This window comes from Pristiophorus japonicus, chromosome 18, assembly GCF_044704955.1.
Source record: "Pristiophorus japonicus isolate sPriJap1 chromosome 18, sPriJap1.hap1, whole genome shotgun sequence".
Taxonomy (NCBI): domain Eukaryota; kingdom Metazoa; phylum Chordata; class Chondrichthyes; family Pristiophoridae; genus Pristiophorus; species Pristiophorus japonicus.
This window is the reverse complement of record NC_091994.1, coordinates 37,757,664-37,815,344: the sequence shown is the minus strand read 5'-3', so window position 1 is coordinate 37,815,344 and position 57,681 is coordinate 37,757,664. Positions and strand designations below refer to the sequence as shown.

At 47.0% G+C, this 57,681-nt stretch overlaps 1 protein-coding gene across 1 annotated transcript; it reads left to right on the top strand.

The window, feature by feature from the left end:
* The first annotated feature begins 13,266 nt into the window (after positions 1 to 13,266).
* On the top strand, positions 13,267 to 57,463 carry LOC139228666 (calponin-2-like). The gene is made up of 7 exons (XM_070859895.1): positions 13,267 to 13,573; positions 41,744 to 41,865; positions 51,364 to 51,430; positions 52,541 to 52,678; positions 53,140 to 53,256; positions 53,748 to 53,894; positions 55,214 to 57,463. The coding sequence occupies exons 1-7, from the start codon at positions 13,511 to 13,513 to the stop codon at positions 55,466 to 55,468; spliced, it is 909 nt and encodes a 302-aa protein (XP_070715996.1). The 5' UTR covers positions 13,267 to 13,510; the 3' UTR covers positions 55,469 to 57,463.
* The last annotated feature ends 218 nt before the right edge of the window (positions 57,464 to 57,681 follow it).

Genomic DNA, 57,681 nt, shown 5'->3' with positions numbered 1-57,681 from the left:
AGCACATGCCGTCCTCCCACTGGCATTTACAGTCAAGCAACCACAATCCCACAAGCAGGCTCCAGCAGTGTGTTGTAATGTTGTTTTCATAGTTATTCTTTTCACTGTTAGTCAGTCTTTAATCCCCTCATTTTTAACATTTTTGATTGGAGAATTTTTCAGTAAGGACCCTCTCTAAATTTTCTGTGTTTTTATCCTGTTTCTACATTTGCCTGTCCTGACACAGGAGCTGACAAGAGTGGCTGCAGAAGTTGCTTCCAGGGTACAGCCTGTGCTCAATGTAATCTGCCCCACCCCTTGTGCTGGGAGACACTGCACCCTCCACCTGACACCTCCTATCAGGAACTGAGCACAATAATGTAGTGTCTGGGTATTGGTGTGTGCGTGTCTCTGTCTGTCTTTATCCATGTTTGTTTATGTCTCAGTGTGAATGAGTGTGTGTGCCTGTCCAGTGTGTACCTATCTATGCGTCTGTGTATGTGCTGTGTCTGTAGTGTGTTTGTGTCTGACCTGTGTGTTTGTGTCTGCTGTGTGTGCGCGTTTATGTCTGGTATTTGTGTGCGTGTGTGTCTGACGCGCGTGTGTGTGTGTGTCTGACGCATGTGTGTGTGTGTCTGACGCGCGTGTGTGTGTGTGTCTGACGCATGTGTGTGTGTGTCTGCTGTGTGTGTGTTTGTGTGTCTGACGCGTGTGTGTGTTTGACGCATGTGTGTGTGTGTCTGACGCGCGCATGTGTGTGTGTGTGTGTGTCTGCTGTGTGTGTGTGTGTTTGTGTGTCTGACACGTGTGTGTGTGTGTGTCTGACACGTGTGTGTGTCTGAGATGTGTGTGTGTGTGTGTTTGCTGTGTGTGTGTCTGAGTGTGTGTGTGTGTCTGCTGTGTGTACGTGTGTGTGGCGCGCATGTGTGTGTTTGCTGTGTGTGTGTGCGCGTGTGTGTCTACTGTGTGTGTGTGTGTGTGTGTGTGTCTGCTGTGTGTGTGTGTGTTGTGTTTTTGAGTCTGCTGTTGTGTCTTTTAACAGACTAACCACACAGACACATCAAGTCTCTGAAGTGGAACCTTTTAAGGTTTGTTCATTGCCCATTCACAGTTGATAAGTGCAGCGAGATCTAACCTCTGCTTTTCTGCACGAGCTGCACAACTGATTTAAATCAATTCTCCCTGGAGAAAGCATGTCAATTACCTGTAAAACTGTTCAACTGGATGTAAATATCTCAGAACATTCTTAATGCAATACGTTGGGCATTACAAACGGGCCTCAAACCTGCATGTTGCAGTGATTTAATGCATGAATGCACTATCCCACTCAGGCCAAGCTCCCTCTGCGAATCTATTGAGATATTTCCTTGGCAGCATCCTTCATCCCCACCTGATCCATACACTTTGCAGGAAGTGGATGAAAATGGCGGAGGAAAGAAATAAATGTGAACCAGTTTGTCGGTAGTTGGGGGAGCTGACCCAGAGACAGAGCTCCCAGCTAGATAATGCTGAAGGGAGGCAGCTCAGTTTTTTCTTCCTGCACCTTTTGCAGGACTTGCCTCTCCACGTCAGACAAAAAAAAAGAACCTTTATCAGATTGCATCGATAATAAGTTTCAACTGCTCAGGTCAAGAGAACAGGAGGTGGGAACGGAGGTGAGTGGCAGTGTAATAGAGCTCCCCCTAGTGGACTACTGCTCCACCTAGTGGACTACCGATGTAATGCAACTACTGATGCAAATAATAAAAGGGTCATGTGGAACGTCACATGAAGACAGTTTTCTGTTGAGAGCCATGTGTGTTTGTTAGTGATGTCGTAAAGAATATATCACAGAAATATGTTGCTGAGTCTCACAATAGGTTGAGCACCGCAGTGTCACATCGCACTGACCATGATAGAATAGAAAGAGAAGACAATTACTCACCAGAAGCCGCAGTTATAGGCGAACAATAAGGAACAATGTTCGCCCTCTGTTAGAACCTCTTTGCCTGAGCCAATAATTATCTTTAAAGACAGATTCACATTATCCGGCAGCTTATCCCATTTCTTGGAAATGTCTGAAAGTGCTTCACTACAACAACTTGCATTTATATAGCGCCTTTAACATAATATAAACGTCCCAAGGCACTTCACAGGAGCAATGAATTACAGCGAGTGTTGATAAGTAGTCAAGTACAACAGCCATATTGTGTACAGCAAGATCCCACAAAAAAAAGATGTTTGTGGGATCTTCCGACCTTTTGCCACTGAAATCTTGTCACCTCTATACTAAATTCTTACCGATTCCGAATCGGGCTTTCATCCAGTCCTCTCTTCACTACTCTATTACAGGTGCAGCGTCCCGAATCCAGAACCCTTGGGACTGAGACCGTTCTGGAGTCCGCGTTTTTCCGGACTTTGGATCGTCTTTCTGACGTCACAAATCAGGAAACACCTGAGCCCAGGTTCGGGTATTTCCAGATTTCGGAACATCAGAAGGGGAGGGCGGCGGGGGGGGTGGTGCTCGCCGAGGAGCTGTTCGGGTCGCCGGCCCCATCGATGAGGTCGTCGGGCGGGGCTCAGCCGCCAAGGAGTTGTTCGGGTGGGCCCCATCGCGGAGGAGGTGTTCGGGCAGGGCTCGCTGCCGATGAGTTCTTCGGGCGGGCCCCACCACGGAGGAGGTGTTTGGGTGGGACGGCAAGGAGGCCCTGCGGTAAGGGCAGCGGCGGCGAGGTGAGGGGCAGTGAGGCGAGGCCTGAATTCGGGCAGCGGCGGGGCCCGAGGTCTGGAGGGTCGACGAGTCCGGATTCCGGAACATTTTATGGATTCTGGACGACCCTGCCCCAATTGGTCCGGATTCCGGAACTCCGGATTTTGGATGCTGCACCTGAACAAGACTATTTATCCTGGACGAAGGTGGGGTGATACAGGTTTAGGAAGAGACTGGGTCACATGGAGAAGGGAAGGTAGGGAGAGAGACCCCTCAGGGAAAGTAGTTCCAAGGTGGTCTGGCCCACCTTAGGCAAAGCCTGTGACTCACGGTGTTGGGTCACAGTCATTAACCCTTTAGCTAACACCTACCTTCTCCACAACACCTGCTGGGCAGCAAAGAAAAACACAGCCCCCCCTACCCTCCCCAATAGAATGATACCAACCCCGAGTGGACGTGCACTTGAAGTGTCGGAACCTACAAGGCTACGGACCAAGAGCTGGAAAGTGGGATTGGGCTGGATAGCTCTTTGGCAGCCAGCACGGACACAATGGGCTGCATGGCCTCCTTCTGTGCCGTGAACTTCTATGATTCTACGATTCTATGAGTGCCCCAGTGTTCCATAATAGTTGCAACACCCTTTGTGGTCCTGAAGCATACAGAGCAGGACAGCCCCAAGTTGTGCTGAGTTAGTTGGTCTCAGTCTGGGTATCTACAATTGGCCCGAGTGCCCCTGGGTTAGGGAGGGGAAAATTGCCGCTCCTGATTCCCGCTGGAACGTGCACATGTGCGTAGACATCAGGAGAGAACAGGATTGGGTTTGCAAGTGTCACTTCCTCCCCCTTCCCCCCCCCCCCTCCCCCCACAATTGCAAATCTGGCCGACACTCACTGTCGAGACTCATGTGTAAAGAATGACCAAGGGACAGTATACTAGAGGGCAGTCTACACCAGTGTAGCCGATACCCCATGGGTTAGTGCTTTCAGGAGCAGGCAGGAGAAAAGCTTCTCACAAACTCCATATTATTAAAAAATAAATAATTACGACTTGGCAGTGATTCAAAGCTGTAATTTTATCCTGAGATTTAAATAGTGATTATAAGTCCTCTGAGGTTTGTTATCAAACATCATTACAAAGTGTCTCAGGCTCTGCCTTGTAATCGGACCCAGGTATCCATTACCCACTACAGAATGTCTAAACTGGCAATATCTCCTTGCTGTGACTGAACTTGTCACTGTGAATCACTTGCTATACCTCACTCGTTCGAACTCAGTTGATTGCTGGGCATATCCATAGAATCATAGATTGAAACAGCACAGAGGGCCATTCGGCTCATTGTGCCCGTGCTGGCTCTTTGGTAGAGCTAGCCAATTAGTCCCACTCCCTGCTCGTTCTCCATAGCTCTGTATTTTTTTCTCCTTTTGCGTATTTATCCAATTCCCTTTTGAAAGTAACTATTGAATCTGCTTGCACCACCCTTTCAGGCAGTGCATTCCGGATCACATTCCATTTGGTGACAGTTGAGTGCACCGAAATGAGCACTGGAAATAATCTTGTGCCTTTAATGTTATGTATGTAACCCTTGGCAGCCTGTATCACACCACCACCAGAGGGCCTACCTGTTGGAGTCCCAAGGGATCCCAGCATCCCTTAGGAGCACTGTATATAAGCAGGCCTCCCACGCTGTATCAGCACTCTGGAGTTTAATTAAAGGAGCTATGGTGACACTTACTCATTGCATACAGTACTCAGTTGGATCCCTTATTGTGAGCGTAACATTTAATAATGTCATTTACATATGAGCAATCCTTCTTTCTAGTATTCATTGCCTGAGCCAGTGCAGCATCTCCTAACAGTGCTGCTCTGGGGAGTGGGTCCTATAGGGGGAAGGTCCTTCTGATTCAGTCACCAGTTTTCTTTAGGACGCCTTTATTTGCAACGGTAAAATGCTCTGATTGGGCCCCCTTGATCACATGACCTGATTGGTGATTGGTCCCCTTGGAGGATAAGACACACCCAGCAGTTTCTCTGGAATGTGTAATCAGAACCACCCTGCCTACGTAATCCCCCCCACTCTCTCTCTCCCCCCCCCCCAGTCTCTCTCTCCCTGCCCCACTCTCTCTCCCTCTCCCCCCAGTCTCTCTCTCTCTCTCTCCCTGCCCCACTTTCTCTCCCTGCCCCATTCTCTCTCCCCCAGTCTCTCTCTCTCTCCCCCAGTCTTTCTCTCTCTCCCCCCCAGTCTCTCCCCCAGTCTCTCTCTCCGCCCCCCCCAGTCTTTCACAGTTTCTCTCTCTCTCTCCCCCACAGTCTCTCCACCAGTCTCTCTCTCTCCCTGCCCCACTCTCTCTCCCCCAGTCTCTCTCTCCCCCCCCCCCAGTCTCTCCACCAGTCTCTCTCTCTCTCCCCCAGTCTCTCTCACTCTCCCCCAGTCTCTCTCTCTTCTCTACCCCCCTCAGTTTCTCTGAGCAAAAGGGGGGTGGAGTCCAAGACACGCATGTGCAGAAGAACACAAAAATGTTGTTGCAAATAATCACTGTTTTCTTTAAACTTAATCTGCCAGGTAATCTTCCCTTTCAGAGTGCTTTTAGTTTTAATTGTATGTCCCTAATGGTACTGACTCTCCTTTGTGGGGTACAGTACTGGGTGCTGGCTGCCCTGCCCAAGTTTGAGCCCAGACCATTGGCAGAGTATCGGCAGGCTATTCCACTTTGAAAAGCATCACAATTGTGCTTAAACTCAGCTTCACCTGATTTCCACATGCATGTTTCTAGCAGAACCAGTCACGTGAGAACCCTGGCTGATATAACCTTGTTAGCCAAGAACAACAAGGCATCAGGAGCAGATGGAATCCTCGCTGAGGCACTAAAGTATGGCGGAGAGGCACTATTGACACGAATGCATGACCTCATCTCTCTTAGCTGGAAGGAGGAGAGCGTGCCGGGAGGTCTCAGAGATGCCGTAATCGTGACCATATTCAAAAAGGGGACAGGTCCGACTGCGGCAACTACAGAGGAATCTCCCTGCTGTCGGCCAGTGAGAAAGTCATCGCAAGAATCCTCCTTAACCGTCTTCTCCCTGTGGCTGAAGAGCTCCTCCCAGAGTCACAGTGCGGATTCCGTCCACTAAGGGGTACAACGGACATGTTCTTCACCGTGCGACAACTACAAGAGAAATGCAGGGAACAGCACCAACCCTTGTACATGGCCTTCTTTGACCCCACAAAGGCCTTTGACACTGTTAACCGCGAGGGACTATGGAGCGTCCTCCTCTGTTTTGGCTGCTCCCAAAAGTTTGTCACCATCTTTCGCCTGCTCCACGATGATATGCAAGCTGTGATCCTGACCAACGGATCCACCACAGACCCAATCCATGTCCGGACCGGGGTCAAGTAGCCTGCGTCATCGCACCAACGCTCTTCTCGATCTTTCTCGCTGCAATGCTCCATCTCACTCTCAACAAGCTCCCCATTGGAGTGGAACGAAACTATAGAACCAATGGAAACCTGTTCAACCTGCGTCGCCTCCAGGCTAGATCCAAGGTCGTCCCATCGTCTGTCATCGAACTACAGTTTGCGGACGACGCTTGCTTCTGCGCAGACTCGGAGGCCGAACTCCAAGCCATCGTCAACACCTTCACCAAGATGTACGAAAGCCTGGGCCTTACGCTAAACATCCGTAAGACAAAATCCTCCACCTGACCCCACCACACAGCACTGCCCCCCAGACATCAAAATCCACGGCACGGCCTTGGACAACGTGGACCATTTTCCATACCTCAGGAGCCTAATATCAGCAAGGGCAGACATCGATGACGAGGTCCAACACCGCCCCCAGTGCGCCAGCACAGCCTTCGGTCGCCTGAGGAAGAGAGTGTTTGAAGACCAGGACCTCAAATCTGGCATCAAGCTTATGGTCTACAGGGCAGTAGTGATACCCGCCCTCCTAAATGGCTCAGAGATGTGGACTATATACAACAGGCACCTCAAAGCATTGGAGAAGTACCACCAGCGCTGCCTCCGCAAGATCCTGCAAATCCACTGGGAAGATAGACGCACCAACGTCAGTGTTCTCGCTCAGGCCAACATCCCCAGCATCGAAGCACTGACCACACTCAACTAGCTCCGTTGGGTGGGCCACATCGTCCGTATGCCTGACATGAGACTCCCAAAGCAAGTGCTCTACTCGGAACTCCTACACGGCAAGGGAGCCCCAGGTGGGCAGAGGAAATTCTTTAAGGATACCCTCAAAGCCTCCTTGATAAAGTGCAACATCCCCACCGACTCCTGGGAATTCCTGGCCCAAGACCGCCAGGGTGGAGGAAGTGCATCTGGGAGGGCGCTGAGCACCTCGAGTCTCATCACTGAGAGTCTGCAGAAACCAAGTGCAGACAGTGGAAGGAGCGTGCGGCAAACCAGGTTCCCCACCCACCCTTTCCTTCAACGACTGTCTGCCCCACCTGTGACAGAGACTGTAATTCTCATATTGGACTGTACAGTCACCTGAGAACTCAGTTTTAGAGTGAAAGCAAGTCTTCCTCGATTTCGGGAGACTGCCTATGCTGATTGTGATATATTCACAGAACACAGCACACACAGCTCCTAACATGGCAGGCAGCTCTGTCGGAAACCTCCGGAACAGCCTGGTTCTGTTTATTATTAACTCTGCAGTTGCAGTACATAATACGTCCACATCCACAGTGTGGAGCTACAAACATTACAACCTGACAGACATTACAATGATGATGCTAGCCCACAGTACTGAGGCCTATTGTACCATCCCTACCACCAGCCTGCCAAGAATAGTTCCCGCTGCACAGACCAGGGACTGAACCTGGGGCCTTCCTGGTCTACAGCACATTGGGCACCTGAACATTGGGGTGCAGCTGTTGACCTCAACACCATTGGGTTAGTGAAGGGAAATATCAGCCTGGTGTCTTGCTCCCGATTACTATCTCTGGAGAGAGGACGCATGCGCAGAAAATGGTTAGTGGAAATTGCGCTGGGGGTGGAGGGAGGGTGGTGGAGTCGGAGGACGCATGTGCAGAACTGAATTAGGGCAAATAGTCACTCCATCTTAAATATATATTCATTCAGGGGATGTGGGTGTCTTTGGCAAGGCCAGCATTTATTGCCCATCACTAATCGCCCATGATAAGGTGGTGGTGAGTCGCCTTCTTGAACTGCTGCAGTCCATCACAGCAGTTTTTTTTTATACGACTGAGTGTCTTACTAGTTGTCTACCACAGTGCTGTGGGTCAGGAGGCACATATAGGCACATATTGGAGCCAAGGGTGGGCAGCGGAAACGTTACAAGGACACTCTCAAAGCCTCCTTGATAAAATGCGACATTCCCACTGACACCTGGGAGTCCCTGGTCCAAGACCGCCCAAAGTGGAGGAAGTGCATCTGAGAGGGCGCTGAGCACCTCGAGTCTCAACGCCGAGAGCATGCAGAAATCAAGCGCAGACAGCGGAAGGAGCGTGCGGCAAACCAGTCCCACCCACCCCTTCCCTCAACGACTATGGTCCCACCTGTGACAGAGTCTGTGGCTCTCGTATTGGACTGTTCAGCCACCAAAGAACTCACTTCAGGAGTGGAAGCAAGCCTTCCTCGATTCCGAGGGACTGCCTATGATGAGGATAGGCAAGGCCAGGTAAGGACTTCAGGTTTCCTTCCCTAAAGAACAGTTGTGAACCAGGTAGGTTTTTATGACAATCCAGTAGTTGAATCAGAAGGACCTTCTCCCTGAGAGAACTCACTCTGCAGAGCAGCACTGTCAGGAGATAGAAACATAGAAAATAGGTGCAGGAGTAGGCCATTCGGTCCTTCGAGCCTGCACCACCAGTCGGTAAGATCACAGCTGATCATTCCCTCAGTACCCTTTTCCCACTTTCTCTCCATACCCCTTGATCCCTTTAGCCGTAAGGGCCATATCTAACTCCCTCTTGAATATATCCAATGAACTGGCCTCAACAACTCTCTGCGGCAGGGAATTCCACAGGTTAACAAATCTCTGAGTGAAGAAGTTTCTCCTCATCTCAGTCCTAAATGGCCTACCCCTTATCCTAAGACTGTGTCCCCTGGTTCTGGACGTCCCCAACATCGGGAACTTTCTTCCCGCATCTAACCTGTCCAATCCCCTCAGAATTTTATATGTTTCTATGAGATCCCTTTCATCTTTCTAAACTCCAGTGTATAAAGGTCCAGTTGATCCAGTCTCTCCTCATATGTCAGTCCAGCCATCCTGGGAATCAGTCTGATGAACCTTCGCTGCACTCTCTCAATAGCAAGAACATCCTTCCTCAAATTAGGAGACCAAAACTGAACACAATATTCCAGGTGAGGCCTCACCAAGGCCCTGTACAACTGCAGTAAGACCTCCCTGCTCCTATACTCAAATCCCCTAGCTATGAAAGCCAACATACCATTTGCCTTCTTCACCGCCTGCTGTACCAGCATGCCAACTTTCAATGACTGATGAAACATGACACCCAGGTCTCGTTGCACCTCCCCTTTTCCTAATCTGCCGCCATTCAGATAATATTCTGCCTTCCCGTTTTTGCCCCCAAAGTGAATAAGCTCACATTTATCCACATTATACTGCATCTGCCATGCATTTGCCCACTCACCTAACCTGTCCAAGTCACCCTGCAGCCTCTTAGCGTCCTCCTCACAGCTCACATCGCCACCCAGTTTAGTGTCATCTGCAAACTTGGAGATATTACACTCAATTCCTTCATCTAAATCATTAATGTATATTGTAAATAGCTGGGGTCCCAGCACTGAGCCCTGCAGCACCCCGCTAGTCACTGCCTGCTATTGTGAAAAGGACCCGTTTATCCCGACTCTTCGTTTCCTGTCTGCCAACCAGTTCTCTATCCACGTCAATACATTACCCCCAATACGATGTGCTTTGATTTTGCACACCAATCTCTTGTGTGGAACACTGTCAAAAGCTTTTTTGAAAGTCCAAATATACCATATTCTTCCTTGTCCACTCTACTAGTTACATCCTCAAAAAATTCCAGATGATTTGTCAAGCATAAATTTCATAAATCCATGCTGACTTGGACCGATCCTGTCACTGCTTTCCAAATGCGCTGCTATTTCATCTTTAATAATTGATTCCAACATTTTCCCCACTACTGATGTCAGGCTAACCGGTCTATAATTACCCGTTTTTGCGCTCCCTCCTTTTTAAAAAAAGTGGTGTTACATTAGCTATCCTCCAGTCCATAGGAACTGCTCCAGAGTCGATAGACTGTTGGAAAATAATCACCAATTCATCCACTATTTCTATAGCCACTTCCTTAAGTACTCTGGGATGCAGATTATCAGGCCCCGGGGATTTAACGACCTTCAATCCCATAAAGTTCCCAAATACAATTTCCCGACCAATAAGGATATCCTTCAGTTCGTCCTTCTCACTAGACCCTCGGTCCCCTAGTACTTCCGGAAGGTTATTTGTGTCTTTCTTCGTGAATACAGAACCAAAGTATTTGTTCAACTAGCCTGCCATTTCTTTGTTCCCCATTATAAATTCACCTGAATCTGACTGTAAGGGACCTAATCTCTTTCTCTTCACATATCTATGGAAGCTTTTGCAGTCAGTTTTTATGTTCCCGGCAAGCTTCCTCTCATACTCTATTTCCCCCCTCCTAATTAAACCCTTTGTCCTCCTCTGCTAAATTCTAAATTTCTCCCAGTCCCCAGGTTTGCTGCTTTTTCTGGCTAATTTATATGCCTCTTCCTTGGATTTAACACTATCCTTAATTTCCCTTGTTAGCCACGGTTGAGCCACCTTCCCCGTTTTATTTTTACTCCAGACAGGGATGTACAATTGTTGAAGTTCATCCATGTGATCTTTAATAAATGTTTGCCATTGCCTACCCACCGTCAATCCTTTAAGTATCATTTGCCAGTCTATTCTAGCCAATTCACGCCTCATGCCGTCGAAGTTAGCTTTCCTTAAGTTCAGGACCCTAGTTTCTGAATTAACTGTGTCACTCTCCATCTTAATAAAGAATTCTATCATATTATGGTCACTCGTCCCAAGGGGCCTCGTACAACAAGATTGCTAATTAGTCCTTTCTCATTACACATCACCCAGTTTAGAATGCCCTCTAGTTGGGTTCCTCGACATATTGGTCTAGAAAGCCATCCCTAATACACTCCAGGAAATCCTCCTCCACTGCATTGCTACCAGTTTGGTTAGCCCAATCAATATGTAGGGGAAGTCCAGAACCAGGGGTCACAGTCTAAGGATAAGGGGTAAGCCATTTAGGACCGAGATGAGGAGAAACTTCTTCACCCAGAGAGTGGTGAACCTGTGGAATTCTGTACCACAGAAAGTTGTTGAGGCCAATTCACTAAATATATTCAAAAAGGAGTTAGATGAAGTCCTTACTACTAGGGGGATCAAGGGGTATGACGAGAAAGCAGGAATGGGGTACTGAAGTTGCATGTTCAGCCATGAACTCATTGAATGGCAGTGCAGGCTAGAAGGGCCGAATGGTCTACTCCTGCACCTATTTTCTATGTTTCTATGTTTCTATGAATCGCAGGATAGCTCAGATGAATATGTAGCTTGAGGAGGGTGCAGAAGGGAGGGATTCAAATTCCTGGGACATTGGATCGGGTCTGGGGGAGGTGGGACCAGTACAAACCGGACGGTCTGCACCTGGGCAGGACCGGAACCAATGTCCTAGGGGGAATGTTTGCTAGTGCTGTTGGGGAGGGGTTAAACTAATATGGCAGGGGGATGGGAACCTAAGCAGGGAGACAGAGGGAAGTAGAATGGGGCAGAAGCAAAAGATAGAAAGAAGAAATGTAAAAGTGGAGGGCAGAGAAACCCAAGGCAAAAATCAAAAAGGGCCACATTACAGTAAAATTCCAAAAGGACAAAGTGTGTTAAAAAGACAAGCCTGAAGGCTCTGTGCCTCAATGCGAGGAGTATTCGTAATAAGATGGACGAATTAACTGCACAGGCAGCAATTAATGAATATGATATAATTGGCATCACGGAGACATGGCTCCAGGGTGATCAAGGCTGGGAACTCAACATCCATGGGTATTCAACATTCAGGAAGGATAGACAGAAAGGAAAAGGAGGTGGGGTAGTGTTGCTGGGTAAAGAGAAGATTAATGCAATAGTAAGGAAGGACATTAGCTTCGATGATGTGGAATCCGTATGAGTGGAGCTGCGGAACACCAAAGGACAGAAAACGCTATTGGGAGTTGTGTACAGACCACCAAACAGTAGTAATGAGGGTTGGGGACAGCATCAAACACGAAATTAGGGATGCGTGCAATAAAGATACAGCAGTTATTATGGGCAACTTTAATCTATATATAGATTGGGCTAACCAAACTGGTAGCAATACGATGGAGGAGGATTTCCTGGAGTGTATTAGGGATGGTTTTCTAGACCAATATGTCGAGGAACCAACTAGAGGGCTGGCCATCCTAGACTGGGTAATGTGTAATGTGAAAGGACTAACTAGCACGTGGCACTGGTAGCAATCCTGAGATTACTACCTTTGAGGTCTACTTTTTAATTTAACTCCTAGCTCCCTAAATTCATCTTGTAGGACCTCATCCCGTTTTTTACCTACATCGTTGGTACCTATATGCACCACGACAACTGGCTGTTCACCATCCCGCTCCAAAATGTCCTGCAACGGCTCCGACCAGGGAGGCAACATACCATCCTGGAGTCTCGATTGCGGCCTCAGAAATGCTTATCTATTCCCCATACAATGCTGCACTGGCTCAGGCACTGAATCCCGGGAAAGAAAGATTGCTCATATGTAAATGATGTTATTAAAGGCACAAGATTATTTCCAGTGCCCATTTGAGTGCACTCAATCAGGTCATGTTCACCATTACTGATGCTAGCTTTTTATTCCAAATTTATTTAATTAACTTAATTTAAATTCTGCAAATGCCGCGGCCGGATTTGAACTCACGTTTCTGCTGGAAAGTGTGCGGCTGTGTATTTGTGTATATTGGATTAAGACATGCTCAGGATCAGAAATGACACCCTTGTAGGCGAATAGCCTCCCAATACTCACTGTCTGGATTTCAGATGAAGAATGGTCACTTTGGCAAAGTAGCTGTGTATAAACAATGTTATAAATACCTCTATACCGTGTGTGAAAAATGTAAGTTTGATGTCCTTGAATTATGACAATATAGAATTTCAGAATTTGCTCTTCAGTCGCAGCTATCTACTCGAATTTCATCCCCCCGCCTTTTTCCTAAATCCTTTCTTCTTCAATACAGATCCGATTCCCTTTTAGATGATGTCAGAGTCTCCGGCTCAATGGCCCATTGTGGTGAAGCATTCCTTACTGTAATCACCCTCTGTGTGACAAAAAAATCTATAGTTTCCCGCTTGAAACATTAACCTAGCTTTTGTTGACAGACCTGCGGTGTATGCTGTGTTTTTACTGCAGATGTTCAGGTAGTACTTTACTTAAAGCAAATCTAGGCAGGACCAACTTCCTCGTTTCGCAACATCCTCATTGTCTGTGTGCAAAAGGTGCTGTGACTGCCTGACGTCAGTTTCCTGCGGCTTTCTCAGTGAATGAGACGAAGATTTCGAGAGTTGGAGGAGGGGAGAGCTGTACCGCCCAGCCTGGAATTTGTTAAGTTTCGGCCCATATATGGGCAGGTGCGCTGAGCGGGCGGGGGTAAGAAAGTTGAAGTGAAATTCACTGGCTGTGGAAACTGATCAAAAGTTCGCAGACACTTAGCCCCCCCCCCCCGCTTTCTACAACTTTGAGGACAGGAAGCCGCCTGCAGCCCGGGTCGAACGCGGCATTGCACAGCCTTGGACCAGCATGGCCAGCAAACAGTTTAACGTCGGACCCTCGTACGGTTTAACGGCAGAGGTGAAAAATAAAGTGAGTTGAACTTTTAACTGGGCATTTTAAAGCGCCTCCGGGCTGTGACCCAGCCTCAGCCAACTTTGTTCCCGGGACTGGAGAACATCATCGCAACCCGCAACAACATTGAGTTTCATTTGTTAAAGTTGCTTTAAAATGTTGTTTATTTTAAATTGACACTTTTTATGAATTGTGCCCCGTTTTAAAAAGGGACCACATGCTTGACTTTTAATTGCCAACATTTAAAAGAGCCAGATAACTTTGTCACTGTGCTTTCATGTAGCAAGGTGTTCGCTGGTTTGTTTTTGAAACTTATTTTGATGTAGCTCTGGGCGTTGTCCCGGTGGCTGGTGCAAGTTTAGATTGGATGAACGAAAAGTTAATTTCCCACGTGTTTTGCTTCAAGCGGTGGCCATAATGCAAAGAGGGAGCATTGCTCTCTCCTTAAAGTCATTGTTTGCAATCTGTTTTTACTGCCCTTTATGTCCGGGGTGGACGGTAACCAGGGGTGAATGAGTTGTTTTTTTTTAAATTCGGGTTTGTTTCCGGAACCCTCGAGGTGACTGGGCAACTGATATGTGTGGGGAGGTCTGTTTATCTCTCTCTCTCTCGCTCTCTGCCCTTATACTCGGTGCCTGTGCTGCCCAGAATGAAGTGTTTAAACTTCCCTGCGTCAGTGTCCTTACAATTGATGTGACAATAGAACACGATTTTTCTTTTGGTTTAAAACCTTTAACTGTCAGTTCTCCAGCAATGAGGGAAAACTCAATGTTTTAAAAGTTTGTATAGCCTTGTAGAAACATAGAAACATAGAAAATAGGTGCAGGAGTAGGCCATTCGGCCCTTCTAGCCTGCACTGCCATTCAATGAGTTCATGGCTGAACATGCAACTTCAGTACCCCATTCCTGCTTTCTCACCATACCCCTTGATTCCCCTAGTAGTAAGGACTTCATCTAACTCCTTTTTGAATATATTTAGTGAATTGGCCTCAACAACTTTCTGTGGTAGAGAATTCCACAGGTTCACCACTCTCTGGGTGAAGAAATTCCTCCTCATCTCGGTCCTAAATGGCTTCCCCCTTATCCTTAGACTGTGTCCCCTGGTTCTGGACTTCCCCAACATTGGGAACATTCTTCCTGCATCTAACCTGTCTAACCCTGTCAGAATTTTAAACGTTTCTATGAGGTCCCCTCTCATTCTTCTGAACTCCAGTGAATACAAGCCCAGTTGATCCAGTCTTTCTTGATAGGTCAGTCCCGCCATCCCGGGAATCAGTCTGGTGAACCTTCGCTGCACTCCCTCAATAGCAAGAATGTCCTTCCTCAGGTTAGGAGACCAAAACTGTACACAATACTCCAGGTGTGGCCTCACCAAGGCCCTGTACAATTGTAGCAACACCTCCCTGCCCTTGTACTCAAATCCCCTCGCTATGAAGGACAACATGCCATTTGCTTTCTTAACCGCCTGCTGTACCTGCATGCCAACCTTCAATGACTGATGTACCATGACACCCAGGTCTCTTTGCACCTGCCCTTTTCCTAATCTGTCACCATTCAGATAATAGTCTGTCTCTCTGTTTTTACCACCAAAGTGGATAACCTCACATTTATCCACATTATACTTCATCTGCCATGCATTTGCCCACTCACCTAACCTATCCAAGTCGCTCTGCAGCCTCATAGAATCCTCCTTGCAGCTCACACTGCCACCCAACTTAGTGTCATCCGCAAATTTGGAGATACTACATTTAATCCCCTCGTCTAAATCATTAATGTACAGTGTAAACAGCTGGGGCCCCAGCACAGAACCTTGCGGTACCCCACTAGTCACTGCCTGCCATTCTGAAAAGTCCCCATTTACTCCTACTCTTTGCTTCCTGTCTGACAACCAGTTCTCAATCCATGTCAGCACACTACCCCCAATCCCATGTGCTTTAACTTTGCACATTAATCTCTTGTGTGGGACCTTGTCGAAAGCCTTCTGAAAGTCCAAATATACCACATCAACTGGTTCTCCCTTGTCCACTCTACTGGAAACATCCTCAAAAAATTCCAGAAGATTTGTCAAGCATGATTTCCCTTTCACAAATCCATGCTGACTTGGACTTATCATGTCACCTCTTTTCAAATGCACTGCGATGACATCCTTAATAATTGATTCCATCATTTTACCCACTACCGATGTCAGGCTGACCGGTCTGTAATTCCCTGTTTTCTCTCTCCCTCCTTTTTTAAAAAGTGGGGTTACATTGGCTACCCTCCACTCCATAGGAACTGATCCAGAGTCAATGGAATGTTGGAAAATGACTGTCAATGCATCCACTATTTCCAAGGCCACCTCCTTAAGTACTCTGGGATGCAGTCCATCAGGCCCTGGGGATTTATCGGCCTTCAATCCCATCAATTTCCCCAACACAATTTCCCGACTAATAAGGATTTCCCTCAGTTCCTCCTCCTTACTAGACCCTCCGACCCCTTTTATATCCGGAAGGTTGTTTGTGTCCTCCTCAGTGAATACCGAACCAAAGTACTTGTTCAATTGGTCCGCCATTTCTTTGTTCCCCGTTATGACTTCCCCTGATTCTGACTGCAGGGGACCTACGTTTGTCTTTACTAACCTTTTTCTCTTTACATATCTATAGAAACTTTTGCAATCCGTCTTAATGTTCCCTGCAAGCTTCTTCTCGTACTCTATTTTCCCTGCCCTAATCAAACCCTTTGTCCTCCTCTGCTGAGTTCTAAATTTCTCCCAGTCCCCGGGTTCTCTGCTATTTCTGGCCAATTTGTATGCCACTTCCATGGCTTTAATGCTATCCCTGATTTCCCTTGATAGCCACGGTTGAGCCACCTTCCCTTTTTTATTTTTACGACAGACAAGAATGTACAATTGTTGTAGTTCATCCATGCGGTCTCTAAATGTCTGCCATTGCCCATCCACAGTCAACCCCTTCAGTATCATTCGCCAATCTATCCTAGCCAATTCACGCCTCATACCTTCAAAGTTACCCTTCTTTAAGTTCTGGACCATGTGCTGAACTGTGGGGAACAATTAGTCTGTGATCCATGGGCTAGCCCCAATTTGTGCACAGCAAGCTCCCACAAACAGCGGTGAGATAAATGACCAGGTCATCTGTTTTGGTGATGTTGGTTGAAGGATAAATATTGGACAGAACATCGGGACAATGTCCCTTCTCTTCGAAATAATGCCACCTGAGATGGCAGACATATGGCTCCTCCAACAATGCAGCATGCCTTCAGTATTGCACTGGACTATCAGTCTCTGGAGTGGGACCCTCTGATTCCGATGAAAGTGCTATAACTGAGCTAAAGCTGATGCTTCAGGACAGGATTGGGCTGCACTGTGCATCCCTCAACCTGACAAAGCTCACTGCCCAGGCTCTCGCATGAAGAAGGGCCACTTGGATGAGATATGGGGGAGGGAGAGGCAGACAATGGTTGATGTCTGGGGAACTGTATCCCAGGAAGAATCAACATCTTGTTGAGGAGAACAATTAACATTGGGGGAGAGAGATGTAAAAATATATGTTGTCCAGGACTGTGTGCTGCTCCTGGGATAACAGTGAATTCTCCCCATCCCTTTTATATACCCACTGTGTAATGGGGTGAATTAATGGTGAACTAAACAAGCAACTGAATCTTTGCTTTTTACAACTGAGAAACATGAGTGAAAGGCCTGGGTCCATGGCACAGAACCCACTGAGAGTGAGGAACAGGACAGAGTGTGAGAGAAATTGGGGAATTATGGTCAATTGATGCCAGATTTTACATTTTAAACATCTGTGGATTGAAGGGGAGAGTGGGCAAAAAGAGGAGTTGTACTATTTTGGGGAAGATGGTGCAGCAAGTCTTGGTTCCATCATGGTGAGGATGGAGGGAGGAATGTGTAAGATGGGGAAATGAGGAGGAGCACTGTCCATTGTAGTTTTGTGACCGTCAAACCCTCATTCCCCATCAACCAACCAGACATGGAGCTGAGTCCATGATCAGATCAGCCATGATAATGAATGGCAGAGCAGGCTCGAGGGGCTGTATGGCCTACTCCTGTTTCTTATGTTCTTGTAATTTTTCCCTGTAGCCCTACTAATCTTTTTAATCAAGGCCAAAAAGTCACCCTATCATTGAAACCACCTTGGTGTTTCATGCATCAAACCTGCCGGATGTGGATATGAGTCGTGTCCTTTTCCCCTCCCCCACAAGTTCCTCCGCATTAACAATTTTACACATTTCACTTTTTGTATTTGTGTAAATTTCATGGCCAACAGCCCACTCCTCTTAATCTTTCCACCCCCCTAAAAAAAATTTTACATTTGTACATCACTTGACATGCTGTAGTTGAAAAATCTGTGTCCCTGAGGTGTGAGAATGGTCTGATTTAAGAAGTGGTGCTGTGATGTGCTGGTTTTGTGGCTGCTTTGGGATCTGCCCTCTTTATATTGCGATGGAAAAACAACTGTGGATAGCCCATCCTGCACACACAGTGTTTCTGATTCTGGCTGCAGACCTTCCCTGGTGGATTTGTAAAGATAAGTGGTTGGGGAAGCTGTATAGCTGGATTTGAATGGTGATAGGGGAATGGTGGTGTGCAAAGCACTTGGTCTGTATGAGTGGCTGGGCCTGCCAGTGGCCAGAGACAGTGGAGGTGAAATGACACACGATTGCGGGAATCATCATACGCAGTCCCTCGAAATCTTGCTTCCACTCTAAAAGTGAGTTCTTGGGTGACTGTACAGTCCAATACTGGAACTACAGTTTCTGTCACAGGTGGGAGGAAAGGATGGGCAGGGAGTGTGGTTTTCCGCAATCTCCTTCCGCTGCCTGCGCTTGGTTTCTGCATGCTCTCGGCGACAAGACTCGAGGTGCTCAGCGCCCTCCCGGATGCTCTTCCTCCACTTAGGGCGGTCTTTGGCCAGGGACTCCCAGGTACCGGTGGGGATGTTGCACTTAATCAAAGCGGCTTTGAGGGTGTCCTTTGAAACGTTTCCTCTGCCCACCTGGGGCTTGCTTGCCATGTAGGAGTTCCGAGTAGCGCTTGCTTTGGGAGTCTTGTGTCAGGCATGTGAACAATGTGACCTGTCCAGCGGAGCTGGTTGAGTGTGGCCAGTGCTTCATGCTGGGGATGTTGGCCTGATCGAGAACACTGACGTCTGTCCTCCCAGGGGATTTGCAGGATCTTGCGGAGGCATCGTTGGTGGAATGCAATTTGCAATTGCGAATTTGCATTGCGGGAATGCACGTCAGGCGGTGTCACGTTGGTTGACTATTATAGGCTCCGCCCGATAGTTAGTTCCATTGACTTTGTAGGCTGAACATCGGGTGTGACCTATAACAAGCGGCAAACTCAATCTGTTTTGCAACCCACCCATGCCCAATTTCAACCCCAGTAGTTTCTGACAACAGTGGCAGTGTTTACATAGCTGTAGTTTGCCATGCAGCACCGGTGGCAAAGTGTGGGGCCGGGACTGCCGCTGGAAACGCAGCCGGAATGTGTTAACTGTTAACGGCCTTCGCAAAGAGCATGACCCTCATCGCAGACTGTTCAACCAGGGTCGCCAGAATCTCTGACAACTTTTGCACTGAAGTTCACCTCTTGTCTGATATCCGCAGTGACTTCAAATATACCCAGCTCATCCCTGAACTGAACCCCCTTTTCCCACTGCTGGAAGATCCTTCTCCCACTGCTCCCACCCAGCGTAGGGACAGTTCCCGAGGCAGTGAGCTCACTGTCGTGTTTACTGACAACACATTAGGTGGCAGACCTTGTAAACAATGCAACAGCATCTCATCTGGACCTGCTTCAGGTGTGAGGGGGTCGTGGTGAATAACCACAAGGCTCCCTTGCCCGAGGGCCTATCCCATCGAATCTTGCACCAGATTCCATGGTGCTGGAGGCAGCAGTTTGAAAGTTGCAATCTGTGTTTTTTGGTTTCTTGACCTCAGCTGAGGATGTGCAGTGGAGAAACTGGATCTGTGGGCCTCCCAAGTAGCCTGAACACAGCGAGACACAAAACTGCAGGTCGAGCCGCTTGTTTTTTTAAAATGGAAAAAAGCTTGTGATCATCAAGTTGACGAATGTTTATTCTGGAAAAGGAGCGCTTCCTTTTTCAAACACCCGCAGTGTCAACATCAAGCACTCCCAGGACTGGTTTACCCAGATTTTATTTCCCAAATTGACCTTGGCTTTTTATCTTTTTTTTGCATCTCTCCCAGAAGATTACATGGCTGCTGGTTGGCAGGGGGTGTCTAATCATACTGACTGCGGCATCACACGCGGAGCATGCTTGATAGACCACGTGGTCTTTTTCTGCCTGTCATTTTCGTCTGCTGGTGTAGCATAGCTGGGTGTGGGGTAAAGTGCATTCTAGCCCAATAGTGTGCCTCCGTGCCAAACTCTGCAGAGCACTCTTCTGCACCAGTGTGATGTTTTTCCAATCCCCACACTCCATGCCTTCTCTTGAGTGAGATTTCTAATTAGTGCTGAATTAGGTGAGGCTTTCTACTGTGTGCTTTTACCCACTAGAAACTGCATTGAGATGTGTGTATATATAAAATATCTGTTTAATAAGGGGATTCAAAATTATTAATTGTTTTGATAGAGCGGATGGGGAAAAAACTGCGTTTTAATTGGCAGGAGGGTCAGTAACCATAGAACACAGACTTCAGGTAATTGCCAAGAGAACCAGAGGGAGATAATATTTTTTACACAGAGTTGTTAAGATCTGGAATGCACGGCCTGAAAGGGTGGTGGAAGCAGAGTCAATTAGTAACTTTCTAAAGGGAATTGGATATATACTTGAAAAGGAAACATTTGCGCTGCTATTGGGATTCTGGGAATGAGACTAATTGGGTAGCTTTCAAAGAGCCAGCACAATTTTTGTTGTTCGTTCCGGGATGCGGTCACTACTGCCAAGGCCAGCATTTATTGCCCTTGAGAAGGTGGTGGTGAGCTGCCTTGATAAACTGCTACAGTCCGTGTGGTGAAGATACTCCCACAATTCTGTTACGGAGGGAGTTCCAGGATTTTGATCCAGCCGCAATGAAGGAACGGCGCTATATTTCCAGATCAGAATGGTGTGTGACTTGGAGGGGAACGTGGAGGTGATGGTGCTCCCATGTGCCTGCTGCCCTTGTCCTTCCAGGTGGTAGAGGTCGTTGGTTTGGGAGGTGCTGCCGAAGAAGCCTTGGCGAGTTGCTGCAGTGCATCTTGTAGATGGTACACACTGCAGCCCCGGTGCGCCGGTGGTGGAGGAAGTGGATGTTTAAGATGGTGGATGGGGCGGCAATCAAGTGGGCTGCTGTGTCCTGGATGATGTCGAGCTTCTACAGTGTTGTTGGAGCTGCACTCATCCAGGCAAGTGAAGAGTATTCCATCACACTCCTTATGCCTTGCAGATGGTGGAAAGCCTTTGGGGATTTAGCAGGTGAGACACTTGCCGTGGTACACCCAGCCGCGGACCCGCTCTTGTAGCTACAGTATTTATGTTCATTCTCCACACCAGCCTCCTCCCACTTCATAGCCAGTTCATGTTCTCGTCCACTGGATAACAATCAGGAAATTGCACCCTGGCTATTTATTGTCCGCCCCTGCCTAACCCAGGGGCACTGAGGCCCAAGTGCCAGCCTGGATAAGATCGGCTTAGTCAGCAAAGACATCAGTCGGTGCATTGACCACCATTACCTGCCACCTGGTGAGGCGAGGGCTGGGAAATCAACAAAGCTGAGCTTGAGGCGTATCGATTATTTAGATAAAGCCGGCACATCCTGATTTTCAGGTCCCCCAAAGATCTCCAAAGTGAGGTGGTTTATCTCCAATTTCTCCCAGCTAAAGTGCTGTTTCCTCAGTGGGCCAGTCACTGGACTTTATTTATTTGATGATGACCCCGTCACCAGGTGCAGTGTTTCCAGTCGGTTTATTTTCTCTGGTCTCCATACTGGGGAATGTTGGTGATTGTCATACCCAGTGCCTGCTTTCCCTGAGGGCGGGCGCTGTTTCCAGCCCGTTATTTGTGCGGAATCTGGCGGAACATCTAGTTTCAGGGACTGCTGGTCTTGTCCCATTACTGGACCGAGTTTCCAAATGAACTGTACTCCTGGCATCCTCCGCACAAATAGGGGCTGGAAACGGTGGGCAGAGTTAGCCAAGAGCAGCACTCACTGCTCTCAATGAAACTGCATTCCGAGGGGGAGCCTCGGGGCCCCCGCTCGATGGCATAAAATACAAACAGAAAATGCTGAAAATACTCAGCAGGTCAGGCAGCATCTGCGGAGAGAAAGAGAAAGAGAGTTAATGTTTCAGGTCGATTGCTCCGGTGGTCTGGCTGTGTGACCGGTGGGAGTGGTTCTTGTGATTCCCGGTAACAGCTCGGATATGGATATCGGTGATTTGTTCGATTGCCAGCCTGACAGAGATACCAGTTGTCCTCGTGATACAAGATTAAAAGCATCGCACAAGTATGGTTCAGCCAGGAGAAATCACCGAAGAAAGTGGTGTTGGTGAAATGAGACTTGAAAAAAATCCTAGATTTTAATGGGAGATGATTAGGCTCACGCTTTGGACCAAAGTTCCTGATATATTTGAGAAGATGACCTATAAATACCAGGAGCTGTGCATCAAATTCAGAGAATCCAGAGAAGTCCTTGAAGGGAAACGAGGGATATGGGGACAGTGCAGGAAAGTGGAGTTGAGAGAGAAGATCAGCCATGATCTCATTGAATGGCGGAGCAGGTTCGAGGAGTTGAATGGCCTACTCCTGCTACTAGTTCTTATGTCGAGTTGGATTTGTACAGCATTACGCAGGATCTACATGTGATTGCCAAGATGCCAGATCTGCATCCTTTGCTGGTTGGCCTTTTCCGCAATAACTGTGATCTATGGCGTGGACTTGCAGTCACTGACACTCTGAGAGTGAAGAAGGAGCAGAGGCTCTTGTAGGTGGTTGGTTGGAAGGTCAAGTGATAGCACTGCTGGTTCAGAGCCTGCAATGGTTGGAAGGGTTAGTGAAAGAAGGTGCAGGTGATCCTCACAACACATAGGTTATTGTGGAGAACCTGGCTGAATTTCACACAGACAAGTGCATTGGAGCAACTCGGCAGGGCTCTGATCAGATGAATAGCAAAGAGAATGAAGTTCCACATGTAAGGATTTGGAATTCTGTGGCCATTCTGCCATGAAAAAGACTTGCACGTAAGCGATTTTAATTATTTTGGGCAGAAGCAAATCTTTCCACCTTGATCAAGGACCCACTCGGTGGCCATGTTGTGCATGTGTTCTTTGTTACTAACGGCAGGTGAACCGATTGCCCCGAGTGACTTTCATCGAATCTGATGTTCTGTATATTTTGTCTACCATGGAATAAAGCAGTTAACAAACAGAACCAAGCAACTCCTTGCCTAGTGTTAACTCGGTCCGTCCTTGGAGAGATTAAAATGGTAGGCATTTTAGTCCCTCCAAGACACGAGATACAGGCTGCATCACTAAGGCGTGTTACTGTTGCACTTCTGGCTCCCACTACTGCGCTAATAGATAAAGGGCAAGGGGGGGGGCGGGGGCGGGGGCACGGCAAGGTCCACGGGAAAGCAAGCGATTAGATAATGGTCAAGGGAGCGACTGAACCACACGCGATGCCTGTAGGAAACTTCAGTTCGTACCAAGAAATGTTTTTATTGCCACCAAACTTTATCGAGTTTAGTTGTTGGCTTTTTGAGTTTTTGTCAGCTGAGTGGTGGTTACCGGAGCAATTCCAGATGTTGGTATCTATTCCTTTCACGTAACTTAATATTAATTCTGTGTCTCCTGTTGCACCTCGTACAGGTGAAGGAATTCTCGCCTAACCATCTGAACATGGAAAGTCTAGAAATAAATGAGTCTTTTATATAAAAAAAAATATTGGTTGGAATTAGTCTGCAGATTTGGACCAGTGGCTGGATGATGAGTTGGTGTTGGGTCACAGAGATAGAACCAGCCAAGACTGCCTATTTAATGAGTATGGAGCCTACACGCAATCCCTGGTCCGTTCGCTCACTCACCTTTATTTACGCAGCTCGCCCAGTGAATCATCACAGGCCAAGGGAGGGCTGTGGGTACCGGATGTTCGGGAGGACTGGGTGGATCTCGACTTCTTGACTTTGTGAATCCGGGCAGCCGCACGGGTCTCACCAAGCATGGAAGCCACCAGCAAGGTAGAAGCCAAATGGAGTTATTATGAGGTTAAGGTTGGGCTCCCTTTGGTCATCACATGATGATGTGTTCGGAGCATTTATTACAGCAGCCACGCAGTATTGTAACAATTATAACATCATAAAGATAACAAGCAGGAACAACCATAAAAATGTAACACTCGGATCCGTGTGTGGTATCTGATCTGGTTTCCATACCCACAGACTGGGGCGCCGGTATTGCAATATTGGGCAATTTCCAGATCGCTTTGTCTCTTGAACTGTCTTTCTAGAGGTGCTGCTCCTCAATGGCCATTTTGACTTCTCCAACTTGGAAAATCTCTTCGTGGCCCCTGGTTCCTTGGAATTGGCGGCGACGTTTCCTCTCCAGGGTGAGCCGATGTGATTGATGGCTGCTGGGCCCTCATGCAATCGTTCATGTTGTTGCCCAGCGGTATCACGTGGCAGTGCAACTCGCTGTGACTTGAGACTCAAGATGGCCACAGCTACTTTGTAACTAGGTCTCGGACGATTAAGAAGGATCGGCTTGAAAGGCTAAGCCTCCTCAAGGCCAGTGAAACTCGAGTTTAAGAGACTAGGTGTTTCTAAGCTACTACTTTCCCTCTTTTCCCCCCCCCCCCACCCCTGGATGGGTAAGGCACGTCCATATGGGCTGGTCAATGGGGGTCAGGGCGTTTGCTTTGCAGGCTCACCTCTGATGGTGCACTTTTGACCAAAGACCATTGGTCCCAACAATGTAGATGGTTGGATGCTAGTTCCAGTTAATGTTAATCAGATTCCTGCCTTCCCAGCAGTGTCCAATGCAGTATTCAACATTGTTATTCATTTAGTGAAGTCCTGTTTAGACTTTGAATGGCACTTTCAGACCAAGGACCATCTCCTGTTATCTGGCAGATTAATTACCCTTCAAATGTTCTCTGGGAAGTGACTGAAGTAGTTCAGGTTCCTGGTCTGCACTGAGTTAGCTGATCTCCAGTAGGTTGGCAGTAAGGAGGTTACATTGACCTTGGTAACTCTGCATTTAAGGAAAGGGAAAACCAGCCAAGTTCCTGCTTCTGATCGTTATCCAGTGACCCCGGTGGAAAATGCCTGTCGGGCAAGGACAGGGTCAGCCTCCACTCTGGTGCCCCACACGGTTGAGCAACCCGTTGATGCTCGCAATTGTTGTTTGGGTGGGGTACCGACCAAAACCTGTTGAATTTGTACCTCGGCAAGAGGCAGCACCTTCAGCAGAGGAAGAGAAAAAATTGGAAGAGTCTGGCAAGGATAAGAGCGAGAGATTCATTTTTACTATCGAGCTACAGATTTTTTTATTAAAGTGAATAAAGTTCCTTTTTTTCACGCACATATTTGTGGGAATTCCCACAGAATTCTGGGAATCTTTCAATATTGTACTGAGTGCCTCCGTTCGGATTTCTGGTTACTGTGTCTCATAACTGAAAGCTAACTCGGGAGGGGGGCAGAAGACTTATTTGCTCTTCCCCATTTTGATTTTAAAATAATCGCCCGCATCTCGCTCTGAATAAATGATTTATTTTGAAAAGGCTTTGCATTCTAGCTCTGTCATTGTGATCCTAAATCTCTCTCCCTGACCGAATGCCAACTTGAGCTGCCTGGGCCTGGATTCCAGAGGCTCAGGCCTTTAGCTCCGTACAAGATCTGAACAAACGGCGATGTTAAAAACAAGTGTCTCAGTTGCTTTGGTTCAGTAACTTCTTTTATGGTAATTGCTAAATTAATTTTTAATCTTCTGAGTGCTGCTTTATGTGCAGCATCTAGGCTGTAAATAAAGGATCTCTCTTTGTATACGAGCTAAAGCCTAGCTGGATGTGACCTTAATTTTCAGAAGGAATTGGTCCCCAGGTGGAAGGAGCTTGGTTTGCTCTGTGCCTTAATGCCAAGTGTTGCCATGGTTCAGCTGATGAAGTTTTCAGCAAATCTGCCAATTGATCTCTGCTGTTCTTGCCATCGCTGAGATCTATCCATAGATTTTTACGCATATATAATTCACTGTGTGTGACTATCTCTTGCGAAACTTTATGTTTAAATTGCTTTATTGGAAGAAGTGGTAATGGGTGGTTTTATGCTGCATCAAGGCCCTTTTCAATAGTGTGGCTTTGTATGCCCCTGCTGAACTTTCCCATTTTAAATACTCCCAGTAACAAGGCTGTTCATCACCAAGCGGTTCCTCTGTAAGCCTCACAACCGGGACTTGGGGATTTTCGAAGGAGATTCCCCTCCTCGTGCACTTTTGTTTCTGTTTTCAGGGGATGTGAAACGCTGGCTTGTGCTGACTGCAAGAGAGGAATTTTTTTCCCCTGACCCACTTCGTCTTTTAAAAAACTTCCAGTCTCCTAGTTGTGACTTACTGTAAAACTTATAACAACAACTTGTATTTATATAGTGCCTTTATCGTAGTAAAATGTCTCAAGGTGCTTCACAGGAGTGTTATAAGACAAAACAATAAATTTGACACTGAGCCACATGAGAAGAAATTATGACCAAAAGCTGGGTCAAAGAGGTAGGTTTTAAGGAGGAAAGAGAGGTAGGTAGAGGGGCGGAGGGGTTTAGGGAGGGAGTTCCAGAGCTTGGAGCCCAGGCAGCTGAAGGCATGGCCACAGAGCATAAATAAATGGCTAAATCTTCTTGTCCAATAAAGCAGCTCTCTTATGTTTACAACCAAAACACCAGGTTGTGTGGTCTTTTATGGGATGTGTCATCTGTATATTCACAAAATTCTTCCCCTGATTTTATCACACTCTTCCCACCTCCCTCAACCCAACCCAACCTTGTGTCCTCCGCAGTATGTTGTTACACTGGTATTGAGGCTGTGTGTGACTCGGGTCCATTGCTGGTCCTGCCCTGATGCTTTCACCAATCGCTGTCTGGATCTGTTACCGCGCACACTGTTTGGGCATTTCCTCCGAGCTGACTCTCACGGGAGTGCAGGCTTCCTGGGTGATGACTTCCCGCTGGGATATAGTTCCCTGGTCACCAGCTGCCTGACGGTACCGGGCCCAAGTAGCCATTCTTCTTGTCTGCCCAGATAGTGTATTGTGGCCAGCTATTCCACCACACGGGGCATCACACCAAGTCCAGTTCTGCTCTCTTCTGAGGTCTGTACACCCGCACTTTCTAACAGGAGCCACTGGATAGTGGTGAGTAACAGGCACACTTTTATAACAGAAATACAAACCAATTCCCTCCCCTGCTTTCCTATCCCTGTGACGCTGAAAGAAAAATTGCAATTATTTAGTACCTTTCACGACCACCGACCAAAGTGCTTTATAGCCAATTGAGTATTTTTTGAAGTGTTGTCACTAATGTTGGAATCACGGCAGCCATTTGTACACAGCAAGTTCCTACAAACAGCAATGTGATAATGACCAGACAGTCTGTTTTTGTTATGTTAATTTGAAGGAAAAATATTGGCCAGGGATAACTCCCCGGCACTTAGAAATAGTGCCATGGGATCTTTTGCGTCCACTTGAGAGAGCAACCAGGGCCAACAGTGCAGCACTCCTCAGTAATGTACTGGAGTGTCAGTCCACATTTATGTGCTCAAGATTCTGTAGTGGGACTTGAACTCTCAACCTTCTGACTCCAAGGCGAGTGTGCTACCCACTGAGCCACAGCTGAGGCCAATTGTAGGCCACTCCCTACTGTACAAGTAGCTAATTCAGCAAGAGCAAGGATGTAACCTGTAACCAGAGTGTTTCGTGGCTTGGTGAAGTAATCTCAGCCACCATGGCAGTACGGGCACTATAATTGGCAGCTGACTCATATTTAATAGCACTCTCAGCTCTGAGTCAGTCGGTTGTGGGTTCAAGCCCCACTTCAGTCACTAGATCTAGGCTGACACTGCAGTGTAGTACTGAGGAAATGCTGCATTGTCTGAGGGTATCACCTTTCAGAACCGAGGCCCAGTCTGCCCCCTCAGATGGACGTAAAAGATCCCATAGCACTATTTTGAAGAAGAGCAGGGAGACCGCCAACGTCCTAGCCAATATTTATCCCTCAACCAACATCACTAAAACAGGTTACCTGATCAATGTCTCATTGCTGTCCGTGGGCGATTGTGTGCATATTTGCTGCCACGTCCTGAGGGCATGAAAGGAGCTATATAAATGCAAGTCTTTTTTTGGGCGAGAGCAGAGTCAAAATCAGGCGGAGCTCCTGCTACCCAGTGACCCACCCCCCCCCCCCCCCCCCTCCCCGGCCCCCCCCAAACCCCAGTTAAATACCCTGCTGACACACCATTCTGCTCATACGTTGAGACTGGCATTTGACTGAGGAACCGGAACCGGACTTGGTGCATTTCCCCATTGAGTCACTGTGGACCTGCACTTTATTTCTGTTTATGCAGTATGTTGTTTGATTTGGCAAGTGTGGAGCATGTTAGTTGTTGTGTAATTTGTACAGTTACACCATGTTCACTGAAAGGCAAATCTGTTAACCTCAAGTTTCAGCTTGGCACAGCTGGTAGTATCATCGTAGTCGGAATGTTGTGGGTCCAGGATCTGAGCATCAACTCTTGGATAAGCCATCAGTGCTGTTTGGATAAAGAATTTGTGAACTGTGTGTGGTTGTAGGACCCTAAGCAACATACAGTAGATCTTGTAATGTTGTGCTCCATTTGGTTGGCCCTATTTATTTTTCTTCTAAATTTACTTCCCCCTCCTTCGATGCCCCTGACCTGACCTGTGCTGGGCCCGGGGTCTAACCTGTGCTGGGCCCGGGGTCTAACCTGTGCTGGGCCTGGTTTCATAAGAACATAAGAATTAGGAACAGGAGTAGGCCATCTAGCCCCTCGAGCCTGCTCCGCCATTCAACAAGATCATGGCTGATCTGGCCGTGGACTCGGCTCCACTTACCCGCCCGCTCCCCAGAACCCTTAATTCCCTTATTGGTTAAAAATCTATCGATCTGTGATTTGAATACATTCAATGAGCTAGCCTCAACTGCTTCCACAGATTCACAACCCTCTGGGAGAAGAAATTCCTTCTCAACTCGGTTTTAAATTGGCTCCCCCGTATTTTGAGGCTGTGCCCCCTAGTTCTAGTCTCCCCGACCAGTGGAAACAACCTCTCTGCCTCTATCTTGTCTATCCCTTTCATTATTTTAAATGTTTCTATAAGATCACCCCTCATCCTTCTGAACTCCAACGAGTAAAGACCCAGTCTACTCAATCTATCATCATAAGGTAACCCCCTCATCTCATTTCCCCCTATCATTATCTCTCCTGAGTGACTGTGAGTCCAGATGTTCAATGTTAGGAGGCTATTTAACTCTGTAAATCCTACCCTTACACAGTATGTGCACACACAGACTCGCACATTGTCTCAGGCCCCTGATTCTGCTCTTTGGACATTAAGGGGCTACATTCCCTCAAATAATTAAGAAGCTAATGGTGAGCCATTTCTGACGAGCTTTGCTATTCCCAATGGAGGGATTGGGAAAAAAATCTGTAAATAACCCTGGTTTGTAGTCGTGGGAACAATAGAGCTGGCAGGAAAGGCTCTTCCCTTTTCCTATACTTTGAGGACAGTAAACGTGTAACCATGGATAAAAGTGAGTTCTCTCGACACCAGCAGTGTGTACCTGTGAGGACAGGATCAGGTTCAGCAGTGGCACTGCCTCCCTCTCCCCAGGGTTAGCTATCCTGTTGATTCTCACTATCGAGGCTCACACGAAGAATGCTCAGTGGACAAGGTATCAGTGGGAGGAGCACTGGGTATCACAGCACAAGCCCAAACCTTGATAATGAGAGAGAACTGAGGGAGAGCCAATTGCCAGACACCAGCATAAATCATTCCCGACAAAAAAAAATCAGAATTTATTTTTAGTAAAATATTGAAGAGCATTAAGTTGCATTACAGGTGAATCATAGAAATTTATAGCACAGAAGGAGGCCATTTCGGCCCATCGTGTCCGTGCCGGCCGACAAAGAGTTATCCAGCCGCATCCCACTTTCCAGCTCTTGGCCGTGAAGAATTCGGGGGGTGGGGGAGAATTCTAACGCACTCCCTCACATTCACCGTTAAACAGGACAGTTTGTTGACTGAACGACCGGGCTACGATAAGTTTCCCCTCTGACTATAAAACATATTTTGTTTAAATTGTGCTGATGGCTCAATTGCTAACTGCAGGCCAGGAAGATCTCCGGTTCAGTGAGCTTATAATCCGGGTCCCACAACTCTACACTCCCTGTCCAGCACCATCAAATGACTTTGTGTAATTGGATTTAGAGTTTTATGAAGGGGATTCATTTATTTTTGGATCTCCTTTCATCTATTCTCCCTAACTTCATGCGTGGGTCCAGTTTCATGGGCAGTAGTCACCATCCAAGCAGCCATTGGTCGCATGAGCTGAGACTGGGGGCGATTTTATCCCGACTCGCTAAGCAGAAACCTTGTGGGTGGGCAGTTCAAACCGCCCTGGCTCTTACCTTTCTGAAAGCTGCCATGATCACAGCATCTGCAATTTTAACCTGCTGTCTGAGCAGGCAGCAAGGATGTGTGCCCGGAGCCAACTGCGTCCTTCTTTACATATCCATGTTGTGGCCTGATGACATCACTGAGACCCAATTGTAATTTTGACTTGGGCCTAAGTGAGGAATCCACCTGGAGTTAAAACTGGGGTCTTGTCAGCAGGATATTTGACTCTGGGGTAAACACAGGCAAGTCCTCACCCATTGTCCATGTGAGCACATTTGGAACCACTGAATCTAGATCAGGAGCAAGAACCTTTTATGACTTTTTTTTTTTATTCGTCTTCGTCCCCTCCACCCCCTGGGGCACTGAGGTCAATGACTCCCATCTCTGCCTGAGATTAGCTAATTCAGCATAGACTGAGATGGGCCCTTCCAGGTCAGTATGGCTCAGTTGTTCGAATGTGTGGTGCATTTATCTGGTGAGACGGCAAGATATCAGTGACTGTGGTGTGGGTGAAATTGTGGGTGTATTATTCAGCGTAGGAAAATCCTCTGTCCATTATGTAATTATGTATCCTAGACTAATGTTATTAAAATAGGAGAGACTGGAGTATCGTTTGAGTATGATTTATCCTGCTAGTACCGGATCCAGGGGTTTAGTCTGTCATCACACAACGCAAGCTAACACCCAGTTACATAATTAGCCAGGAACTCGAGTTGTGTTCTTTCCAGCATTGGATTAAGGAAATGTGGAAGTGATATGTGCGCTGAAGAATGGAGCAAGGGGAGAGACTGGGCAATGGAGGTACACCACCTGTTGCTCCTGTGCAACGTCTTAATTGCTTAATCCTTTGTAAACTCAACATTTGGGTGGTTTGTCACAGCACATGGCTCAGAATTTACTGCCTTATTATAGGAGGGATATACTTGCATTGGAGGCAGCTCGGAGAAGGTTCATAGAAACATAGAAAATAGGTGCAGGAGTAGGCCATTCAGTCCTTCGAGCCTGCACCACCATTCAATATGATCATGGCTGATCATGCACTTCAGTACCCCATTCCTACTTTTTCTCTATACCCCTTGATCCCTTTAGCCATAAGGGCCACATCTAACTCCCTTTTGAGTATATCTAATGAACTGTTCTCAACAACTTTCTGTGGTAGAAAATTCCATATGCTCACAACTCTCTGAGTGAAGAAGTTTCTCCTCATCATGGTCCTAAATGGCTTACCCCTTATCCTTCGACTGTGACTCCTGGTTCTGGATTTCCCCAACATCGGGAACACTCTTCCTGCATCTAACCTGTCTATACGCGTCAGAATTTTATGTTTCTATGAGATCCCCTTTCATTCTTTGAAATTCCAGAGTCGATCCAGTCTTCATATGACAGTCCTGCCATCCTGGGAATCAGTCTGGTGAACCTTCGCTGTACTCCCTCAATAGCAAGAATGTCTTTTCTCAGATTAGGAGACCAAAACTGAACACAATATTCAAGGTGAGGCCTCACCAAGCCCCTGCACAACTATGGTAAGATCTCCCTGCTCCTATACTCAAATCCTCTCGTTATGAAGGCCAACATGCCATTTGCCACCTTCGCCGCCTGCTGTACCTGTATGCCAACTTTCAATAACTGATGTAACACGACACCCAAGTCTCATTGCACCTTCCCTTTTATTAATCTGTCACCATTCAGATAATCTGCCTTCCTGTTTTTACCACCAAAGTGGATGACCTCACATTATCTACATTATACCGCATCTGCCATGTATTTGCCCAATCACCGAACCCGTCCAAGTCACCCTGCAGCCTTTTAGCATCCTCCTCACGGCTCACACTGCCACCCAGCTTAGTGTCATCTGCAAACTTGGAGATATTACATTCAATTCCTTTGTCTAAATCATTAATGTATATTGTAAATAGCTGGGGTCCCAGCACTGAACCTTACGGTACCCCACTAGTCACTGCCTGCCATTCTGAAAATGACCCGTTTATTCCTACTCTCTGCTTCCTGTCTGCCAACCAGTTCTCTCTCCACGTCAATACATTACCCCCAATACCATGAGCTTCAATTTTGCACACTAATCTCTTGTATGGGACCTTGTCAAAAGCCTTTTGAATATCTAAATACACCACTCCACTGGCTCCCCCTTGTCCACCCTACTAGTTACATCCTCACACAAATTCTAGAAGATTTGTCAAGCATGATTTCCCTTTCATAATTCCATGCTGACTTGGACCGATCCTGTCACTGCTTTCCAAATGCACTGCTATTTCATCCTTAATAATTGATTCCAACATTTTCCCCACCACCGATGTCAGGCTGACCGGTCTATAATTCCCTGTTTTCTCTCTCCCTCCTTTTTAAAAAAAAAAAGTGGGCCTCCAGTCCATAAGAAACTGTCCAGAGTGTCTAGAATGTTAGAAAATGACCACCAATGCATCCACTATTTCCAGGGCCACTTCCTTAAGTACTCTGGGATGCAGACTATCAGGCCCATCAGCCTTCAATCCCATCAATTTTCCTAACACAATTTGCAGGCTGACAAGGATTTCCTTTAATTCCTCCTTCTCGCTAGACCCTCAGTCCCCTAGTATTTCCTGAAGGTTATTTGTGTCTTCCCTAGTGAAGACAGAACCAAAGTATTTGTCCAATTGGCCTGCCATTTCTTTGTACCCCATTATAAATTCACCTGATTCTGACTGTAAGGGCCCCACATTTGTCTTCACCAATCTTTTTCTCTTTGTAAAAGCTTCTACAGATACACAGTCAGTTTTTATGTTCCCTGCAAGCTTACTGTCATATTCTATTTTCCCCCTCCTAATTAAACCCTTTGTCTTGCTCTGCTGAGTTCTAAATTTCTCCCAGTCCTCAGGTTTGCTGCTTTTTTGGGTCACTTTATATGCCTCTTCCTTGGATTTAACACTATCCCTAATTCCATGCTGACTTGGACCGATCCTGTCACTGCTTTCCAAATGCGCTGCTATTTCATCCTTAATAATTGATTCCAACATTTTCCCCACCACCGATGTCAGGCTGACCGGTCTATAATTCCCTGTTTTCTCTCTCCCTCCTTTTTTAAAAAGTGGGCCTTCAGTCCATAAGAAACTGATCCAGAGTGTCTAGAATGTTAGAAAATGACCACCGATGCATCCACTATTTCCAGGGCCACTTCCTTAAGTACTCTGGTTAGATGCAGGAAGAATGTTCCCAATGTTGGGGAAGTCCAGAACCAGGGGACACAGTCTAAGGATAAGGGGGAAGCCATTTAGGACCGAGATGAGGAGGAATTTCTTCACCCAGAGAGTGGTGAACCTGTGGAATTCTCTACCACAGAAAGTTGTTGAGGCCAATTCACTAAATATATTCAAAAAGGAGTTAGATGGAGTCCTTACTACTAGGGGAATCAAGGGATATGGTGAGAAAGCAGGAATGGGGTACTGAAGTTGCATGTTCAGCCATGAACTCATTGAATGGCAGCGCAGGCTAGAAGGGCACCTATTTTCTATGTTTCTATGTTTCCCTTGTAAGCCACGGTTGAGCCACCTTTCCCGTTTTATTTTTATGCCAGACAGGGATATACAATTGTTGAAGTTCATCCATGCGATCTTTAAATTTTAGTCTGCTATTGCCTATCCACCGTCAACCCTTTAAGTATCCTTCGCCAGTCTATCCTAGCCAATTCACCTCTCATACCGTCGAAGTTAGCTTTCTTTAAGTTCAGGACTCTAGTCTCTGAATTAACTGTGTCACTCTCCATCTTAATAAAGAATTCTACCATATTATGGTCACTCTTCCCTAAGGGGCTCGCACAACAAGATTGCTAATTAATCCTCTCTCATTACACAACACCCAGTCTAGGATGATTCCTGAGATGAAGGGATTGTCTTATGAAGGCAGGTTGGGCCTATACTCATTGGAGTTTAGAAGAATGAGAGGTGATCTTATTGAAACATATAAGATACTGAGGGGGCTTGGCTGGGTAGATGCAGAGAAGATATTTCCCCTCGTGGAACTAGGGGGCACAGTTTCAGAATAAGGGGTCACCCATTTAAAACAGATAGGAGGAAGAATTTCTTCTTTTAAGGGTCTTGAATTGTTGGAATTCTCTGCCCCAGAGAGCTGTGGAGGCTGGGTCATTGAATATATTTAAGCTGGAAATAGACAGATTTTTGAGTGATAAGGGAGTGAAGGGTTATGGGGAGCGGGGAGTTGAGTCCATGATCAGATCAGCCATGATCTTATTGAATGGCGGAGCAAGCCCGAGGGATCAGATGGCCTACTCCTGCTATTTCTTATGTTCTATCAAGGGAGACATTCTGGAGGTGGGGGTGAAAAAAGAAAAATTAGCTGTGCCAGGCAACAGCTCCGAAGGGTGAGGAAGTGCTGCTTGGCAAGTGCCATATTAAATGCCAAGAAAAGTGTCATGTATGCAAACTCTTTGTATTCACTATGTAACTATGCACGATGTACCACCGGAGGGCGTTGCTGTTGGAGACCCAGGGGTTTCCTGCCCTGGTGTGCAGGGGATCTAAAAGGCAGCCAGTCATGCTGCCTCTTATTTTTCAGTCATATTAAATGGACAGAAGTCACACAGCTCTTACTCACCAGTAAGAGGCCTCGTGGAGTTATTCGATGGTAATTGCAGACATAATAAAAAGGATAGTGTACTCCTCTACCCAACTGTTGGCCGCTGAGCAGGACAGTGATTGGTCCTTGCCGAGTTAGCTGATCCCAGTTAGAGTGGCAGTAGGGGCATTACAATTGGCCTCAGCACCACTGGGCTAGGGAGGATCAAATTCAGCCAGGGTTTTCACTTCTGATCACTATTCAGTAACTGTGTGTGTGTGTGTGTGTGTGTGTGGTGTGTGTGTGTGTTTAAATATAAAAGAAGATTCCTGTTACCTATGAGAGATTGAAGGATGTGATTGGTTTGATGGGCACTCTGTAGTTGTAAATTATTGTGTTGGCTTTTCCATAAGCCTCTGAAAAGCTGTCTCCCCTCCACTGAAGAAATGAGAGCACTGATTTGGCAATAGCGTGACATCACTTGAGTTTATTCAACTGGTGGAATGAATGAACCCTAGACAGAGATCAGTGTCCATAATAATAAAATGCCGTGGGTGGCCTTCCACTCGAAAGCCAGGTGGTCGGGGTCAGGGCCAGACTTGGGTTAAAAGGTCTGGAATCCCACAGGGTTCATCCTTCTGATCTGAATTCTGGCCTCTTGCGCATCCCGATTTCCTTCACTCCAACATTGGGGGCCGTGCCTTCAGCTGCCTAGGTCCGAAGCTGTGGAATTCCCTCCCTAAACCCCTCTGCTTTTCTACACCCCTCTCTTCCTTTAAGATGCTCCTTAAAACCCGAGCTTTTTCACCACGCTTTTGGTCACCTGTCCTCCTGTTTCCTTGCATGACTGGGTGTTAAATTTTGTTTGATAACGCACCCGTGAAGCGCCTTGGGATGTTTTATTATGTTAAGGACGTTGTATAAATACGAGTTGTTGAATAGAGTAGGATTTGATGAGCACAGGAGACTGTGGACCGAGCCATGCTGCCCACACTGCCGTTGGTATCTCCTGGCTATTTAGGAGTAAAACGTGGAGCACCTCACTTCATCGACCATCCATGTCTAACGGAGACTAACTACAGGCTCTCTTGACTAGTCCAGCTTGTCTACGCATTCACAACCTGGCAAAAGTCAACTCAATTCTCCGGCTTGCTCCAATCATTTGTTTATTTGTTTTTTTGTTTCCGATTATTCCGCAACCGAATAATTTTGAAGGCTGTTCAATTTTTTTTTCCGTCAGTGCTGACCAGCCACCAGCATGGAACGGCGTCGGCAGCTTCCAATCTCTGCTTGGATAAGGAGAGCAATGACTTGTTGCCGAATATGTGGAAATTGAGAAATTATTGCTAAAGGAAGGGGACATCTGGTGGGAGGTTTCTGTTCAGTGATAGGGCGGGGATGCTAACACCGCTCACGCACACGCACACAATACCGCTCGCGCGTGCACAATACCGCTCGCGTGCGCTCACACACACACTACCGCTCGCGCACACAATACCGCTCGCGCACACAATACCACTCGCGCACGCTCACACACGCACACAATACTGCTCGCACGCTCACACACACACACAGCTCTTGAGAGCCAAACTCTCCTTTATCTGTCACCACTTTTCTTGTCTCTCTCGCATTCCTTCCTTCATTCATTCTCTGAACTTTCTAAGCTCCAAATATCATGTTCTGCACTCACTTCATCCCCTCACTGCATCGAAGTCAAAACTCGTCACACATTGTCTCCTGCTCTTAATTCATTCAGAGGATCTGGAATCTGTGAAGCTCCTCATCTCTCTTAATCTTCCCTTCCTCCGACAATCCACTAAAACCCAAGCTTGTCTTCATCTACTCAATGCTCCCTGATCTACCTTCCTTTCTCTCCCACTCCTTAATGTTGGTGCTGCCCTGCCCGTCAGCTCAGTTTCTTGGTTTTAAAAATAAGTAATCTTAAAGCTCATTTCTTACCGATTGAAACTAGCAACTCCTACAAACAAAACATTTTTTAAACTGTATAGGGCAACTTGCCGTATTAAATTAATTCTGTCTCCTCTCTCGACTGACAACAAACATTGCATTAGATGCTGCGGCTGGATAAGACGGGAGGCAATCTGTGAGATTTTTGTGGGTGAGACCGAAGCTGGGTTTTTAATCAGAATTGTTAAAATTTACTTTTAGTAAAATACAGGGGCAGCACCAAAGAAACTTTTAGTGAGCGAGAATATGGGCCAAGGAATTGCAACCAACCCCCTCATATCCACGATTAAAATAAATCTGTTCAGTTACTGATGGGACCATGGTGAGCTCCCCCTGCCCAGCTCCTGGGGCCAGTGATGGGACCATGGTGTGTTCCCCCTGCCCAGCTCCTGGGGCCAGTGATGGGACCATGGTGTGTTCCCCTTGCCCAGCTCCTGGGGCCAGTGATGGGCCCATGGTGAGCTCCCCCTGCCCAGCTCCTGGGGCCAGTGATGGGACCATGGTGTGTTCCCCTTGCCCAGCTCCTGGGGCCAGTGATGGGACCATGGTGTGTTCCCCCTGCCCAGCTCCTGGGGCCAGTGATGGGACTATGGTGTGATCCCCCTGCCCAGCTCCTGGGGCCAGTGATGGGACCATGGTGAGCTCCCCCTGCCTGGCTCCTGGGTCTGGTGATGGGACCATGGTGAGCTCCCCCTGCCCAGCTCCTGGGGCCAGTGATGGGACCATGGTGAGCTCCCCCTGCCCAGCTCCCAGGGGCTGGTGATATCCTGCACCATGGTGTGTTCCCCCTGCCTAGCTCCCTGGTAATATCCTGTACCATGGCTCTTGGCCTTTCTCAATTTAAAAAAAGAATACTGCAATGCTTTGTGTGCATTGCAAATTCTACACACACATTCTTAGTGAGTGGCAGTTCCGCAGTGACTGTTCTGAGGAGTTTAGTTGGGGGTGGTGGAATTCTTGTTTGTTTTGGTCATGTTTGCATTTATTCTCTCCATTCTTTCAATTCCTTTTTTTTTGTTGCACTGGCTTTAAACTGCTGCCAAGTTTAATTTTGCTTCAATCTCTCCAGACAGACTGCAGCAGAAGGAATTAGCCGAGTTCCTGTTCCATTCTTCCCCTAAAGACAGTGGCTCGTGCTTGGGGCACGGGTCCTACCACTTCCGACCGCTCCGCACTGTTTGCGGACAGTTGTTTTTGTGACTGGCAGGGACCCAGAGACTGGGTGCCAAGTGACGTGAGTTCGGCTCTGATCAAGACCTCTAGCCCAGTAACTCAATAAATGGGGCCAGGAAAAATACACTGGAATTTCATGTCTTCTGTGTAAATAGGGTGTGTTTTGTACCATTTCCCTTTCACCTCCATCTCTGTCTCAACAATACCACCCACCCCAAATAATGTTTTTTAAAAAAAATTCATTCTTGGGATGCAGGCATCGCTTGCAAGGCCAGCATTTATTGCCCATCCCTAGTTGCCCTAAAGCAGGTGGTAGCGCTAGTGACCCACCTTCTTGAACCGCTGCAGTCCGTGTGGTGAAGGTGCTCCTACAGAGCTGTTGGGGAGGGAGTTCCAGGATTTTGACCCAATGTCCATGAAGGAACGGCGATATATTTCCAAGTCCAGGTGTGTGACTTGGAGTGGTGCTGCTCCCATGCACTTGCTGCTCGTGTCCTTCCAAGTGGTGGGGGTCGTGGGTTTGGGAGGTGCTCTGGAAATACAACGTGATTTGATGGTGGGAGAGGTATTTTTTTTGACTGGGCTGCAGTGCTTACACTCACACTGTGCCGGCCAGAAAGGCTACTTGCTATAAGCTGGCCACAGGTTCACCACTCTCTGGATGCTGCAAATGAACTTTTGTTACGTTAAAGGAACTTTTATTGCGCTATATAAATATACGCTGCTGTTGTTGAAGGTAAATCCACCACGACTCTGCCCCAGGTGTGGAGCCTCACTCGATGGGAGCGCTGATTATAGAATCGGGGGGTGTAGCTTATTTAATTATTGTGAATAAAATCAGGAGCACTAAAAATAGGGAGTGCTGATTGCTGTATCTAATTGTCCAATCAGAGCACTCTGACAGTTTGTGCCTCTAACTGGAACTGGCTGGTGTACTAACCACAGTATCTGTTGATCTGGTCAGTCGAGAGAGACAGCGACAGACAAAGAATTCATTTAATATAGCACTTCAATTAATGCAGTATCACAGATAATTCTTAACGCTGAGAACCTTCCAGAACAATTCATATTAAAGTTGACAATAATGCATGTTATTTTCAGTGACCGTCTCTTATTGAAGGTTAATGAATGCTCTTCTGTCCGACATTCCGGGGGTGAAATTTCCCTGCGCATCATTGGGGGCGGTGACGGGCCGGGACTATTGGCGCCCGCGCGCAAGTCCCGCCCCCACCGTGGAATTGCCCTTGCCGCCCGTGAAACGAGACGGAGCGCAATCTCCCGCGCTCCACTCCCTTTCGGGGCAGTAACCGGGGCGCTAGGGCGGGGAGTCGAGCACTACGCAGGTGCTCCACGTAGCGCTGATTCACTTCAATCACTGCAAGGCCTCCGATGGCCGGGACTGGGCCAGCAGCCCAGCACCCAGGACGAAGTGCCGGGCTGCACGATGGTGGCCTGGACCACGCTGACAAAAGAAGATGGCGGATCGGGGCGCTGGTGCCCTCCCCTTTAAGCACTGCCCTGAGTGCGGATGGCACCCAGCTTCGTGACCCATGGCGGGGTAAGGGGTCGGCGTGGGTGGTGAGTGGTCACCACGCACGCCGATGATGTCATAGCCGGTTGCGTGCTGGTCTGCGGCGCTTACCGTGTGGCGTGGTGTTGCTCTCGGGCAATTTCCGGGGAGGGGCTAAAGGGGTTATACAAATGGCCAATTTCGTCAACCGACGCACTTCAGTGCAGTAGTGGGAAGGAAGAGTGGAGAATGTGGCCCAGGAACAGGACAGGGAGAAATCAAATAAGGAGAAGCATTCACGCCCTGTCGTGTGTACAGAACAAAGCTGCCGAGCAGCGAGTCACCAATGAATGAACAAAAATAAAAATCCTCCTCTCCTTCCCGGGATACTACTCCCTGGGTCCCGAGCGCCCCCAATACCGCTGCAAAGTGAGCTGAGCCCCCTGATGTTGGCGGGCTGATTGACCTCGAAGGGGGGAGGGGGAAGAATCTCAGCTGAGCCGAATCCTGCCCTTGCCCGACCTCCATGCATGTCTTTTCCAGCAGCAGACGCTGGATAATGATCCGAAGTGGGAACGCTGGCTATCCCAGGAGTACTGAGGCCAACACCCTATCTGCCCTGACTGTGGGTAACTTGACACTAACCAGGATCAAAGCTGGTACATTCCTGGTCTAGTTTGATACCACACTGGTTGTGTACTTATCCACTGGGCCAAGGATGTCCACCTACAGGCATACCATGAGCCTTGGTGTGGGCCTCGTATCATGTTTAAATTCATGTTCCACTTCTATGCATATATATCAAGTTGTATAAATAGGGCTGAGGTGCTGGGGCTTGGGGTGAAGGGCTCCCTTTAGCCTACAGGTGACAGTTTGGACAGCCGAACACTAAGCCATCAGGGAGTTTATGTGTTGGAGAATGGTTTTTCTGTGCAGTAATTGCTAGTAACCTTCCCAACCACTTGGCATCTCTGCCAGTGTGCGTGTGCGTGTGCGTGTGCGTGTGCGTGTGCGTGTGCGTGTGTAATTTAAACAGAAGTGGTTCCGAAAAAGGAACTCTGTAATTTTAGTATCCATGAGCATGTTGCACCACATCGTCCGTCAGTTCCTGAAAAGTTGGTTCCACATCAAGTCTACTGATGCCCAACAGGCCTCGTGAAGCTATACACAAAAATGCAGCTCTCTATTCCAAAGTTGTAGACAGGAAGAAAAAAAAGTGATTAAATTGAAAGATTTTGCGCTGTATTTACCCACTGACACTGATGCATGAGGGTTGAAGATTGGATGCCTTTTTAATGTATTTTATGTACAGTCTCTCCCCAGAAGCTGGCTCGTGCTGCAATGAAGGCTTCACGGGTACCTGCTAACCTCCCATACGTCTCACAAGCTGCACCTCCAGGAACCCTGAAGCCAATTGTTGTACCCCAATGCTGTCCCAGCTGATAGCGGCCAACTCTGTACAGACTGGGGACCAACTCTGGGACCTGATATGTTAATTGTGCTTCTCTCCACGGAGGCTGCCTGAGCTGCTGAGTATCTCCAGCATTTTCTGGTTTTATTGTGAATTATTTGCCAGGCTGTGATAGGTGGGAACCACGAACTATCTCGAGGTTCATTTAATCCGACGTTGTGGTGAGGGAACTACCTATATGGGGCACTGCCTGAATCTCCTCACTAACACCTAAATAATCATGTTTAAAACTGACTGACTAAGATTGCAAACCTGCAGAATCCAAAGAATTCGGGAAGTGTGGTTTAAAAATGAAGTTGACGTGTATTCTGATTCTAATGGTTTATTTTTTCCTCCACAAAAAGAATTTGTAAAAATAGTTAATGAAGGCTTTTTAAAAGCAGTGTGTGTTCTCTCGATTTGTAAAAACTGGGCACCAGACACAGAGAGCTTAATAGATGTCATTTCCCCAGAGACTAAACAATGAAACGATTCATTAATACAAAAGCAAAATACTGCGGATGCTGGAAATCTGAAATAAAAACAGAAAATGCTGGAAATTCTCAGCAGGCCAGACAGCATCTGTGGAGAGAGAGACAGCGTTAACATGGATTTAGGAATGTCTCACTCCAGGTACTACAGTGCCATTAAAAATACTCACTGAATGACTTGTTTAGCTGGTGATTCAGGGCCCCTCCTTTGGTAAATGTTTTGTCCAAAAGTCGACTCTGAGGGGACAATTTCCTTTGCGCTGTTCAGTCAAGTTGGGTAGCTTTGCATACAAGAACAAATGCTTGGTTTTATAATCAGGAACAAATCCCCTTCCCCATCCTTTCGACCCACCATCCACCCCGATCAGTCAACAATCTGATCTGCATCCTGTTTTCCTGCAGATTGCTCAGAAATATGATCCTCAGAAGGAGGAGGAGCTGCGAATCTGGATCGAGCAGATCACCGGGCAGCAGATCGGGGACAACTTTCAGAAAGGCCTGAAGAATGGTGTAATCCTTTGCGAGTGAGTATGGTGTTCCTAGTCTCTGATTTGTAAATTAGTTGGCAGTTCGGCAAAACATTAAATGGCAAACGGTGAGCGGTGAGCGTGTTTTCTCTGACCCTCGGTTGTTCTCCCCCCACCCCCCCCCCCCCAAGTTATGTTCAGTGGGTTACGCCCATCCTCTGGTACTTCAGCCGTTCTTCGTGTTAGTCTAAACAATCCGAGTCGTTGGGCTGTTCAATCGTTGGGCAGATCACCATAACCACCCCTGATGTTTGTCTTGGGGCACTGAGATTAATTCGAATCGTGGAATGGTTACAGCACGGAAGAAGGCCCGTCGAGCCTGTGCCCACTCTCTGCTTGTCCCACTCTCTTGCAGGGGTTGCATCCCAATTGGTGCCCTGGCTGAGGTCAGCTGACCTCTCGTCACTGGGTGTCCCTTGTAAAGCTCCACCGTTTCCTCGCTGCCTTACCACTGTCCGTCTCCAGGTCTTGATTTCTGTCACTCCCTTGCGCTGATGCTGGGGTTGCTCTAACCATACAGGGCTCTATTATTGAGCATCACAGTTGGTGTTGGATTGTGATCCGAAAGCAGACCGGGGAGCAGGGAAACATCTTTGCCCATATCTTGTGCTGATCAAAGATTGTGAGGACTGGATACTGAACACTTTCCCAATTCAGGCACCCAATGTCAGCAGCTTGCACTCCCAGGTCATGTATTTGTTGGATGTTGCCTGGCCTACAGAATTTTAGCTACGAGGAAAAATTGGATAGGCTGGGTTTGTTTTCTTTGAAACAGAGGAAGCTGGGGGGAGACTTTATTGAGGTGTATAAAATTATGAGTGGCCTAGATAGAGTGGATAGGAAGGACCTATTTCCCTTGGCAGAGGGGTCAACAACCAGGGGGCGTAGATTTAAAGTAATTGGTAGGAGGTTTAGAGGAATTTGAGGGGAAATTTCTTCACCCAGAGGGTGGTGGGGGTCTGGAACTCACTGCCTGAAAGGGTGGTAGAGGCAGAAACCCTCACCATTTAAAAAGTGCTTGGACATGCACCTGAAGTGCTGTAACCTACAGGGCTTACGGACCAAGAGCTGGAAGGTGGGATTAAACTCTTGGTGGGCTGGTGCGGACATGCTGGGCCGAAATGGCCTCCTTCCGTGCTGTAAATTTCTATGATTCTATGTACAGCAAGGCTATAAGATACAGAGTAATACTCCCACTATATTGTATCAGCAATGTGATCCAACCCTAACCTCCGTCTCGCCATCTGCTGAATCCCCCTGACTACACCAGGGTGATTTGTCTCCACATCCCACATCAGGCCTGCTGTAAGCTCAGTGAGATTGTTGAGTGCGGGGCAGCTTTGGGCTCACTGGATCGAGTCTGCCCAAGTCCATTACTGTTGAGACCGTTACAGTTCGCCGATTTCACTCCATCCTGGTTTTGCATGTGTCAGCCACTCTCCGACGAACACACCTACTGAACCTCGCCGATGTTTTTCATGTGGCTTCTGGTCTCCTAATGGAACTATTGGTAGAATGTGCAGGCTAGTCACCCTCTAGTACTCTATCCTCCTGATCTCACGCCAATGTTCCCTCTAAATCTTTTTAGTATCGGGCGGGCTACAAGCTCCTCTGAGCATGACTTTCTTGTCCATGGTGAGTTTACATTTTACAAGTCACTGAACTGCTGGGTTACTGCAATTGTCTAAATGAATTAAAAAATACTTTACAGTATAACACACTAAAAAGGTGACCTTACTTAAGTGACAATGTTGCACATATGCCACTAGCTGAAGAAAATAATACCAGAAGGGCTAATTTATCAATTCCACATAATCTGCATTACAATAACGACTTAAAGTATCTACCACCTTCTTGAGTAAAGTTTTAACTGTAACATGAGGTTTTTCAGTGGCATTTCAGATAGTCCAGTTTCTATTCGGTCCATTTTTTACCGCTTGTAAATTCTCCATTAACTTTGGCTTCAGGACATAATTTACACACAACCTCCAGTACTCACTGAATACTGAGAAATGCCTCCCAGTTTCAAAAGGCCCGACCAGAGACATTGGTTGTTTCAGTTTCCACAATTTCCAAAAAACAATCCTCTTTAAATGTTGCACAGCAATTTTTCTGCGACACTGTTGGTGCCTGGGCTTCCTGCCTTTTAGAACATAAGAACATAAGAAATAGGAGCAGAAGTAGGCCACATGGCCCCTCGAGCCTGCTCCGCCATTCAATAAGATCATGGCTGATCTGATCATGGACTCTGCTTCACTTACCCGCCCGCTCCTCATAACCCCTTATCCCCTTATCGTTCAAGAAACTGTCTATTTCTGTCTTAAATTTATTCAATGTCCTAGCTTCCTCAGCTCTCTGAGGCAGCGAATTCCACAGATTTACAACCCTCTGAGAGAAGAAATTTCTCTTCATCTCGGTTTTCAATGGGCGGCCCCTTATTCTAAGATCATGCCCTCTAGTTCTATTCTCCCCCATCAGTGGAAACAACCTCTTTGCATCCACCTTGTCAAGCCCCCTCATAATCTTATACCTTTCGATAAGATCACCTCTCATTCTTCTGAATTCCAATGAGTAGAGGCCCAACCTACTCAACCTTTCCTCATAAGTCAACCCCCTCATCTCCAGAATCAACCTAGTGAACCTTCTCTGAACTTCCTCCAAAGCAAGTATATCTTTCGTAAATATGGAAACCAAAACTGCACGCAGTATTCCAGGTGCGGCCTCACCAATACCCTGTATAGCTGTAGTTGTAGTAAGACTTCCCTGCTTTTATACTCCAGCCCCTTAACAATAGAAGCCAAGATACCATTGGCCTTCCTGATCACCTGCTGTACCTGCATACTATCCTTTTGTGTTTCATGCACAAGAACTCCCCAGGTCCCGCTGTACTGCGGCAATTTGCAATCTTTCTCCATTTAAATAATAACTTGCTCTTTCATTTTTTTTCTGCCGAAGTGCATGACCTCACACTTTCCAACATTATACTCCATCTGCCAAATTTTTGCCCACTCACAGCCTGTCTATATCCTTTTGCAGATTTTTTGTGTCCTCCTCACATAGTGCTTTTCCTCCCATCTTTGTATCGTCAGCAAACTTGGCTACGTTACACTCAGTCCCTTCTTCCAAGTCGTTAATATAGATTGTAAATAGTTGAGGTCCCAGCACTGATCCCTGCGACACCCCACTAGTTACTGGTTGTCAACCAGAGAATGAATCATTTATCCCGACTATCTGTTTTCTGTTAGTTAGCCAATCTTCTACCCCCAACCCCGTGAACTTTTATCTTGTGCAGTAACCTTTTATGTGGCACCTTGTCAAATGCCTTCTGGAAGTCCAAATACATCACATCCACTGGTTCCCCTTTATCCACCCTGTTCATTACATCTTCAAAGAACTCCAGCAAATTTGTCAAACATGACTTCCCCTTCATAAATCCATGCTGATTCTGCCTGACCGAATTTTGCTTTTCCAAATGTCCTGCTACTACTGCTTTAATAATGGACTCCAACATTTTCCTAACCACAGATGTTAGGCTAACTGGTTCCCTTTCTTCATTTTTTTAGTCTTTCTTTGCTGGCTTTTAAAAGCTTCCCAGTCTTCTGTCCTCCCACTAGTTTTGGCCACTTTGTATGACCTTGTTTTTAATTGGATACCGTCCTTTATCTTTTTAGTTAGCCACGGATGGCTATCTTTTCTCTTACACCCTTTCCTCCTCACTGGAATATATTTTTCTTGAGAGTTGTGAAATATCTCCTTAAATGTACACCACTGTTCATCAACCATCCTACACTTTTTAATCTCTTTTCCCAGTCCACTTTACTCAACTCTGCCCTCATACCTTCACTGTCTCCTTTATTTAAGCTTAGTATGCTGGTTAGAGATCCAACTTTCTCGCCCTCCATCTGAATTTAAAATTCAATCATGCTATGATCACTCATTCCGAGGGGATCCTTTACTAGGAGATTGTTTATTAATCCTGTCTCATTACACAGGACCAGATCTAAGATAGCCTGCCCCCTGGTTGGTTCCGTTACATACTGCTCAAGGAACCTGTCCCTTACGTACTCTATGAACTCCTCCTCAAGGCTACCCTGAACAATTTGATTTGTCCAATCAATATGGAGGTTAAAATTACCCATGATTATTGCTGTTCCCTTTTTACAAGCCCCCACTATTTCCTGGTTTGTGCTCCGACCAACAGAGTTGTTACTGTTTGGTGGGCGTAGTCTATAGGCCCCCTGTGACTTTTGCCCCTTATTGTTTCTTATCTCCACCCAAACTGTTTCAACACCCTTAATCATTTGAGCCAATATCGTTTCTTACTATTGCAGTGATTCCATCCTTTATCAATAGAGCTACCCCAACTCCTTTTCCTTTCTGTCTGTCCTTCCGGATTGTCACGTATTTAATTCCCAGTCCTGGTCATCTTGTAACCACTATCAGATGATACCCATTTGTCTCCATTTGTGCCGTCAACTCATCTATTTTATTACAAATGCTACGTGCATTTAGACAAAGTGCCTTTAAGTTTGTTTTTTTAACCTTTTTTCCTGCTTGTTTCCTCTCTCCTTCAAACTCACTTTCTTTATTTATTTTTGCTTTCTAATTCCAGCTTTACTCCCCTCCCTACTGAATCTATTTTCAGGTTCCCATCCCCCTGCCAAGCTAGTTTGAACCCTCCCCAACAGCACTAGCAAACCCCCCTGGCTCTGTTGAGGTGTAACCCGTCTGGCTTGTACAGGTCCCACCTCCCCCAGAAGCGGTCCCAATGCCTCAGGAAACTAAAGCCCTCCCTCCTGCACCATCTCTCCAGCCACATATTCATTTGCTCTATCCTCCTATTTCTGTACTCACTAGCTCGTGGCACTGGGAGTAATCCGGAGATTACTACCTTTTTTGAGATCCTGTTTTTAATCTCTCTCCAAGCTCCCTAAAAAAAACTCTGTCTGCAGGACCTCATCCCTCTTCCTACCTAAATCATTGGTACTGATGTGGACCACGACCTCTGACTGTTCACCCTCTTTCCCACCCCCCCCCCCCCCCCCCCCCCCCGAATGCCCTGTAGTCGCTCAGTGACATCCTTGACCCTGGCATCCTGGAGTCACATTTGCGGCCGCAGAAATGCATCTCCGCTCCCCTGACTATTGAATCCCCTACCACTATAGTTCTTCCATTTTTCTTCCTCCCCCACTGTGCAGCTGAGCCACCCATGGTGCCGTGGACTTGGCTCTGGCTGCACTCCCCAGAGCGACCATCGCCCCCACCAGTACTCAGAACAGAATACCGGTTGGAGAGCAAGATGGACTCAGTGGACTCCTGCATTACTTGCCTTGTCGTCCTCCTTCTGTCTGACGGTCACCCAGTCCCCCTCTGCCTGTACACTCTTAAACTGCGGGGTGACCACCTCTTATAAACGTGCTATCCACGTTGCTCTCAGTCTCACGGATGCACCGCAGTGACCCCAGCTGTCGCTCAAGCTCCAAAACACGGAGCTCAAGTTGGTGCAGCCAGAGACCCTCCTGCACACGTGGTTGCCCCGGATGTGCAAAGCACCCAGGACTTCCCACATGCCGCAGGATGTGCAATCCACGGGACTGAGCTGCCCTGCCATCCCTCGAGTTACACTCGCAACTATTGAGTAGAACTAAACTCTAAACCTTAGCAAAACACACCCAGCCGCTACTCGGCAAACAGCCGATTTAATTAACTGGCTCTGCTTAGATAATAAAGATCACACATATTTACTGGCAGATCCTACTTACAACAATGCCAAAGGTTTCCTACTGAAAAGAAAAATACTCACCAATCCAGCAGCCAATCACTTACCCGCTTGCCTGTGACGTCACACTTCGATTTTGATTTTTTTAAAAACTTTTTGTTCCTGCAACAGCTGGCTCCTCTGACTTTCGGGCCCTTTTTATCTAGGCCTGGCTCCTCCCACTCTCGCTTGAACATGGTATTGGGCGAAAACGCTAACACAGTTATCGACTGACTAAATTGTGAGCGGTCTGTATATTTCAATGCACGGAACATTCCAGATTGCTGCGAGCCTGCGCGCACACGTATCTTGGGAGCAATGTCTCGTGCCCTTGTGTCAGTTGGATGGTTTTGATCAGAATCAAATCCCTGGCATGAAACGGCTTCTCTGGTTTGGTCTAAATGCTCGAGTATCGCGAGTTGTCATAGTGACAGCTGTGGGTCAGGCTGGTCAAAGAAACCTAACCAATGGGCCTTTGTTTCCTAAAGGATTCGGGTTTCACTGTTCACGAAGATTAAAAGTTGCACATTTGGATCAAGATTGCAGAGAGCGCTCCGTGTGGAATTGTTTTGTATTACATGGCTGAGTCTGGCTACCATCCAGCGATGTGTCTGCACCTCTGGCCTTGTGGAGGGAGCAGCAGTGTTACTGATCCACTGTTGAGGTGGAATGTAGCAAGACTGGAGTGCAGTTCATAGAAATCATAGTCAGAAGGGGGCCATTTGGCCCATCATGTCCGTGCCGGCTGAAAGAGAATCACCCAATCTAATCCCAGCTTCCAGCACTAGGTCCGTAGCCCTGTAGGTTACGGCTCTTTAAGTGCACATTCCCTAAAACTAAATCCAGAACTGTTCCCACCCCCCCCCCCCCTCCCCCCACTCTTGTTGGGCTTGCTATTGAGTTTGTCTTACTTTTGGTCCTGTGTTGTTAAACCTTGATGTCAAACCATGAGGCATCACAGTGCCTTCAAGGCTGAACATATCGACAGACATGCATGTGTGTACATATGCCTGTTCAGTCTTGATAGATATACGTCTATCAAAAGTTGGGTGATCCAGCCAATGTCCCACTCAAGAAAGACCCTGTCCCAGGGAGCAATGGGACATGGGTCAGTGTCTGCGATTGTTCTCTTTCTCTCTCCTTTCCCCCGCCAACCCCATGCAGTGAGCTCCTGGTTTGTTATACTGCTGTGGGTAGAGTTAAGTGGAGGTTAGGCACCTTCCCATAGGAAGAAACAAAGATATAAGGCCAACTGTTTTATTTGACAGGGCCCTTGCATTTGCCAGGTTCTTGGCTCAGTGGAATCAATCTTGACTCTGAGTCAAAAGCTCGTTGGGTTCAGGCTCCAATCCGGGGACTTAATCTAGGCTGGCACTTCAGTGCGGTACTCTGGGAGTGCTGCACTGTCAGAGGTGCCATCTTTCAGATGAGACATTAAACCTCACGGGTGGACATCCATGGTGCTATTTGAAGAAGAGCAGGAGAGTTCTCCAAGTGTTCTGGCCAACATTTATCTCCCAATCAACACTAAAAACAGATGACCTGGATGTTTATCTCGTTGCTGTTTGTGGGACCTTGCTGAACACACATTGTGGCTGCCACGTTTCCTACATTACAACAGTGACCACACTTCAGAAAGTAATTATTTGGCTATAAAAGGCGCTATATAAATGCAAATTCTTTTGTTCTATATTGGAGTCTGAATAACTCTTGCCTGCTGATAACATCCCTTCACCCTCGATAGCAGCAGAGCAGACAGCCCTGTTACTTTCCGCTGATGGCAGCCCACACTTTAGAGATGTTGCTGCTTAGCGTGGGTTTTGGCAATGTCCCCGGCAGCAAATATAAACCCAGATGGCCAACACCATCTCTCAGTGCAGCATCGGCACTTGTTTAAAGGAGGCACTTTACTCCAGCTGTGTAAATCTCCCCCCTTCCTTCAAACCCCCCCCCTGTCGTACTGACTCTTCTGAGATGAACTTAACTCAGTGGCCATTCTTTGTGTGTAAGCTGAGTTAGTTGGTTTCAGCGAGATCTTCAACGACGGAGGGCATTTAAACAACAGCAACTTGTATTTATATAGCGCCATTAACGTAGTAAAATGTCCCATGGTGCTTCACAGGAGTGTTACAAGACAAAAAAATAAATTTGACACTTGAGAAGAAATTACGGCAGAAGTAGGTTTTAAGAAGCATCTTAAAGGAGGAAAGAGAGGCGGAGAGGTTTAGGGAGGGAGTTCCAGAGCTTAGGGCCCAGGCAGCTGAAGGCTGGCGAGGAGGACATATATAACGCACTCACTGCAGGACAGGTAATATAAAGAGGAGTGGGAACCCGGTTGACTTTATTTTTTAACCCCTTCCCTAATCTGGGTGCTGAGGCCAATTATCGTGCCTCAGCCTCTGCCCTGGCTGGGCTCGGCTAACTCCGCCTAGGTATTTCGAGCTGGGGGTGGGAGGAGCAGTGTGTCACAGCCCCTGAAGCCTATCTGTCGCTGGGTGAGCTGCAAAAGTGTTTCAATTTGTTCAGAGGATTGCACGCACATCTGAGCACAGCAATGCGATGATGTAATTGCATCTGCTGCTTAAGGTGCCAAATGTCGAGCGAAGTTTGACATTCTTTCAGCAGCTTTTATTACCCGTAAATGTATTTTTAGCTGTGGTTTTGATCAGAGTGGATACAGGCCGCCTTGTGGGCAAACATGCTCTGCACGCACAAGCCGCTGTCACATTGGCCTTGAGTGAGTGATCATACCGACACTTCCTGACTCCGGGGGTCTCCAATGATGACCCCAATGTAAACATGTCTGACTCGCTAAGGCCCACAGCTGTAGCTGCAATGGCATTTTCGCATTTTCGAATAGAGCTTTGTGTATAAACCTCATTGTATGTCAATACAGAAACAGCAGCACACAGCACAGGGGCGATAGCAGAAAGACACCGTACCATGGGACACGGGATCAGTGTTGTACACAATGCCGTAAGATGCTGGATTCTTATTTTCCAGTGCTCCTGTATTTCATGGGCACTCTCATATCTTCCAGTAACTATTTCACATTGACCGTGAAGAAACCCAAGGAGGGAGATTCCCCAATTGGCTGGTAGATAAAGGCATTACCTGGTCTGTACTGAGCCATAAACATCAGAAGATGGGTGGTTGATACAATGGGTCCTTGCACCCCATTGAGGGACAAGTCAGCCAGGACTTATTCTCGTGACTTGGCTAGCTCTTTCCTCTTCTCTCTGCTCTCTTTCTCTCTCTACCCCCCCCCCCACCCCCACTCCTCCCTTTGTACCCTGTAACAATTTTCATCAAATTTCAGCGTTATTCCAAAAAACTTTATATCCCTGCTGGCTGAGGGATAAAAGTTGGTTAGGACGCCAGGAAACCTCCTCTGCTCTTCTTCTAATAGTGCCATATGAACGTTTGCATCCATTTGAGAGAGTAGATGGACCCTTGCTTTAACATTTCATCTGAAAGAGAGTACTCTGACAGTGCACCATTCCCTCAGTGCTGCACTGAACCGGCAGTCTAGAGCATGTGTTCACATTTCTAAAGTGAGGCTTGAACCCCTGGTCTTCTGACTCCGGCATCCCATATAATAAAATGGCGCAGTCAGTGGCCCAATGGTGCTTTATTCTCGGTTGCTACCTGAATATTAAAGGCCTTTGACTATCATTTGCAACCCCACCTTCCCGGTCTAACTTGGTCCTTTTCATTTCCTGCTTTCCAACTGATAGGCTCATCAACAAGATCAAGCCCAACTCTGTGAAGAAAATCAACAGGTCAGCTTTAAACTGGCATCAGGTAAAACATCACACCAATATCTTTGATTTGTAATAGTGGGAGAAGAAAGTGATTGAAGATTTTGTCAACATAATTTGCTGGAAATTTCCAACTTCCTTAAACATTCATGAAGGATACCCGGGCTGGAATTTTCCCACCGATAAACGGATGGGTTATGGGTTTGGAGCGTGAGGGCAATTAAATTGTTAAACATCCCAACCTGATCCCGCCTTCAACCCACCCACTTCCGGTTTCCCTGGAGACGAGGGGGGGGGGGGGGCGGGGCAGCTAACCCACTGCCAGGGGGCCTTACCTCAATTTAAATATTATAATAAGGCTGTAAGCCTCTTTTCTCCTCCATTTTGAAGCTACCTGTCTGTAGACAGGTTTTACACCATTCGTGAAACCCGGCCGTTAAACTGAGGCGGGACTGCTGCAACCAGGAGGTAAATGGATTTATATCTACCTCCTGGATCCAAGGACCCGACCATAACCGCCCACTGTGATTGGAGACCCCCCCCCCACGAGGCCTCCGATCGCATTCCCAGGCCCATCCCCCCAACCCCCTCCCCCACCCCGCGCTATCACCGATTTCCCCCCTGCATGATCTGCACTTGCCTGCTGATCTTCTGCCGATCCTGCAGCCCCAACTGATCCTCTCTTTTCCCCCTGTCCACCAATTGCCGACACCTAACCCCCCCCCCCCCCCCCCCCCCAGCCATCCCTCACCCAGACCCACTGAGGCCTATCTGCCCACAGCGAGCCAGCATTCGAGCTGCGGGCACGAATCTGAGGTAAAATCGGCAGGGTCTGTGGGAAGTCCGGCCTCCCGGGTTTCCCGCCCACCTCGGACCCCCCCCCCCCCCATCAACCCTGCCTCCCCTGAACAAAATTCCGGCCTTAGATTTTAGTTACTGTGCTACAAAAGAGGATGTACAGGCATCGGTTACCCTCTGATGAGCTGATGGTTAACAGGGCCTCACTGAGCGACATAAAAGATTAAATGGAGTAAATATGGGAAAGCCAGCTTGTACTGCAAAATAAATCAGGAATGTTGGCGCTGAGGCCAAATTTAAATCATGAAAAATGCATGAAAATTCTTGGGAATTAAATTGTTTTTGTTTTGCACAGCTGGAGAATGTGTCCAATTTTATCAAAGCGATGCAGAGTTATGGTATCAAACCACATGACACATTTGAGGCAAATGACCTTTTTGAGAGTGGGAATTTGACCCAGGTACAGACAGCACTGCTGGCCCTGGCAGGAATGGTGAGTACCAATCCACACCAGTTAAACCATTACCCTCACCACCCACATTACTATTTCTACAGCGTTAATGTACTCCATGTTTCACAGTCTGTGGTCCACATAATCTAGCGGGGTCACTTTATCACTTCCATTGCCAGTCCACCTACTCTTGGGGTGGACATGGACTATTAAAAGTTTATCTTCAAGCAGCCCTCTCTAATAAATATTAATCCGTAGATTCAGAGGCTGTGAAGGCCACTTTCAGTTATGGCGATTTCTTCTTTCAGTCAGCACAGAGGTGTGTATTGGGGGTCGGGAGTTGGGCTGTACAGTAGATAATGAGGGAGACCATCTGTCCGGTATAATGGCAGGGTTGTGCTGCGTGTGAGTGTGCAGTACACAGTTAACTGGTATAGAATTGTCAAATGGCCATTCTCTGTACTTGGAGTCTTTGAACAACATTCAATCCCCTCTGGTCCTAGGCTAAAACGAAGGGAATGAATGCCGGAGTCGACATTGGTATCAAATATGCGGACAAACAGCAGCGCTCTTTTGATCAGGAGACCTTGAATGCTGGACAATGTGTCATCGGACTTCAGGTATTAATATAGGACTTGTGAATGTTAAGCTCGGTCTCCTGATAGCTAACAGTTGATCCATACAGAGCAGGAAGGTCCCCAGTTCTATTGGCTAATCCCAGCCATGGCAGCAATAAGGATATGGGCCTTATACCCCTGGCCTGGGGTGAGAACATTTCCGGTTGGGCTCCTGCTCCTGATCACTGCAGTAACCCGTGCTGGACAATGCATGTGTGTGGACATTGGGCGAGGATAGAATTGGACTTGGTTGTGATGGGTCTGCGGTTGAATAGCTTGACGACAACTGTTGCCGAGGCTTGCGTGTGGATAACGGCCACCAGTCGAGAAACTGGAGGGTGCCTTGTGTGCGTGTGTGGAACCTGTAACCCAGACACAGTCCGTGCCCTCAGCAAGGAAGTGTTGCAAGTTTTTTGTAATTGGCTTCTGTGTCTGGCTGGCTGTCTCTCTTGCATCTATTCATTTATATTGATGGTTTTGTGTCTGCTCTATAGATGGGAACCAATAAATGTGCCAGCCAAACTGGAATGGCTGCCTATGGTACTAGGCGACATCTGTATGATCCAAGGGCCCATATCCCCACTTCAGTGGACCAGTCTACCATTAGTTTACAGATGGGGACCAACAAAGGAGCAAGTCAGGTTTGTACCAATTGCCTGTTTCTGCTGTTAGGGCCACTTGTTAATTTTGATAACTGAAAACCAGAAAGCAACTGTGAATGTATGTGCAGATCTGTTCTGTGGTGACAGCCCTGGCTCAATGGTCACACTCTCCTCTGTGTCAGAAGGTTGTGGGTTCGAACCACACTTCAGAGACTTGAGCATAAAATCTAGGCTGACGCTCCAGTGCAGTGCTGAACTGTTAGATGGGGTGTTAAACCGATGCCCCCATCTTTCCTCTCTGGTGGTCATCAGAGGTACAACGGCACTATTCGAAGAAGAGATGGCGAGTACCCCATGTTTATCCCTCAATCAGCATCACTGAAACAGATGATCTGGCCATTATCACACTGCTGTGTGAGGGACTTTGCTGTATGCAAATTAGCTGTTGCATTTCCTACACTACAACACTGATCACCGTTCAAAAGTACCTCATTGATTGTAAAGTGGTTTGGGACGTCCTGAGGTTATGAAAGGTGCGATACAAATGCAAGTCTTTTTTTCGTCTGCATGCACACTTTTTGTTTTACAAAACCTAGACATTCTCATCCTGTCTGGATTTGAAGAGGTGTAAACTGCAGCCCTGAATATCTCCGACCTAAGTTCAGTCTGTAGAATAGTTTGATCTTTAGCTACTGTAACTGCTTTCCTGTGTCAATGTGTGATTCAGTAAATTCTCTTAAGAACATAAGAGCTAGGAGCAGGAGTAGACTATAAGGCCCTTCGAGCCTGTTCCGCCATTCAATAAGATCATGGCTGATCTTCGACCTCCTTTCCCCCCTATCCCTTGATTCCCTTAGTATCCAAAAATCTATCGACCTCTGTCTTGAATATACTCAACAACTGACCATCCACAGCTCTCTGGAGTAGAGAATTCCAAAGATTCCCAACCCTCCTGAATGAAGGAATTTCTCCTCATCTCAGTTCTAAGTGGCCGACCCCTGATCTTCTATTGGTACGTTCCCCATTTTATTGCTTCCTACCTCACCTGCCCACCTCTCACCATATCCCTCAATCCAGATCTCCTGAATTATCTCTCGATCCCAAGATGCCAGGGATAGAGTCTATCTGCTTCAGTCTCCTTCCGTGGTATCTTTTTCCAGAATTTGATTACCCTTTGGGTGAAAAAGTTTCCCATGTATTCCTTTCTTGCTCCCAAGTGGAGTCATTTGATTGTTGCTCCCTGTGAAAAGGTAACTTTAGTTCTGGTGGACTGTCCGGTGGAAGACTATTGCTACTGATTGAGATGCAGCTTTGCCTGTTTGCGACTGGAACAATAACCTTTCCTCACTCTTGTTCAGGCTGGTATGACTGCACCCGGCACCCGAAGACCCATTTACGATAAGAAGCTGGGCACAGAACAGTGCGACAACAGCACGGCCTCTCTGCAGATGGGCACCAACCAAGGAGCCAATCAGAGCGGCACCAACTTTGGCCTCGGCCGGCAGATCTACAATCCCAAGTATTGTCCCAAGACTGAGCCCCCACAGAATGGCGGCCATTCCCATTACAATGCCGAGTATGTCCCAGAACACCCTGCCGATTATCCCAAATAATATCGCTCAATCCATCACTGCAACATGGACACACAAGAAAAAAAGCAATTTGCTCTCCAGCTTGTACATGTGGCAAACTTGCACATGGTTCCATTCCCCTGTATAATTATTATTGATCGTCTCTCCATTTCTGTTTTTTTTTTTTACTTTAATGGATGTGACCACACGTTGGTAGAAATTTACTTGTTTCTAAACCAATGGATATTTTTTTAAATTCCATTTTAATCCTGCAGTGATCGGGCAAAGGAAAATATGTCTTTTTTTTTAAAAAGATTGTTTTAAAAAAAAATTAAAGCAAGGTTTTTTTTATTAAAGTCAATTTGAAACAATTGACACTTCGGGAGATGGGGGGGGGGGGCAATTGTTGTTTCAATAACGAGGGGTGACTCTCAAACGCAGCAGTAAAGCGTGACACTGCTGAAACAGTGTTTAGAGAATGTTCCCTCAACCCACCTCAGTAATTGCGACTCATCTCCAGTATTTCCAGTAACTGGTCAGTTCAGCATGTTTTGTTTTTTAATTAAAAAAAAAATCATTTCTTTTCACGAAGGTGGGAATGTTCTGGAATTTCAATGTCTTCAGAGACCAATGGTTGACGAGAGCAGGCTGGGTGGGAAAATGCTGCCACCTGTTTCCAATTTTTCCACCCTGCCAACTTCACTAACATTCCAAGGCCATTGCGTTTGCACCATTTTTAATTTTTTTTTTTGTTGCTTTTAAAAACAACTGGATTCTTTTCACATCTGACTAACATTCCGACGGGTTAGGAGTGTGGAGATTGTGTACAGAGTAAATCCCTGGGGATGGAGTCTTGCACAATGCTCAGCCCATGAACTGCAGAGTTTTGGTTTTTGAATACTGGGCAAGTCGGATTCTTTAACAAGAATGAAAACGTTTATTTTTATTTTTTTAAACCAAAGTCTGATTTGGTGATTTGACTCGTACTTTTACAAAGGTGAACTGGATTATGATTATTGCTGAGCCGATCGAGTGTCTGTGCTTTGTCATGTGCTATACACTGCTTGTTTGATGCTCTTCATGCGCCCCCCCTCAACTTGCTGCATCCCCAGCCTGGAATTTGTAGCCACTATTAGCGCATCCGAGTCTTGCATTAGCTTAAAGCACCCAAATTAGAAGCACAGGACTCCAAACAGTGTTGGGCATTTTACAGTTCAAAGCACTGTATGAAATTATCTCTCACCCATCAATTCACGTTACTCAAATCCTGGTAATACTGTCGGGAATGATTGTAGAAGGAAGTGGGGGTTGTACTGGTCATGTGATACTGGTCGTGTCAGAAAATCCAATTCCAAGAAGACTGTGGAGAGAATAATTGCCACATTACCTTCCATTCCCATTGAGGTAACCTGGAAATAATATCCCCATCTCGGGGCAGGGGTCTATAGAAATTTACAGCGCAGAAGGAGGCTATTTTGGCCCATCGTGTCTGTGGCGGCCGACAAAGAGCCGCACGGCCCTCAGTCAGCAGCCCTGAAGATTACATATAAATCTATGAACAATGGCGGACAGGTAAAGAGCATCCGGCCCAACCAGTCCACCCCATACAACCGCGACATCCCTTGCATCGCAACATTCTACACTCCACCCCAACTTGCGATCTCCTGGGATGAGAAAATCCCAGGCCAATTGGGGGGAAAATAATCTGAGTCACTATATCTGCATCATTTTGATTACGCTCTTTGGGATAATGATCCTATTGAGTGCTGGTTGATGTTTCCCTTCCTAAGAGTCACAGCTTGGATTCATATTGCAAAGTAAAGGCTTCACCTCCAGGAAAATCTTTGTTTTACTTCACTCTATTTTCCCATGTATTCTGCTGAATGCAAGATTAAACTGCTACTACAATCGAGGGTATTGTGCCTTCAGACTTTACAGTTTCTCCTGTGGAGCAATCGTCTCTAATGTAGTGTTCCCTGTACTTTAATAACAGATTCTTTGTAACTCTGACTTTTATTAAATGTTTTTTTAAATTTTCCTTGTGCATTTTTTATTGCAGCGTGTTCATTTCACTTTGTAACTTTCAGCGTACTAGTGGATCTCTGTGGCATTGCTCCTGGGTCATCCAGAGTCTGCAGCATGGTTCGGATAACTTGCTGTTAACGTGGTCTGTCCCTTTTTAAGGCCAACTGTCCCCAATAGGCAAACCTGGGTAATTATGCTCAGCAAGTTCAAAGTGTTACAATCAGACGGCA

Coding starts and splice junctions, on each gene's coding strand:
- LOC139228666 (XM_070859895.1), top strand. CDS start 13,511: ATGGCCAGCAAACAGTTTAACGTCGGACCCTCGTACGGTTTAACGGCA. Junction 13,574..41,743: donor CGGCAGAGGTGAAAAATAAA/GTGAGTTGAACT, acceptor GTTTTCCTGCAG/ATTGCTCAGAAATATGATCC. Junction 53,895..55,213: donor CCAACAAAGGAGCAAGTCAG/GTTTGTACCAAT, acceptor ACTCTTGTTCAG/GCTGGTATGACTGCACCCGG.